Here is a 72,089-nt window from a genome sequence, read left to right on the forward strand (position 1 = left end):
CTGCTTCATACTAATATTGACAATACTTAATAAATAAAAATAATATATCGATTTATAAAGCGTCAATTGACCGGAATGAAAAGTCGACTAAATACAGCTAGGCACGGAACCTGTTAACTAACAAAAAATTTATTAAAAGTACTTAGCCCAACAGAAAGCGTTTAGCTCATTTCCCTTTATTTAAAAGATATCAGTCACGTTATGAAAATCGTACTGCGAAGGGAGCCTCCGTTGCAGAGAATTAATTTCTCTGTTATTAATTTCTCTGAATTAATTTTTTAAGAGAAAGAGTGGAACGTCATCCCGTGCTTATAATTATAGCCAGATCCGAGATTGCTCGTGGAACGGTCTGGTAGGATAATCCAGGATTCAACGGTCTGAATAAGGAGAACCGCCTAATGAAACGTAGCTGCTGCACGGGGCAATCACGTTACGTTACTCCAGTTAATTAGCAAGCGATTGAACTCGATTCAAATTGAACCGCGCCGGCGGCTAGCGTATCTGCAAACCTTCTTTCTTGTTTAACGTTCGAATTTACGACGCACAATAAAACGATTCCGTTTCGCAAATCCGTTGTCAAGAACGACTCCAGAAGGAATAATCTAATAAGAGACGACAGGTAAAAAGTAGATATTTTTGCTCCAATTAACAAGCACCGGGGAGCCGAGATCATTACTATCGTAGCATTACTCATAACTTATCGGTTTATTGATACCCGTATTCGTACGTATACAGGGTGTCCCAGTTTTTAAGCTTCAAACTTTGTCAGTGTATTCTATGGTACATAGTAAGAAGAAAATGTTATATGAACATAGGTCGTATAGAGCTTTGTTAAGAAGTTATAATAGAAATTCGTTGTTTTCCTAAGACCCTTAACCTCTTAGGCACGACGCGCCATTATGGTGGCTTTCGCGGATGTTTCGTGCGTTACTCAATTGTATTATTAGTTATCATAGTTAACGATTCAAGTGAGAGTTTATAAGTACAATACACTGAAGAAGAATATATTTATAGCTAATATTGTATATAGCTATACCAGAAAAATATATATTGAGAAAAATGGTAAATAGTTATGAAAAATCTCATTCGCGCAAAATATAAGGGTGTCTAAGAGGTTAACAGTTCGCACTTGGCTTGGTTTTACGGTACGTCAACGACTATTGGGACTTTTCGCTAATATATTAAATCTAACAAATCTCATTAAAACAGAAACTTTCGCTAAATTTGAAAAATAGGCTGAAGTCACACTTCTGCACTGTAATCATAAACTGCGCCCTCCTTCGAATCCTTTACACTAATAACTATTACTGGCGAAAATTCATTTAAATGTTTGGTGATCTCAGTTACTAAACATAGCTTACACAAACACGCTGAAAAACACAATATCGTTGATCCAAGTAACAGCAAGTTGATTAGTACTCATCTTCCGAATTTTTGTTGCAACTTCTTAACAAAGCTTTATACGACCTACGTTTACAAAACATTTTCTTCTTACTTTGTGCCATAGAATACACTGTCAAAATTTGAACCTTAAAAACTGGTACACCCTGTACATATCTTCGAGTAATTCGCGGATTTTTCTCGGCCCGGATTGAAACGTTTCCATCTGGTCCGGCAATGATTTCTGTAATTACATAAGCGGACAAGAGGCTGTTATATAATTCATCCGATTATTATCGCATCTGATAGGGTTTCGCGGATCATGGGAAAGCGCCAATGGCGGGAGATCGCACCGCGTTAGGCAAACCGCGCCGCCGCGGTTGCAAAATTCGCTGAACGGTCCCGCGCGGGGGACGACCGTAGGCCCATCCGAACGGAATCGTTTATTTTTCTCGAACCCGCGGCTCGCTGCCAAAACGCTCGAACTTTCCTGGTTTCGCAAGCGGCTCCCTCCAGCGTGGTTCGGATCCGTGCGGCGGGGTTGTCTTTCGCCGCGTCGAGGAAACAACGAGCGCAACTCGCCCGAGAGATTTCGCAAACCCCGGGGGCCCGAGGAGCGACTCGCCGCTGCACAGGCGGAGAGGCACAACGTTTCCCGCGTAATCGTCGATCGGTCGAAGAAGAGAATAAAAAAATAAGGAAAAACGGTTCTCGCCGACGAGAGGATGAAACGCGGCGGGGGATTCACACGAGAAAAATTGTGCGATTCCGTTCTGTTCGGGGAAACAAAGCGGCGTACTGGGAAACGGCCTGATTTGGCAGTAAAATCATAATAGGGTTGCTGAAACGCGCGGCTCTCGTTGTAAACCGGACTAATTAGGCCGGTCTTTCCTTGTCGATTTGTCTCATTTAATCTTTTTATAACGAGGAGGCACGCCGAGCCGCTTGCATTAGGCCGGCACGGACGCAATCGCAGATTTGAAACACCTACTTTAATTATGGATCCGTGAACGCGAGTCGCTCGCATTCGCGCAATATGCACCATTCGCCCCGAATGATTTTTGATTCGATATGTTTTTTTATTTACTTGCTCATTTCAAGCAAAATTAGAAAAAGAGTTTTAGCCATTGTCTAGTGCCTTAGTCTCTCTATCACCTAAAAATATTTAACCTTTTATTTATTCGGTCATTTCAAGCAAAATTAGGAAAAGAGTTTTAGCCATTGTCTAGTGCCTTACCCTCTCTATCACCTAGATAAAATAAAATAAAATTATTTAATCCAATTTTAATCCAATTTTGCCAGCCACATCTCGATTGAAATATCCTTTTCGAAAAATCCGTCCAACTGCTCCGGTTAATAACACAAACAAATTTTCTTCGTAAAGGAAAATCGACTAGTCAGCAAAAGAAACATGTTGAAACTCGAAGAGCAGAGCTCGCTGGATTTCCGCTTCTCGATGTGGCAACGAGCCCGTGTAAAATATAGCCGTCTACGAACACGGGCTCCTCATCGTTCGTGAAAATTGTGGACACGTTGCTAAACACGTACAATTACGAACGGTTTTCTGCATTTTCACTGCTAAGTTTGAAACGTTTTGAAAATTAGCCACGTCCCGGCGTTGTTGCCAAAGGAGAGATTTCGATCGCAGAAAACGGCCGCAGCCTGCCAATTTTGTATTCGCGGTGTTTCCGTTCCGACGCGGCGCGCGGCGCAGCTTTCGAAAACGATCGAAGCTGCGGCGAGCATGTCTGAACCCTTCACGGGCTGCTAACGGGTCAGATCGTTTTGCAGCGGCGCAAAAGATTAGCCAACTGGACGGCGCACTCCCATGTAAAGGGCGGCTGGTTTTCTCGGAAAGGAGATCGCGCAGGCCAAAGGTAGCGAGAAATGTCGCCTTAGAGAATTCGTGCCAAGGTGGAAACTTTGCGAACTACTGCAACCTTCGCGTCTCTTGAAGATCACGTCGGCGGAACGTTGCCAGGCGCTCGTCGAAGAGGAAACGAGAATCTTCTTTTATACAAGTCATTTTATTATTCGCAAATTATCGTTTGCAAACGACAAGTCGAATTCGCCGCGCGAAATGCACTTCGAGACGCTGTCGCTGTTACGTCGCTTTACGATGCTGTAAGAATCCGTGACGCGCGAGAACGATGAGAATATAATTCACATGAGAATAATTCACATTAAAATAATTCACATTAAAATAATTCAGGAAAATGGCTCAGAATAATTCACAGGCTAAACTTTTCAGTTTTAATCTGTTCGAATAAAATATTTTAATCTCACGAGATTTTTGGCAAACGCCACGAATCGATAAAACATTGACGTTAAAATATCGTTATCAGAATATTTGTTGTTCAACAAAATTAAAATATAAGACTAAGGTTTCTATACACTTATGGCTAAAATTATTCAGTGAAATTTCGTAAATTTAATTATTATTATCAAGCTCCTCTTATTAAAATTCTTTCAGAAGAAGAAAGAAAGACAATTATTTAATTATAAATATATTAGTTATAAATATTTAAGAAATAACCCGACATAACCTGGCTCCTATATCTCGCGTGAAGCTCAAACAATTTTTATTTCGCGTAACTGCGTAAGTTTAAAGCCAATGTTTATTGTTAGCTGTTCAAACGAAATTAAACCACGTTAAATTTCACAGAACAGTTTTACAAGGACTTTATTATCTATATTTAAATATCGAAAAGAAGAAGTCGGCTGTACGATTGTCCCATGAAATAATTTTTGCTGGTTTCCGCGGACCTGCTCTCGTCTCGCGGTCGCAACAACGGTATACAGCGGCGAATTGCATAACGCGCGCGCGGAAAGTTTGGAAATTTGTTCGGCGTAAGCAAAGCAGAATTTTCCGACGGGCGGAACGCGCCGCGCGCACAGTTTGTACACAATGCAAACGCCACGACCCAGAACTAGATACATTTACGACCACCGTGCCGCGCCGCGCTGGCTCGTTAGGTTACATCGTTCGTAGCGTTTACAGCAAGCTTACGAAATTGGCGAGTCGTAAAAGTCAGCCTATTAGCGACGCGAGGGATAATTGGGCTAAATAGGGTGGGAGAGACGAAAATTGATACTGAATTTTACCCGTGTCGCTCGATCACACGGAAACGCTGCCTTTTTTCTTCCCTCCTTCCCTCCCCTCCCCCTCCCCTCCCCGCTACCCCGAAGGCGTTGCATAATGGTTACACGCGAGAAAAATCGGGCTCAAAGAGCTGGTGCCGCGTGAACCATTTCTTTCTTCGACGCCATTAAATGGCCGGCTGTTTTTAGGCTGCCGGGCGACGGTGCACGTTCTTAGTCATCGGTATAACACGCGATTATAATCGACGACAACGTCGACCGATGATATTTCGTTAAAATGTGATAAGCTGCCACGATGACGGTCAAAATCATTGTACTAGATAAAAAAATGATTCAATGTTGTTTTACAAATGAACGTGCTCGGAGTGCGTGTAATTTTTTTATCCGAGGCAATGAGCGTATTATTTGTTATAAATTACCGCTGTGTAAATATGCCATGCATTACCACTGTGTAAATGTGTCATGCATTACAACTGTGTAAATGTATTATGCATTACGACTGTGTAAATGTTTTATACATTACAACTGTTTAGATATGTTATATAGATATGTAAATACGTCACACATAATTACCAAGTGTTAATAAAAATATACAGATCTAACAGTACACCTTTATTTATTCTCTGTACTAATTGGGAACGATTAGACGGAGTTTATAAATGATTGATTAATTACTAAAAGTTGAAGCTACGTGGACACATGTCATTTTCCTTGCCGACTCTAATATTTGAAATTTCAATTTAAATTCTGCGAACGCTCCTTTGCGTTCGATTAAAATCCGTAGACAATACGAAACAATACGAAGAACTGAATCTTGTTATCGAACAAATCCTAGCACGGAATCGACACGGACGATCTTCGCGCCGAAAAGGCTTCGCAGAATTTTTATTATCGTGTAGCAATCGAGCCGACTCTCGACGACGGATTCGGGAAAAACCTGGCTCGTTCTAATTCCACGCCCGGTACAATGGTCGCCGTAAATGGGAAACAATAAAATGGTTGCAGGCCGGCTTTTTTTTTTCTGCGATCCATCGCGATACGTCGTTTCGGTAGTCTGCTAGGCGATTTCATAGTTCGACGAGTCCCGGTGTTTCGTGCCGAAACTGCGCAACATTGACCAGATTTCGCCGGGCGAAATTAGCGCGATAGGTTTTATTCGAGGGGAAGGCCACCGGGGCTTCTTTGGTTTTCCAACGTGGCCGTTTTCCGACGTGGCCGATGAATTGATGACCGCTGTCGGAAGGTAGCGGAGCACGTCGGGAACCGGGGAAAATTAATAACGCGCGCGCGCGCGCTCGCGAGCGCCGCTGGGGAAAAGGCGAGATTTCAGCGGGAAATTTCATAAAATGCTCGACGAAACATCGGCGGCGCAGCACCGTGGTTACGTCGACCCAGACGGAAGTCGCGGCTCCTTTTCCGTTGTGCAATCCTACCCTGTTCCTACCCAACTATTTCGAGATGATCGGCGCGAGATTGCGAGGCAATCGGCAACGAGAGAGCCTGCGCGCGCGTCGAAAAGCTAATCGATTTTTCCCGTCTATTTCGCTGATGGAAATTAAAACGCCGTTTCGGAGGTTTAAATGCAATACATGCTAAAAAGTAACTGGCTTGTGATACTTCGGAATAATGACAAGACAGAATTGATTTGAACCTCTTATCATTTGTATTACGTATAACAATTACTATAGTATGTGTACAATTATAACTATAACAATTGTATATGTATGAGTATAACTATAACGATTGTATATGTTTAATTATAATTATAACAATTGTATATGTATAATTATAACTATAACAATTATATATGTATTACAATAACTATAACAATAGTATATGTATAACTGTAACTATAGTATATGTATAATTATAGTTATAACTATAAGAATTGTATATGTATAATGATAGCTATGACAGTTATATATGTATAATTATAACTGCAACAATTGTATATGTATAACTGTAACAATTATTATGAATAACTACAACTATATAACAATTGTATAACTATAATTATAAAAATTTCAAAATAAAAGCTGTGAAACTAGTAATTTTAAATGCCATAACAGGCTCAGTGTTGTTCTCAATTTATTTATTCTCTTTGCTTATGCGGGTGGCAAACAATTAGTATATAAAAAGAAAAATATATATACAGTCATAAAAAAGCATTGAGAATTTTATATGCGTGAACTATATAAGTTTTCCTTCTTTGTTCAAGAGAATTTGGACTTACAAAAGATGGTACAGTTATGGTTATAAATTGACATGGGTTGCAATGTATGTCACGAAAAATTGACGTCTACTTTCTCTAAATTTGCGAAGTAAATATCAAAATAGGGAACTTAAATTGTGCAACCGAATTATAAAATTGGTCCGACCAGCATAAAGCAAAGCGATCATAGTTTACTCTTTAAAATACTTGGAAACTCTACAGATAAGACCTGAATTCCTTCAGATTACGAGACATTACGTCTTTATAATACTCCACGAACGGTGGAGTAAAATACATAAAAATATACAAGAGTGAAAATAAAATAAGAACCAACAACGAGATTTTAGACACTGGTATGCGCCGTAAGTGCACGATGATATGCAGTTCAGGAGAAACATTTATCGAATTAAGAGAGAAAGACGACAACAAAATTACTCGCAGACACGGCTGCTAAAAATTAAGTACACTTTTATCCCTGCCTGTTGCATTGTTTTTTCAAATATAAATATATATATATATCGCGTTCGAATCGCGCGAATAATATATATCTTTAAATTCCCTTCACCGCGCTCCGCAAAAACGCAGTCAGACCGATCAATTTTTTTCCAGACTTATGCAACAGTGTTTTCTCGGATCACAATACATAACAGCAATATCCTCTAATTGACGGTTAAATCGAGGAACAATGAGCGAAGGATTGGGTAATTATTCGGTTAGTTATACGGCGCGGGATCCTTAATGAATTTTTTCGCGTGCCCAGGTTTCTCTCTCTCTCTCTCTCTCTCGCCTTCTGATCGCAACGAGTGCAACCAGTGTCGTTGCAACGCCGCAAATCAGGTCAACGATTGCGACCAAGCGCGGCTCCAATGCCCGAAAAGTTTTGCTGTTATCCGTGGCGAGCTTTTCCGAAATTTCGAGGGTTGGTGTTACCGGGTCGCGGATTATCCGGAAGTGGAACGAGCCTCTGCGGTCAGCGGAGCACCGAATAAGGGGGTCTGAAAGGGTCGATTCTCTATTGGTGAAAGGGGTCCGTATGCAATGCAATCGTCGGGTGCCCCCGCCTCATCGTGGGGGCTCCCTAGGCCTGGGCAGGGCCTCGCTATAAAAGCATACCGCGTCGCCCCTCAGATACGTAGTGTTTTCCCGTGTACAGCACAAGAAAAATCGCCTACGATGAAGATCGTCGTAAGTTTCGCACTGCTGGCAAGCATAGTCGCCGCGTTTTCTACGCTGTCGCGGACCTAGCTCTCGGCTACTCTTTTGCTTCACGAAAGGCAACGGGCAGACTCTTTTGCAAATCTTAATAGCGTTGATTTTAACATCGTTGATTTTAATATCGTTGATTTTAATATCGTTTAATATCGTTGCTAGCTGCTCCGGTTAATTCTTTTACATTTCGAAATAAATCTTTGGTTCGCCGGCTAGTTGTTGTGAGACTTATCCCCAGTTTGTGTTGTTTCCTCGTTGAGTTTGGAAAAGATAACTCGCGGTCTGTTTGAATCGAAATTGCAACAACGTTGCCGCGGTTTTTGTTATTTCGGAAAATTTAATACGTGGAAATTTAATGTACATTTAATTCAGCTTATTGCTGCGAGATGAATATTTTTTAACGCGTTTTGAATTTTTAAATATATAAATTGAATGTGAAAATATGTAGAATATTATTGGAAATGTGTTCATATTTTCATGTTATTAACAAAATTTATATCTTGTGCTCGATCTTATTTTCACTTCGGAAAACAAAATAATATATTTCTTACAATTACTTCTGCTGGAATCAATAATTTCGTTCTGATTAAAAATTGTTCAATTTCTTACTGATTTTAAGAATTTTCTTTTATTCGAAAATGCCCGACACGTTTGAAAATCGCGATATGTATATTATTGATTCGTAAAAGATTTCATTTTGTACTGTGTTCATTGACGAAAATGTTTTTTGAATGTGTTCCATCAGATAAATCACGAAAATATTGAACAGCAATATGAGAAAATTTAAATACGCGTACTTTTTTATTCTGCTATTTATTGTACTGTTGCATGTTTCATTTATTATAAATAAATCTTATAGTAACATAATGAAGGTTTAATAAATAAATCTCATAGTAATATAATGAAATTTTAATAAATAAATCTCATAGTAATATAATGAAGGTTTAATAAATAAATTTTACAGTAATATAATGAAGATTTAATAAACAAATCTTATAGTAATATAACGATGGTTTAGTATAAAATAGAAATAATTGTTTCTTTATTTTAAAATGAATAAATCGGTTTTATTTAGAATAAATGAATCTTGTAATTATATAAGAAAGGTTTAACACAAAATGGAAATAAATTTCTACTTAATCTAAAATAACCAAATAAAATTAACCGACTATATAGAAGTTATTGTTGACTCGTATTCCAATTGCAGATTGTTCTCTTTGCCTTCATGGCCGTCGCCAGTGCTTACCCCGGAATCCCATGGGCTGCTCCGGTAAGTCAAACTTTCAAACATTCGAAAATAACGATTTCACTTTCATACGAATCCGAGATTCGCATCGTTTTTACCAGTAGCTGGAATTTGATTTAACTATGTAGCATGTTTCATAACAATTTTCTAACGGTGATCTATATTCAGTCGAATGAAAGTTTCTGTTACATTCTTCTAAAAGAAAAAGAAAGAAAGGAAATGTAACATTTATACTTCACTGTTTACACCTGTTGGAATGTGATTAAAAAATGTAACTATAATACATCGGTATAATACTTAATTGGTAGATTAATTGTCACATTAGAACACTTAATTGTCACATTATCAAGATAACAAGAGTAACTGCTACTAATATCATCTAAAATTTACTATATCAACGCAATGAAAAAAAGCAATAACAAACAACAACACTATAAAAACCGTAAACCTTTTTTTTGGTTTCAAAGATTTCTAATTATAGTTAGATGATAATTACTAAACTGTGGTTTACTATGCACAGTGAATATTGTTTCTTCTTTGAATTTTTATTTAAATTTCCTCCGAATTTTTTAAAAATGTTTTTTCACTTTGTTTTACGTTTCGTTTGCTCATTGTTGCCACGTCTCTGCAGCGAACTGCTGTTGTACGAATTAATCCGAGAACATTAAGCAAGTCACAACAAGCATCACTTAACATCAGGGAAAACCCGAGCACAAAGTCGACGCGGCTAGACTCCGCGTCGACCGATTTAATTAATTAATCATCCATTAATATACAGCCGCTGAGTAAAGGACGGCCAAGTGATCCGACAAAACTTGGGCCGCGCAAGGAATCGCTCCAGAAACAGGAGATCCGCCAGCGTTCTATTTTCTAATCGTCTAACGTCATATCTCTTCTCCCAACATTCTTCTTCTCGTTTAATTCTCTGGACCGCTATATTCTGTCACTGTTTCCAAGTCATCGTTCTTCTTCGCCAAAAAAAAAAAACCGAGTAACTGGACCTACTCGGTGGACAAATAACAAACCGTAACAAAGACGTTCTAAAATTCTTGTACATTGAATCGTTTTTGGTGATTTTGAACCACTTAGGTCGCTCAGCCGTGGCCGTCTGATCCTTGGGCAGGAGCCGCGCCTTGGCAACCTTCCTACGTGAAGGTTGCCCAACCTGCGTACGTGAAGGTTGCATTGCCTCAGGTAACGACAATGACGATGATTCGAGATCGGTAAACTGTACGTACGGTCTGGTAATCAAAAGCATCGATCGATGACAGTTCGCCGATTCAGGCACGCTGTCGATCACCTTTGTTAATATTTAAGTCTCGCGCCATTATTATTTACGAGCAAGAATCATCTAGAAACCATGGTGTTCGCTCTCGCACAGAAATCTCAGATGTGAAATTTGTGATTGACCTCGTCGCGATAACGCGACGACATCTCGAGAGAGAAAGAGCTTTGCGAAATTCCGTTCGGTAAAATTCTTCTGAAGAACTGTCTTAGGAAGTTCGGAACGCGTGATCAACTTCCCTGGTAACTCAGGTTAGGTCGTTTAGACCATTTTCTCTCATCATCATTACATCTCTCATCCGATAGGTGATTCGTTCGAAACGGCTACCGCATTATCGATAATTCCTCATTACCCATGATTAACGATTCGCCTAACGCCGCGCTCCTGTTACGAGTCATGTAACGTAACTTTCCCGGTCGGCGTGGATACGGGATCATGCCCCGACGATACGTCATCTAATGAGATCTACGCGGTTGTTCGCTTGCAACAGCAGCTCCCAATTTCTGCTGCTTGACTCGAACCCGCTCGTAATCGTTTAGCAAATCTAGTAATTGAAATCGGTAAAAGTCTGCTCCGTTCGGATCCTCTTATTGGATCAACCAAAGAGACTTCTCTCACAGAGTTCTCGACTCTCTTTCATATACATTGGCTTGGTTGTCGGCAGAGTTAACAAAATCGCTGATTTCTGTAGGCACACCAGGAAGTGCACCAGGTGCTCCAGATCCCCCAGCAGCCGTCAATCCCGGCGCCACATCCTCAGCCGTTGAACATCAAGGTCCACGCCCAATCCTCCAGGATCCCGTATCACCCGCCGCACATCGTCAAGCCGCATTTGATCGGCTTCGAGACGTACGTCGAGCCCGTCAAGGTCGTCAAGGCCCCCGTCCACCATCCCTGGGATTAAGGTACCGTACGGCACCAACCGACCCCGCTGGTCCAGGGTGATCACCGTCCTGGGCGAGCCGTCCCGAGGTGCTTAAATGTAGCGACGCCTTGCGATATATAACGATAACCACGGCCAATCATCGAAATTCTCTCGGCGGAAACGAGGCCCAGGACCATATACAAGCGGAAGCATCGGTGTCGACCAGAGGAGGAGGAGTCGGGGCCCAAAGCTTGGACTCGGAGAGTCGTCCGATCGAGACCCGAAATTAAAGCCCTCCACCCCAACCCCCGGGGCCGAGACTCGGACGAGTTTGATCAGTATTATCCAGCACGGAAGGACACACGGGACGCGACGTTACAAGGGACGTCCTATCGATTCGCGAATACCTCGGACCAGGCGACCAATTCGACACGCAAGAAAATTCATTTCCTCCCTTTTTTGGTTCTCGCCGTCTTCCTTTTCGTAGAACAGCTTGGACCAAACTGGGTTTCGGACACAGCGGCAATCATCTCAACCCACCACCCTTGCTACAGCCCCATTCACCCACGTTGATCGTACTCTGAGACCCCGTGGTTCCAGGCCACGTCGAAATTTGTTGCGCGGCTTGTGATACTCTGAAGAGAAGACATCGGCGACGTCCGGGCTTTCACTGTATATTCTCCTATAATCTTTCCGTCCGCCTATTTCCAGCCCACCCCTCCCTCGATCATACTTCTGCAACACTTTTATTTATTTTCTAATAAAAGTTTATTTTTATGTCTTGTGATAAACAATGGAGTCGGCGTCGTTTTCATTTGCTCGTACCCTCGCCACCTTAAACTACATCGTTCGCGCTGCTCGATTACATTCGATGCTGTTTTATTCGATCGATCGATACTTGGATCTTCAGACTGTTTAATATAGTATAGTATAGTATATGCTATACTACAGAGAATAGTAGAGGCAGAACTGTGAAACAATAATTACAGTGGGAACGAAAACGTAGAAAATCAAATAAGTAATAATCGTAATCAATCAGAGGCATGCTCTACAGTGAACAATGATATTGATGAAAACGAAATGTTGTTCGATGATTTACTTGAAATATGTACAAAAGTACTATTACCTATTCCAATATTTACCTTCCAAATATTGGAAGACTCAACTCTTTCGCGGTTTCCTTTGGTCGTTGTCTCATTACATGAATCATCTCTATTTTCGAATTTTTAACTCGGCTTTCAATTCTTTGCTTTGGTAAAAATGTCATAGCTGTCAAATATTTTATCGTATAATTTCTCTTTAGAAATGTTTGGAATTACACGACGTTGGAAATAATTACTATACTTAAGATTGAACATTTCATAATTCATTCGTGTATTTTTTCATAAAGGATTATAACGCTATTGTGTTATCGCCGGATTGGTCATCGTTAACCCCCTTTCTATTTGTTTGTTTTATTCCGGCATAACCTCAAAATATTCTAAATATCTTGAAATTTGAGAATATGTTTTGTTTCTCTCAAAAATTGCAATTTAAATAGCTAATGGTCACTGATTTATACGCATGACGAGTATACTCGTCGATACACAAAATTTTGCCACTTCCCCATGACGAGTATACTCGTCAATCACAGTTAACTGGTTAAAATTCATATTTAATAAATCTTGCATAAAAATCATTGCCACGAGTCTGCCCCTTCATTACAGTTCAAGGGTTCAAGACGAGTATACTCGCCAATACACAAAATTTTGCCACTTCCCCATGACGAGTATACTCGTCAATCACAGTTAACTGGTTAAAATTCATATTTAATAAATCTTGCATAAAAATCATTGCCACGAGTCTGCCTCTTCATTACAGTTCAAGGGTTCAAGACGAGTATACTCGTCAATACACAAAATTTTGCCACTTCCCCACGACGAGTATACTCGTCAATCACAGTTAACTGGTTAAAAAAAGATTAATCCTATTCATATTTAATAAATCCTGCATAAAAATCATTGTCACGAATCTGCCCCTTCATTACAACCTTTCGTTCAAGGGTTCAAGAAACGAACATTGCTGGTGCATGTTCCAATTCGATCTCCTCCCATGCAAAACGGCGAGCATCCAAGGAGGTTGACAGCTGTCCGCATATCTCGGTAACAGCGAGCGTCGCGACGGGGAAGACCCATGATAGAAATCAATCCGATGTGTCGTCAGGGTAACGGATCGCGCAAACAGAACGTTCAACCTGCTGCTGCCATTGTTCTCGCAGTGCATTGTACTGGGAGAAAAACACGCCGGCTTGTTTCGTTTTGCGGATATTTTGGGGAGCGTCCTCGAGCTTTAACAATTCCACCATGCGGCCGTTGTTCGAAGTGTCCGAGACATTCTTCCAGTGGAAATAGGCATCCCGGATAACTGTGATCGCCCCGAACGGAACCGCGAACGATGGTAGACAGCCGGCTAAAATTCTTTTACTCGTTTCTTAACCCTTTGGCTACGGCAGACTTTGAGACGTGCCGGTCGTACCACGCGGGTAGAAATTCGTTTACAATGTCCATCTGGAACGGCAAAATTTTACGGCAGAGATGCGTTTTTGTGAAAATATATTACAATAATCAAAAAACTGTATATCGCTGTATTAAAACAATATTATTTATTTCTTTGTGTTACGGACCGAATTGCTCTTATATATATTATTTTACCGTTATGTGTACTATAGCTTTTTTGTGTTGAGAGCTTATATGCGCTCTCCGTCTCACGGAAGCATTTCTGGCCGCGTATACGCGCTCATTGTAGCTAAAGGGTTAGATCTCTCTCATGCGCCGAGTGACGACGACGTTGTGCCACCGGATCCGTTTCTTGACCGTTCCGAGGAGTGAACTCGATCGTCTAGGCGATTAATAAAAGGCGCGATCCGAACGTTCGCATCCTAATCGAATTACGCGTTCCACCGTCGCTGCCCCCCCCCCCCCCCCCCCACTGAAAATCCGTTTTCCTCGTAATTACCGCACTAAGTGTATCGATCATGCCCCGGCGACCATTAGTCTAATTGCAGTCGCACGAAAAAACAAACACACACACAGAGACGGGCAAAACAACGAGAGCACCCGGCTATAGTTCGTGCCGTAAGACTTGCACAACGTGAAAGCGCCAATGGTAAAATGGTTCCGACAGAGAGCGCGTGACGCACTCGTCGATAAAAAAAGGAAAAAGGAAAAAAGGAAAATGATCGAGCCCGAAAGAGCGGAATGAGTCATCGCGACGGGATCAATGAAATTCATTCAGGGGGATATTCGTGTGTTCCGCACCGGCGCGCGATCCGCCGCGCGTTCGACTTCACACTTCCTTTGGCTCGATAATCGTTTCGGCGATTCGGTCGCGGCTCTCCGGCGTTCGGAGAAAATTTCAGCATTGTAAAATCAATCGCTCCGCTCGAGACTTCGCTCGTCGTCTGCTCGGATCGCGATCCCAACGATCTATTCTCCCTCGCGATCGTACTCGAGGCGGAACAAAAAAATCGGAACAGAAAAAATCAACGACAATGGTCGACGCGCCGACCGGCGGGATATCGAAAAGATTGCTACAACGTTCGACAATTACGGTGCATCGTATTTCCGCACAAGCGAACCGGAAAATGGCCGAATCGCGTGGCGATCGGCTCGCGATAGAGGCCCACGGTTCTTCCGTGTACGTCGATCGCGAGAGCTCAGGCCGGCGATCGATCGTTCTGTTCCCGGTGTTTCTCCGACGGTTGCGTAATCGGTTTGACACTCGTAATCTCGCATAATAAATTACGGGGCCGCGCTGGCGCTCTCCGCGCGGGCCATTTTTCACGCTGGCTGGGCAACCGAGCCGAGGAAAATCGCTCGAGGATCGCGGAAGGGCCGCCCGCCCGCCCGAGTCGGCTAATTACATTATTACGCGTGAATTTCAATGACTCCCGCGGAATTTAACGGCCAGAAGCAATTAACGCGCCCAGCTCCCCGGGAAACTCTATTGTTTGCAATTTTCTGTAACGATGCCCATCTTTCTTCTATGGTATCGCGTGAACCAATCGGGATTTCCTCGCGTTCCGCGTGCGTGCGCTCTCGCGACCTGTCGCGAAATGAAAATCGGTATTAAAGTTTCATCCAACATTTTAGATAGATAAAACTGTCGCGCGCGAGATTTATCAAATTAGATCCGTACATTGTGCTCTGAATTATTAAAGGACAGCGCAAACCTTTTCGAATTTGATGAAATAATAATTAGCATCGTAATAATTGAAAAGTATTCGACGTATGCAGAGTTAACACTTTATCGATCGGTAGTCTGTGAATCGGTTGCCATAGTAACCCTTAATTTGTTATCTATTATTAACATGAATATGTTAAATTGTAGTACAAGCTTCAATATTATTATATAAATTTTTAATTATTAAATACCTTTCGCGATTAATAGTTAACCCCTTGCTGTATCATTTTTCTCATTACAATGGTGAGCACTTTTTCGACTGTAATAATTTCTCAGGAAAAATGAAAATTTATATTTATTGTATATATACATTTACTAGAATGATTAAATATTGATTGCAAAATGACTGAATTTGATTCAGTTTTAAAAGAACGAAATAATAGTTACAGTTAACAAGATATTATTAGAAATCTCCACCATAAATCTGGCTCCTTAAAATACGGCCATGGATTAATTGAGCCTTTTAATTGACAATTGACATAAGTCCAAAATCACGAAAAATAAATGTTGACAGAAATATTAAATATTAAGAAACCTTGTTTTATTTAACACATTAATTTGCGTATGCTTGAATAGTATTATAAATATAGTTTCATATTCCATATTTGGCTATCCTATATTTCTGTTGAAGATTAAAAATCCAGAGCATCATTTGCGACAGTTTCAAAGCAACATTGCAACATGTAATATTTTTCAAAAAAAGATTGGTTTTTAATATTTGCCATTTATAGCGCGAGAGCTTTAACTAATACCTTTAACTAATAATGTTACTTGTATATTGAAGTATTATATTATTATTTACTTACTTACTTACTTATTTATTTATGCCCCGAACCAATTACATTAATTATTTCCTATCTTGGGCAACAAGATAATTGAGGTAAAAGTCGGCAACGATTTTGTGCCGTCGCTCTACCGAACAGAGGCGCCGTGCCATGGTAGAGAATAACATAATTGTAATTACTGAAAGTTGCAATTAAATTTAATCCTGTTTAGATAATTCCGCCGGGTGAGCTATTAAGTGTTACGGAACGTTCCTGATCGGATTACAATAATGTATAACGTTGTTGCCACCGCCGCGTTGATTTACATTTTTCACGCTTTCTTCAGACCGCGATTCCTATTATCTACTTCTACAAACGCGTCGAACAATTTCCTTTTCGCGGAAAGAATAAAAAAAAAGTCACGGTTCTGGGATTTACGATACCACGAATTCTCGTACCGTCCACGATGACCATGAGACTCGCTACAGGTGGTCATTCTCTCGATGATCGCGAAATAGAAGCGTGTGGTCGTCAGGTCGTTCAACTTCTTCGATCCTTTCGAAACGGATATCGAAACGTGCATAATTATAGAAAAAAATCAAATTATTCCGCCTGGTCGTATATTTGATCGTATACGAGTATCGCGTCAACTTCCATTAGAATTCGTAATCGATTGATTTAATGTGGCAATAATCAGCCGGTTACGCAATCGGCATAATAAAATCCATATTTCTGTTCCCGATCGGCCGCGATTCGTTGGACTGTTTATTCTAATGGACGGGTGTGCCAGGTTCCGTTCCATCGAGCGAATGAAAACGAAAGGCATATAATGTCACAGGGAATTCTAGTTCTCGCGGAAAACGCTCGCGGCGGTTTCCCCCCGGGGCGACAATGTCGCTCTATGTCGGCGCATGGAATTTTTTTTCCGGGGTCCCGTGATTTCTTCGTCGACCACCTTCGCGCGTTCCCGAGAATACGGCCGACCGAATGGAAAATTGCGAATTCGTTACCCCGCGGGTAATTGCAAAGTGAACGCCGCTAATCTCCGATTCAGGAATGCAAATTTATACGATATTACTCGATATTATTTTTGCAACATTTGCGATTAACCGGCACCACGTTGTGGCAACTCGTAACGCGATTAAACCGCCTACGGTTGACGCGCGATGCCGACGTTGTCGACCACCTTTTTTGCGGAACACATCGATTCTGTTGTTCTGTTTTCTTTTTTTCTGCTGGTCATTGCAGAATAATAGCGTCGATCGATAGAAGACCCTTGCAGGCGGCAAATTTCGTTGATTAATAAACTGATTCAATCGACGCTACACTTCCCCTAAAAAAGATAGCACGCGTGTGCTATCGTTAATTTCTCGCTTTATAATTATGGTACAGGAAATGTGTTATCATTAATTTCTCGCTTTATAATTATGGTACAGGAAATGTGCCAATGATACAGGAAGACTACCTTCTAGTAATATATAAACATAACTTTTATTGATCTTTTTTAGAAAGCGTGTGCTATCTTTTTCTTTGGAAGTGTATATATATTTTAGAATATTATTAATTTATTTCAAATCGAAGTCTAGCCCTATTCAAGAAAGTATTAAATGCTAATTAACACAGCGTGGAAGGAATCGCAGTGAAACGGGTTAAACATGATCGTTTAATAATTAACAGAATGATACAAGACGTCGATATTATTGTTTAATATTATTGTTTTTTTATATTACTGTTTAGTCGATTGATTATTGTTTAGTTGTCTTAGCTAGACGATGATCATTCTGGATACGAAGGTGAAGCGAACTGTCGTCCATCTTTATTCAGACATTTTCAGCTGCATAGTTCGATTTCTAATACGTCTTTCATTACCATAAGTTATGAAGTGGAGCTATAATTTCTTACTGGATTTTTAAACTCTGTTCTATAATTTACCGAACGGTCAACATTGTCAGACATAGATTGCCTCTTACATAAACAATTACCGATTTCCATGCGCTCCGTTTCCGAGATGTTCCTCACCGATTACGCGACCTAATAACGGTGATACGCACATTTCACTCGATTCTCCGCTTTCACCGGGTTGCAGAACATTTTCTAAACAGATAAAGGTGATTGCATTAGTGCGTGTAACGTGGCAAAATCGTGCGAAGACGCGTTTAACCGTCGCGACGTGATTTTCAAGAAGGAAAACGGACGAATCTTCGCTGTCGAGCTGTCGATCGCCGCGGCGGAATTTTGCTTATGTAAATTGCAACTTCCGCGCGGTAATATGTTAACCCGAGGGCCGGCGAAAATCATTCGGTGCCGCGATGTCGATTATGTTACGCACCGCGGTCTAGACTGTGACAACGGTTACATCGATCACTGCCTTTCGTGACATGTTTTAATAATCAACCCTGCATGTCGATTGCGTTGAAGGTCGCCACGATGTGACGAAGGAAGTTCATTATTTAGAGAATACTGACAGTATTCCACAGAATTCCCGTCGAATGTTTAGATTGTAAATAATTCAATCGCCGGTGAAACGGGTTTAGTTCTTCTCGTTGATCCTGCGTTTTCTATTGTTGCTCGTAACGATCTGGTTACGGTCGATTATCGATTCGCAATTACCGACAGTGTCGGACAATTTTTAAATCAAACGAGTGCGAACTTCGAATTAAAACTAAAATAAAAAGTTTAAAATTAAAATAAAAATTGTAAGTTAAAATAAAAAATTGTAAGTTGAAATAAAAAATTGTAAGTTAAAATAAAAAATTTTAAATAAAAATTTAAAACTAGTATAGGAAATAGGAACGTTTAATAAATAATAGGATGAGGATTTTTATTCAAGATCACGGTTTTGAGAGATTTACTTATAATTATAACTCTTTGGTCACCACATTAAGTGACGAATATTAATAGCAAAAATTCCTACAATATCAAAGTTATTTAATCAATGAAACTAAAAGAAGATGATGAGTCGTAGTAATTCTTATTAGCCTAACTTGTTCGCATTGTTAAAATCCTAGTAATATTCAGTTACATGCAAATTTGGTATTCTTTTATCCGAGATTTCGTTTTCGAGAAAATCGACTTTAAAGTTTGTTAATCTTTGTGAAGGATTTTATCATATAGAGACACCTGCAGTAGATTAAACGACAAATGAATCCTTAAAAAAGGCATAATCTCGCAATAAAAATGAATTTCACAGTCTAATTAAAAATTATTGTCACCACGGCGTCAACGTGATCATTTCAATAAATCGGATGAAATGTATTTTCATATTTCACTATGACTCCTTTCATGTTGCATTGATGGAGCACTTGTTTGTCCTTAATAGAACCAGATCATTTTCTACACTTCGATAATAGAAGAATTCAATTTGATTTAGAAGAAATTACTAACATTCACATTTAACAGAACTTGCATGAGACCTTTTATCACGTGTCAGACACGTTATTGTAGCGCAAGGGGTTACCCGTGAAAACAGAAAGGGTTCCGGATTAATTACTCGCCCTCGTAGTGAATACCTCAATTTCCGTTCGGTTGTTCCGGTCGGCAAAGGGGATGGCGGCATTGTAGAAATTATAGAAATCTGCCGGTCTATCAGGAAACTTGCCAACAGGTCCGAGGCGGAACTTCATTAAAACTTCACGACGGTATAGTCAGCGGGACTTGCCGTTCTAATGGGGCGCGACGCGTCGCCGGGGTGAAGGTAACGACGGGTCCGGTGAAAATTGACGAGCTGTGGGACGTCGTAACGAGAACCACTGGCGAACCAGGAAAATGTGAACGTATGGATAGCTCGTTGTCCCTCGAGGTTGTTCAGTGTCGTCAGTTCGATCCGGTCAGTGGGCCATTCAGCATGAACGAGCGCAGTGAGTATATTTATACTTTTCATTCGACTCTTCCTGGTAGCGACGTTCTTCTGGATCTCCTATAACCCCGTGGCACTTCCTGCGATGAAAATTTATTCGTTTCTTCTGTCGTACGAGGTCTACCATCGGCTTCATTCAGAGACTTTAACTTCACGGCGCGGTTATATGTGTCCTCCTTTCGACTCTTCCTGTAATCAAGATGCCCTATCATTCATGTCTTTACTACCAGGGTCCGTTTTAGATCGCATGTTTTGACTGGCTCGTGCTGCAACAGATGAAAGAGCTTCGATATTGGTCAACAACTGTTTTTATTACCTTTTTTGTTTTAATTTTGGTATTCGTCATTTTGCAGTTTATTTTTGCAAATTTTCTATCCTCCGTTTTGATTTATCGTTGCGAATATTGGAAATAAATCTTGTACTTCAAAATGATATGAATATGAATTTTGATGGATTTATTTTCCTATATTCAAGATGCGCTACTTTTCATACCTTTACTACCAGGGCTGTTTTAGATCGCGTGCTTTGATTGGCTTCCAAGACATACTCGTGCTGCAATAGATAAAAAGCCTTAGATATTGGTCAACAGCTATTTCGATTGTCTTTTTGTTTCAATTTCAGTGTACATCACATTTTCCATTTCCATTTAATATCGAGCACATTTTCTGATCTCATTTAGTATTTGAGCACATTTTCTATTCTCATTTATTATTCACCACATTCTCTATCCTCATTTATTATTTAGCACATTTCCTATCCTCATTTATTATTCATCACATTTCCTATCCTCATTCATTATTAGCACATTTTCTATTCTCTGTTCGATCTCCCATTGCAAATATGGAAAATGAATTTTTCATTCCAAAACCACGCTTTTATATAAATATGAATTTTTTATATTTTTATAAATATAAATATCATTTTCGAAAATTGGAGACGAGTAAATTTTGGATTCTTTTCAAACAGTAAGCGTTGATGTTAAAATAAAAATAAAAGTAAAAAGCGAGTCACGAAGGCATTGGTTTCTTTTTTTCTTTTCTTCAGAGGATGAATCGCAGTCTATTTACACGATCGCCAGCAACGCGAATCTGGTGCCGATAAGATCCAGAGGTGCCTAGTAAGTGAACGCGCGAGATCGCTTGATCCCCGATTAAAACCAGACGATTAGCACGGTTTCTATTCCAGCTTCAAGAGACGAAGATATGTACCGAATTCATTGATATTCCTGTTCATTCTGTTGACGATCCTCTTTTTTATAGCTGCCTTGACGTTCTCGATATTGTGTAAGTATTTTTAATTACATAAGCGTACAATTAATAATGTCAACGGAATTGATCTAACGAGTAGAAAGTAAAATTGTAATTGCCGATTTTCCATTAAAACATACGTCATTAAATTTAAGTTATTGGGATCAATTTATTAGAATATGCCATATAGAATTAATTAAGTTTCATTACGAAGTGATAATTACGATTTTCCATTGAAACATATTCTATTAAATTTAAGTTATTGGGTTGAATTTATTAAAATATGCCGCATAGAATTAATTAAACTTCATTATGAATTGATAATTACGATATTGAATAGAAAAATGTCTGAATTAATATAGAGTTGGTTAATAAATCTTATAAGCGTATAATTAATAATGTCAACGGAATTGATCTAACGAGGAGAAAGTAAAATTGTAATTGCCGATTTTCCATTGAAACATATTCTATTAATTTTATGTTAGTGGGTTCAATTTATTAAAATATGCCATAGAATAAATCAAACTTCATTACGAATTGATAATTACGATATTGAATAGAAAAACGCCTAAATTAATATAGAGTTGGTTAATGAATTTTGTGGTAGTTATGTGACGTAATGTAATCTGCAACCTTATGCATTTATTCAAGAAAATTTTGCATAAATTTGTTTACATTGTTGCCTCCGCGTCTGCTTGGATTAATTGTACGGCTAATGCAACCGCGACTGATCGAGGCAAAAACAGCGTATAATTTGATAGACGGGCGTGATTACATTACCTTTTGCTGAGTCAGTTCATTAAACCCGCGGCGATTAGTATCTCCGTAATACTTCATCACAGCCTGTTTTGATAGATCTTAATAACACGTAATTCTGCGTGGTTGAAAACAGATTTACGATCTGTCTAGTTATTCGGGAAGACAAATTTCCGAGACTATTTGCCGCAAAATATTAACTTTAAGCTGTATTTCCATCTAGAACAATTTTCGTTCAATTTAATTTAATTACAAATATTTATATATACATAATTATTAACTTGCGTTGGTGCTAATAATTATACCGTTTATTAGCTTTAAGCTGTATCTCGATCTAGAATAATTTTCGTTCAATTTAATTTAATTACAAATATTTACATACACATAATTATTAGCGTAAGTTTGTGTTAATAATTTATACTGTTTTACAGTCTTCATTCGCAAGCAGCCGCCGAAGCTTTGCGAAAGTGAGATGTGCGTCCGTATAGGTGAGTGTGAAAGCAACATTTTATTAATACAACTTAACCTCTTCGGGGATGGATTTTTATAGTAGCGAACAATCTATTTAATTGTTTCTTTTTTATTCATCATCCATTTCGTTTTATTCGATGAGGTTTTATCAACTGGTAATAAATAGTTTTTCAACCGATTCTCATTTTATTTACACTTAGCCGAATCATAACTTTAAGAAAACGAAACGTACACATACTATACATAATATTTAACACTTTATCGATCGGTAGCCTATAAACCGGCTTTTCCCCCCGATCGGGAGCCTGTGAATCGGTTGCCATAGTAACCCTTAATTTATTATCTATTATTACATAATTTGTTATTTATTATCTATTATTTGTTATATAAATTTTCAAATATTAAATAGCTTTCGCGATTAATAAGATAAATAGAATCAAAATAGAAACGAACATTTTTACGACCGGTTGACCGGTCGATAAATTGTAGTAATATAATAATATGTAATAATATTTCGTTCCTCCTTAACTTATCGAAAAATACCATAAAGAATTCCTGTTAGAAAGATATGAAACAAGGGAAACATAGTTCCACGTAATCCATCAAATTTTTATTCTGCCAGCTGCTAGTTTGAAAGGATCTATGGACACATCTGTAGATCCTTGTGAAGATTTTTATAAGTGAGTACGCGATTTGTCAACAAGGGTGGCTTTGTTCAAAGCACTTCGCAAACTTACGATACGCATACATGTCGCAGGATGCACTTTATGTTATCACTCGTCTGAAAAACAGAGACGCTTATTTATTGTTAATGCATAAATGTTTTATCGTCAATATTAGTTCGTGTCGCGTTAATTTGTTATTCTAACGGAAATATATTTTTGCAGCTACGCTTGTGGGAATTGGCCCGAAGAACATCCTGTACCAGACAGCAGTTTAACCCATTCGTGGTTCGAAGAACGAAGAGATCGTGTTTTTAGGAAAATTAGGGAACTCCTGAAGGACAATGCTACGAAAAGCAATGAACCGTGGGCTGTCGGTCAGGCAAAAATATTGTACAACAGCTGCGTGGACGTTGGTATTTCGTTCAACAATTTATTCTCTACCGTGCATTATAAACTATCGCATGTTATACAAAAGAAAACATAGATTGCAACACACGGAATTTATATTAATTGCACGTCATTTTTTAATTTTATTATATTTGCGTAATATATCTACTATATTTATATAAGATATCTATTATATTTATATAAGATATCTATTATATTTATTTCTCCGAACAATGTTTCTTTCGTAAATTGTTTCAACACAATTGAATTTATTTATAAGCTATTAGTTTTAACAATTGAGCCTTGCTACATCATTACCTCTATTGTAAGCATTACGTTCTTAAATAATCTTTCAGTCAAAAAATATTAAATGACGTTATCATAATGTCATATAACGTTAAATAATATTAAATAATGTCAGAAAATGTTACATAACGTTAATTCACGTTATTATAGTGTCAAATAACGTTAAATAACGTCAAAAGATATTAATAAAATAATACTATTATTATTATTATTATAATCGTTCTCATTATACGTTGCTGCGCCGAAAATGCGAGAAAATCAAATTAACATAAATAGTTTACGTCCAAGAATTCGAATCCTAGAATTGTAGCAAACAGATTGAAAATCTGATTTCTTTTTCAGACTCCGTGGACGAGCTGGGACTCGCGCCATTGTTCGACCTTTTGAAGACGCTCAATTTGCCAGCGATTCCATCAGCGTTTACCAAGAAAACGGGTAGTTACATCGAACAGATGGCCAGAGTGAAGAAAGTTCTCGGAAGGGACGTCTTTTTCGGTTTCGACGTGATCCCCGATCCAAGGAACACCACCAATAACATCATGCTGCTGGACACACCCATCATGAGCAACCCTTTGCCGAAGTATAATCTCGTTCAGTTTTTTATTGGAACCACCTTTCGACACCGCTTCAAACCTTCTACAGAGTGTCCAAGAAATACACTAAATCGGGGAGAATTAATCGTAAATATTATGTCAAGCTTGTGTAAAGCTTATGTCAATTTTTTTGTCAAGTTTCTGTCAAGTTTACGTGAACCTTATGAGTAGAGATTGAACTCTTGATTTCTTCATATAGTTCGTCAGAAAATCGCTCGCGGAGTTTGTCGCAGCATAAAATTCTTAAAATTATAGTTACCATTTCTTTCACACCCTGTATCAAAGAACATCTTTCTGCTTACCGAAACGTTAAAAGGTAAATTAAGCCTGAAGGAAATTTGCATTTGAATAATTCCACCTTTTAACGTTTTAATCTACATTTGAATAGTTATTAGACTGCCGACATCTACACTAAACAAAAATCTAATAATCATAGAAATAGTCTACCGACGATACAAGAAGAAGCATTTGCATTATAAATTACTAAAGCCCGTAGTCGAATAATTGATCCAGCAGCAAAACTTCTAAGCTGAAAGTATATTTCCATTTCATAGACAGGAAACTCGCTAATCTCGATCAGCCGCACAATTGCGGCCTGTCTTTTCTATTTCCGTTTCGTTTGTCGAAGCATCGTGATCGATATCACGTGCCGCCTATCGCATCATCTACAGACAAAAGCCGTCCCTTCGAGATCGATTTAGTAAATATTGGAGAAAGATGCATATCTGGTCGCGCTAAACACCGAGTTAATCGAAATACATCCACATCGATCGCGGCACGTTTTAAACGATTCTCGGTGGTGAAGCGTCCTTGAAACCGGCATGAAAAAAGATAAGGTACGCGTCCTTGATAGCCGATATAGTATCACGTTAAATGATTTTAATAGCCGCGCCGGCGGCTATTTATAGAATCGTAATCGCGTGTTTCCGGAATGCGAATGCTCAGCGAACATCGTGTTTCCATGGTCGGACAGCGACAAGGAACTGGAGAAACGATTGCACACGATCAGATCGCGTCTACGGAAGCTGGCGAACGACGCGGAAGACCAAGACAACAACGACGACGATGACGACGACGATGACGACGACGAAGAGCCGAGTAAATACGAGAAAGCGGAGCTGGCTTACATGACCGAAGTTATTAAGCATGTTGTTAGTAACGGCACTATGGACGCCTGTTCCGACATAGGCGACTTGCCATTCATCAGCGAAGACGAACTCGAGGAAGTCGTGGAGGATCTTTACGAGCTGTCCAACAGCTTTTATTACGTGAGTACTCTCGTTCAACCCTTTCGATACGAGCAATTACCCTTTTACTCGTATAACCCTATCGGTGCGAAAAATGCCGCCGCACATGACCAGTCCTGTTCTTTATAAGAAGATATTTCCTAAATGTTAAATAAAAATGACAATTTTTAAACAAAAGTGTTGCTTGTAGCTTCAAAGATATTTAATATAAAATATTAAGAGATATTAGGTTCGGGAAAGAGAAATCCATTTTTGTTATTTATACCGATCGATGCACGGACGCCGGATATATTCGGCGCTCGTCCACACAGCCGATCAGATGTGCGCTCTGGATATATCCGGCGCTCGTACCGAAAGGGTTAACACGTTGAGCGCCACGTCAGCCATATATGGTTGACACTAGACTTTCCGTTTAGGCCATGTCAGGTTATTTATTTTATGGAATTACAGAAAATTTGTTACTAATTTATTACTTATTTATTTATTTATTTTTTTATTTTTTTATCTTCTACCGTGAGAAGAAACATTGGTCCTACAGTACCAGGGCTTCTACGCGGTGCGCGTGGCCTGACGGGGACCCCCTTAAAAATCAGCGTGGCGCTCGACGTGTTAAACAAATGAATTCTCTCTGTAAAGAGATTGTATCTCCGATTACGGCGAACACCGTTGTAAGCGCCCGCCAATTACAAGCGACCCGCCGATTAAGCGGGCCGAGCCGGCACGCCGTATGATCATGGGAATTACGTTGCCGCAGTTATCTCGTTTGGAAAGTAATCAGAGCATATGGGAGGACGACCCGACAGATGCCGACTACATGACCGTCGACGAGCTCCAGGAGCTGACCGACGCTTACGTAATTGAATATAATTCGACCATCACGCCGGCACCGTTATGGCGGCCGTTCATCGAGATGGTCTTCAAGGATGTCGGCACCATCGATCTGGACGGCAAGGACAGGCTGCTGATCGGCGATCTCGAGTACCTCAAGCAGGTCGCCCTTATGGTGGCCACTACGGATGAGGAGGAATTAGGTGAACTTATTTCTTCCTTAGAAATTATTTTTAGGTGAACTATTATTAGGTGAACTTATTAACTTCCTAAAAAATTGTTTGCCAGATGTCTAAGCATGGTTCATGACGTTTTGGTTATGTCTAAATCGACCAGCACTTATTGCTGGAGAACCATCTATAGGCGAACAGCGAGAACTTAGTTGTAGACCTAATAATAATTATCTACATGCATGTATTCGATGATCTTATGTTTTCGATGATTTCAGAGACGTACATCTGGTGGATCATAATCGATATCGTGGCGCCTCACTCGCCGCAGAACCTGAGAAACATCTGGTTGACATACGTGAACGAGGTGGCCAGCGTCGAGATCACCGAGTCGAAATCATTCTTGTGCGCTGTCGCCGTGAACGAGCTGATGGGTCGGTTTGAGTTTCTCTCAATTATCGTTTCTAGTTTCCAGAATATAAATCAATGCCGCGCGTACATGTCGCGAACGGTGGAAAGTTCTCTCGGGATTTAATTGCGAAACCCGATGGCTCGCTGATCGCGCGACCTATAACGATCGTAGGAATGGCCGTCTCCTGGCTGTACGTGGACCCGTCCTTCCAAGAAGACAAGGGGAAAAGGGTGTCCGAGATGCTGGGCGACATAAAGGACGCGTTCGCCTCGCTGGTTTCGAGGACCGACTGGATGGATCAGCAGACGAAAACCGCCACGCTGGAGAAGAATCGCAGGATGGAGTCGCAGATCGGCTACCCCGATTGGCTGTTCGATGTGGACGTCCTCAACGAATATTACGAAGGCGTAAGGGATAATTGGTTGAACTTTTTTAATTATTAAATGAAGCACGGTGAAGAAAGTTAACTCGCGTGTATTCAGATAGAGCTCACGGAGACAGAATATTTGAGCAACATGGTTCAGATCATACGGCTGATGACGATTTCCGAGTTGCAGTGCCTCCAACAGCTTAATTATAACAACGAATCATAGTAAGTTCTACAGTCTGACGCGTTACGAAGCTGCTATGTCTAGCTACTGTTTAATGTACAGAATTGTTTTTATAATTCATATGTTTGTTTTCGTATTTTAGTTGGGCGACCGATCCCACGGACGTGAACGCGTTTCACACGTACCAGTACAATCACATAAGTACGTATCAACGCTTTTCTGTGATTTTGATCGAAGCAGTCTGTATGTGAATATTCTCGTGACGATAAACAAGTTATTTGATTCTCCTCTTTGATATGCATGCAGCTATACCAGCTGGAATCCTCCAATTCCCGTTCTACGAACTGGGTTTAGAGTAAGATATATTCTTTAATAATATACCTAAATATATATATATATATATATATATATATATATATATATATATATATCTATTCTTTAATAATATACCTATATATATCTATTCTTTAATAAGTTAACCCTTTGCACTCTATTGGTAACTCTGAGGCACCACTAAAATTATTCTGTCACCTTCTGAAATCATTTTTATAGCAACAAAGCTCAATTTTTAAAAAATTGTTAAACGTGAAACTGTTGGTATGAATCGCAAGATTTAATTTGGTATATATAAAATGCATTTTGTCGCTTAAAATGGAAATACTGTATACCAGAAAAATTGTCTCATATTTACAGCTACAATGGCTTCGAGTGCAAAGGGTTAATAGCATAATATGTATTTTTAATAGTCTAATGATTTATATTGATTCGTCTACGTAATCCAACTATAAATGGCAAAATACTATAATACAATACAATACAATATAACATAATATAAAATATAAGCACTCGAAGAAATCGGTTTTTGCTATAGACATTTTTTATTGCTGTATATTTCGTACGACTCTCTAAGATGTTTCTTTGACCGTAGAGCTTTAAACTACGGCGCTATTGGTACAGTGCTTGGCCACGAACTGACACACGGTTTCGATAACAATGGCAGACACTACGATAGCGTTGGCAACGTGAGGCAGTGGTGGACCAACGAGACTATTTCGGAGTACACTGCGAAGACCGAGTGTTTCATTAATCACTACAATAGTTACTACGAAGAGGAGGCAAGTCTTCGATTCTTAACTCTATCGGACGAATTTAACAAATATACCTATTTAGTTTATATTATATTTAATATTATTATATATTAATATTCATCACGCAATATAGTATTAATATTTAGTATTTGATTTAACATTTAATACACGATATTGGTATTAATATTTAATACACAACAATTCTTAATTATCTTCGATTATGTGACAGTCACATTCGTACAGACGAATTAATTATTAAGATATCATTTTAACGTTCCCAATTAACTAATTAAAATTATTGATAATATGTTCACCATTGGATAGAATCCTCTTCAAGGTTTTCTTGACGTATATTCCTGAATTGAATGATCATGGAGCAAAATTCCCTATGCATTCTTACTTGTCCCGATGCTTAACCCCTTGCCGTACTTTGACGAGTCTGTCTCGCGATTATAATTTCTAACAATAATTCTGTTAAGTAAGAATGTTATTACTGTCTTATTACCTGTCTTTTTGCCACTAATATTTAAGCGCCGAAGTAATTGTAAGCACATTATAAATATTAATTTTATTTCTCCTTGACGAAATTATTCGAATCGAAAATTATTTAATAATTGTAACTTGCGAAGATAAAAGTACTGCAATGGGTTAATCGGTCAGAGTTTCACGTGCTCGGAAATTCTATTTTTAACGATGCTCCAGGCCTAGCTCTTCGATATCACTCGATAGATGATGAATCGCGACGAGTTCGAGTGGACGTCGAGATTTTGATCAGCGGTTTGTCATACGCAGGTAGGCGATTACATTGACGGGAAACTAACGCTGGGCGAGAACATAGCGGATAATGGCGGCCTTAGGGAGGCTGTCATCGCTTACGAAAGATGGAAGGCCAGACACGGCCAGGAGCCGTTACTTCCGGGATTCACTCATCTGACTCACGAGCAGCTTGTTTTCCTCGGTTTCGCGCACGTAAGATGCCAATGCGTCCCTCTCTCTCTCTTTCTCTCTTTCTCTCTCTCGTTCTGCCATTACTCAATATACATATAGGCGATCCCTCTTGATGGAGATTCGTTGTTCGAGGCTGAATGGCCGATGCTCCGAACGAAAGCTTTTACCGAGGAACGAACCGGGTAATCGGTCTTGTCGATACTCGTAATTAGACTGGGAATTTTTATGCGAACAAATCAATTATGCGCAGACTTTCGCGGGAATTAAGCGGTCGCTTTCGAATGTTCGCAAACATTTTAATGCAATAGATATTCGATTCTACGACATCAAAATTATCGCGGTGATACATATGCAATGCTATTCATGAAATTAATTAATAAATAAATTACACTAAAATATTAGTGTACTTGCACTATTGTTTATATTAGACTGTAATTTTACACTAAACCTATCGTACCAGCCAAAATAACCAGCTTTATATTCTTTACTCTAAATTATTAAAATTCTGCCAGCTTTTTCGTACGAATTAGAAATTAAATAAATTTCTTAAGAACGATAGCGAAGAAACTAAATAAATATTTGTATGAAGCAACACGTGTCAGTCAGTAGGTTTAGTGTCAAGTAACTGGTCCATTATTCGGACATTAATCCGTTAAGCTGTTTGGATCGATAATGTTCTGTATATATAAATATTTCTCGACTAACCTAGAATAATAATGAGAATAGAAAAATGAGAATAGATAATAATTGAGAGCGTGGAAAAGCGAAAGCTCCGTGTAATAAATCAACAATATCAAAAATAACATTACGTAAGGACTGTCGAGCCATTAAGATTTTTAACGATCTTCATTTGCAACGTGTTCTGAATTCTTAATTCATGAGGAACAGGTTTGCGATCGAGCAAAACGGTTTGCAGTATAATCGGACAGCTAACGAACGACGGCGAACGAGCTTTGCAAACATCAATCGTCTAATCGATGCTTTCTTATTTATAATAACACGAAATCTCGTTCTCCGTTCGTGAATATTCGATCAGTTGTTATTTATTCAACTTTCCTTCAATCACGGCGAACCTCGACCGGCAACGACAAGCAGCGATAAACAGAATTAGAATAGGCCATTCGAAACTAACACACTCCTTTTTAACCCTTTGCCCTCGAAGCCATTTTAACTGGAAATCTGAAGTAAATTTTCTGGCTTTATAGTATTTCCATTTTATATAACAATGTATATTTATGCATATGTGATTGATTCTCGTCATTCGTAGCGACAGAACATAACCTTAACAATTCCTAAAATGCTAACTTTATTAGTATAAAGATTATTTTGCAACGTGATAGAACAATTTTATGGTGCCTCACAGTCACCACTCGAGTGCAAAGGGTTAATCTCCAAAACTAGTCCTCCACTATACTAGTACTCCACTATACTATACTCGATATATGCAACTCACAAATAACGATAAAACAAATCCTTCTAAATTGTTCCGAGTACACGGAACTCCACGTTAAATAACAAATGAAACCAAACCTCCACGATAACCTTAACAACAGCAAGCAAATAGGACAAGTTATTAAGTTGGTGCATATGATATATCGGATTTTTAAGCGAGTATATAAAACTGCATATCTTTTTCGAAAGCTATTGATTTAATCAAAATGTGCCCCATTTGTTTCAATACACTTTTCCTGTTCGTCGCCGTGTCACCCATGTCTGGATGACATTAATTTCTGACCAGTTTTGAAAATTTATTTTTATTGCAATATATTCGAGCAAAATGTATTCGACTATGATTTTTCGAATGCGAAAGTGTTCTAATGTCATCCCCTATGATAAATGTGAACTTTTCAGTTTTATTTTAATTCAATAAATAGCTTTAATTATGTGGGGATTTTCGTGTCTAATTGACGGCGACGAACGTGTTAATAATCGCAAGTGTAGTTGATGCGACGTAACATATAAGTGAAATAAGAACTATCTGAAACGCTTCGATTGGCAATCGTTAATATCGGCGAGAGTAACAGAGTTCCGTTTGATTTCAGCTATGGTGCGAGACCTATACGTCCGAGGCTCTGGAGTGGATACTACAAGACACCCACTGTCCGGGACACGTGAGGCTCCACGGGGTGCTGAAGAACTCCGAGGAGTTCAGCAAGGCTTGGAAGTGTCCTGTGGGATCGAACATGAACCCGGCGAAGAAGTGCCATGTATGGTAAAAATGGCCGAGAGATCGAAGAACCGGAACAGGGTCCACTTTTTAGAGTGTTACATTCATGTTGCTCATAGAATCGAACGAAGCACGGACGAATTCTACGACCGATCTCACGGCTGCAGAGTTCTATGGCGAAGGAACACGTTGTAGAACAACGTTCGGTAAAAATGTATTTCCTTAACCCTTTGCACTCGAAGGCATTTCAACTGGAAATCTGAAATAATTTCTCTGGCATCTAGTATTTCCATTTTATATAACAGAATTCATTCTATGCATATGATATTGAGCCTCGTGACTCGTCTAACTGTTAAACTTTTTTAAACAACTTTGTTAAACAATTTCTTAAATCTAGCCTCTGGCAATATCTATGAAAATAATTTTGAAATGTATCACACAATTTTAATGGCGCCGTAGAGTCGCCACTCGAGCGCAAAGGGTGAATAATTGTACGAAGTCTGCAGTCTCTAATCACTATCGACGATTATGCCGAGTAACTTAATACTCAAAGTTTCAATTATTACCACGTAAGACCACTGAAGTCGTTCCGTAATATAATAATATCAGCTGTCAAGCGGCTGGAACCTCGTACCAATTTATTTTTGCGATTCGGCGAGATTGAGAAATCATCGAGTCTTCTTTATTTACTATAAACGTCTAATCCACGCCACCCGCAGCTGCTCCACAGACGACTGCTATCGTCTAGACAGGATTGTGATCGATTTTCTCGATAGGTGAAATAAAAAAAATTTTATTTACTTACAAAGTGTATACATTCATTGCTCGCATTCGCACTCCTGAATTGATTAACTCCTCCCGCGTGTTTAGGGGCCGGCGTTCTAGTCGCTACAGAGGCTCGAAGCTAAGGAGAAAATGTCATTTGTTCGGGCAGCCGCCGGCGTCGCACAGAAACTAAACAGGTTGATCCCCGAAGCGTTCGCGTCCGTTGATTTTAATAGATGTATCCGCCGTTTTCGTCAGTGGGCTGAACGTAATCCTTCGACGACGTGACGTGCTGAGTGACCACGTGGCTTGGCACACTGTCTACACGGAAGAGCGGGTTGTCGACCGTGATGGAGTCCTTGCTGTGGTCCTCGGACACGTAGGAGTTCACCTTGGTGGAGACCTCGATCGGACTGGGAGTGGTGCTGGTGGTTGGTCCGAACGGGAACTGGAAGGACGGCAGCGACGGCAACGACGGCAGCTGAGGCAAGGACGGCAGCGACGGGAAGCTGGATGGCAGAGACGGGAAGCTGGATTCCAGATTCGAGATGAAGTCACCGATCGGTCCTCTCTGCACCTGGACGTTCACGTTCTTCTGGAGCACGGGGCCGGTCGTGTATGTGTGCGTTCTTTGGACAGCTGGAAGCACGTCCACAGAGTCGACCGGATGTTGGAGAGTCTCTACGGTGTCGATCGAGTGGGACTCGCTGTTCACAGCGTCCACGTGGTGATGGACTGGCGTCAGCGTCTTCACGGATTTGACCGACGTGAGAGGCTGGACAGAGTGTACAGTGTTGACAGACTCTACGTGGTGCACTGGGCTCAAGGTCTCGAAGGATTTGACCGATGTGACTGGGTGGACGGTTGGCAGAGGCTCGTAAGAGTGCAGAGCAGCTGCATGATGCACCGGTGTTAAGGTCTTCAAGGTGTTGACCGATGCGAGCGGCTGTACAGCAGAGTGTACAGTGTTGACAGACTCTACATGGTGCACTGGGTTCAAGGTCCCATATGATTTGACCGATGTGATTGGCTGAACAGTGGGGAGAGGCTGGTAAGAATGCAGTGTAGTTGCGTGCTGCACCGGTGTCAAGGTCTTGTAGGTGTTGACCGATGTAAGCGGCTGGCCGGTGTGCACAGTGTGCACGGTGTTCACGGGCTCTACGTGGTGCACTGGGCTCAAGGTCTCCACAGATTTCACCGATGTAAATGGTTGGACAGTGGGCAGGGAATGATAAGAGTGCACGGCAGGCGCGTGCTGCACCGGAGTCAGGCTTTCGAAGGTTTTTACGGTGTTCACAGAGCCAACTGGCTCGACGTGAGTCAAGGTGTCCACAGTCTTCACGGATGGGAAGGTGTGCACGGTTTGAAGGGGTTGGTGATGCAGGGTTCCCAAAGACGTGAGCGAGGCCTGGTAAGACGGCTGATAGGAGTGGACGGTTTGCACGAGGGGCGTGGGTGTCACCGTTTGGAAAGTCTCGACAGCAGGCTGGACGTGTTCGACGTGAGTGTGGGATTCCGGAAGATGCAAATTCGTCTGGGACAGTCCGTAGGTTTGGTGTTGAAGAGTCGGAAGGTTCTTGGTGACGTGCAGTTGAGCAACGGGGGCTGCAACGTTGACGGACGTCAAACCGTGAAGAGAGGACAAGCTGGCGTCAGCATTGAGGGTGTTCAATCCGTGAACCGTTGTCACGGGTGTTCCGTATCTCGTGAAGTCTGCGTGGACTCCGGTCAGCGTGGCGTGATCGTTTGCGTATATCGACGGGACGTGGTTCAAGGTCGGGACCAGGCCAACCGTGGTGTGCAAGGTTGGCAGATTTTTGTTGACCAGGCTACCGCTGACGTAGTTCTTCGTCACGCTGGTCGTTACCGATGGAACGCTCTGTACTCCGGCGGCGATCTGAGTTAATCCTGCAATAATCGTGATACCTTGATTTATGCTCTTTTTAGGAGGAGAATGATTTAATCGCTACCGTGTCTTTTAGAATATGTAAAACAAAAGTCGGAATGGAAAAGTCACCTGGCGAGAGACGTTCTTCTCCGGCATGAATATTAAAAAACTTCGCGATGTATATGCGGAGGAGCACCGCCTAATATATTTCGTACATAAATTACAGCTTCGCCGCTGTTTGTCGTGGATCGACGCGCTCCGAAATGTATTGACAGTATTTTGAAATCGTGGCGTTACGTAACTACGTGTATGATCGTTCGGATCTTGTCGGTTTTCACATGGAAATTACGTTTTGCCAGGGAAAGGAACAGGATTATTCTTTACCGTGGAGGAGAGGTGAGTGTCCTTTAACCAGCGACACGTGCTTCGTCTGGTCCAGCGTAGAGTGACCATGAATTTCGGTTTTGACCGTCTTCAGAGGGGCTTCGACGGTCTCCACAGTGGTCTAGAAAGAATGGTCCGTGTTTTATTCGCGTCATAATACAGCTGGAATGTTTTTACTATAAATATTCATTTACCTTCGCGTGATCTACTATTGGAGTTCCATAAGACGTGGACAGCGGTGATAGAGTCACTGACTGGAAATATAATATAATAAGTTATATTATTAACAATTATAACAATGTGAATCGTATGACTTCTATTCTGACTGTTGTTTTTTTAAATAATAGTATCAATGTGTTCAGACTCGATAAGGTTAAACAGAAATATTTTTGACAATGTAATTTGTATGGTTTTGCTTTATAGTGAAGAGCATCTCATATATTGAAGAGCACCTCTACTTTCTCAAGTGGAAGTGGCAGCGACGTGCTCGATATTGTCTTCACGTCCACGACAGCTGGCTCTAAGGTCGGTGTAACCAAAGGAACCTATAATGACATACCATTTTTTAATTTCATGATCAAGCTACTTTGTTAACAATAAGATGAGGTACAAAATATATTCGCACGCTTAATCCTCTTAGGACGAATATCGCTATAATAATCATCGGAACTGTACATTTTAACGCAAAAAAATATATATATATAAATATATAAATATATTTCTCTATATAGAAATATACCCAGAAAGGATTAATAATTCCAAATTTGTTTAACTTTCTGTCAGTAAAACATACCGCTTTAGAAACACGTTGAATTAATTTTCACCAATATCAAAAATAAAACTAAATAAACCAGATATATAAAATTAAATAAACCTGACGATAAGTTCCGAATAGAAAGGTAAATATTTTTTGTTTCGTTTAAAATGATATTGCTTTCTTTTTCTACGGAGATAAAAAGGAAATAATTACGTGAACTCCGACGGGTGCTCCGTATTTCTGGATCGGCGCGGTGTACTTCAAGTCGAGGACCGGCGGCAAGTAGTCGTTGCTCACGGGAATACTCGGTTGATAGTTAGGGGGTCCATAAACTTCCTGCGGCAATTGGAACGGAGCCTCCGGGATAGTGTAAACATAACCACCGACGGATTTTGTGGTCTCTACGAGAGTCTCCGGGTGATGGTGATGATTGTGATGGTAATCGGTTCCATAGCGTGGGTCGCCCGGCAGGATGTCCCTCTTCTGTTTCGGCTGGGGCGCAGCTGATGTAGCTGCCAGGCAGGTCTGAAATAGTTTCCGAATTACATAAGGTTTATTTTGCGCGATCCCGTAGGCTCCTGTTCTCGGAGGATGCGTTCTGCGAATCGTCGAGACAAAGAAAACGGGAGAAGTATTCCGGTTTCGCTGAGAAACAATAAAAGGCGCATGCTTCGGATAATTCCACAAATAATTCAAATATTAATGTTAATAGAAAGGTTATTGGAATATGACTTTCCACAATTATGCTGTATACATAATCTTATCTTCTTTTATATTATACTTTCAATAGAAATTATCATGTTGCTATTCAACGTATTGTTAAGAAATCCTGAGAGATAGGAATGATTTACTTTTATAATTCTTTAAATTTAAATGAGCTAGACACTGGAGACGTCTTGCATTTGTGATAAAAAAGAGCGAAGAAAATAGAATGGTCGCGATAGGGGAATTTTTAAATTAGGTTACATACTTTTAATCTCAAAGTTTAAATTGGAGTTTGAATCACAAATTTTAAATTGGATTTTAAATCTCAAATTTCAAATTTAGATTTTAAATTCCAAAGTTTCAATTGGATTTTAAATTTCGACGCTTCAATCGGATTTTAAAGTTTACGACTCAAATTTGTAAATTACATTTGAAATTTTACATTTATAATTCTACTTTAGAGTTGAAATTTTACATTTGTAATTCTACTTTAGATTTGAAATTTTACTTTAGATTTGAAATTTGACATTTCTAATTTTACTTCAGATTTTAAATTCTAAATTTCTAATTCTACTTTAGATTTTTAATTTTACATTTGTAATTCTACTTTAGATTTTAAATTCTACATTTCTAGTTCTACCTTAGATTTTAAATTTTACATTTGTAATTCTACTTTAGATTTGAAATTTTACATTTGTAATTCTACTTTAGATTTAAATTATACATTTCTAATTCTGCCTTAGATTTGAAATTTTACATTTCTAATTCTACTTTAGATTTATAATTTCGACCTTTCTCTAGCTTTTGAATAAAATCTCGCGTCAGATTTTATTGTAGTTATCATAAAGTTTTGTAATCGAAAGAATTGTAAAAGAATCTATCGAATCTGTGAAAAGAGGGAACGTTCTATTTTATTCTACGTTTGTTGCAATCGAGACAACAATTTTGTTTTGCAAAGGTCGTACTGATAACGGTGGTAGCAAAGAGAGGAAATTGAGAGGTGTCGCGTATGAAAATGGCGAGGGGCCGACAGAGCACAGGATCCTTACCAGAGCGATCAGCAGGAGCCTCATGTTGAGCGGGTGATGATTGGATGAGGATTTGAGTATCATCCCAAAGATATTTCGACCTTTTATACACGATGCTCCCTCCAGTTTATTTCACAATCCGTTGGCATTGGGAGAACTAGATTTTTAATTGACTCCTTCCGAAGGCCTACGCCGCAAAGATGTCCCGAGCGTTTCCTAAATCGATGGGGACCCGCGCAGCCCGTGTGCGTGTGTGTTGGTGTCGCGGGCGTGCTTGCACACAGAAGACAGAATTCTTTCCGTTCGTTTTTGTATTGGTGCCCCGCCGCCGCTCTTCCCGCCCATCTTCCGAACGTTTTACTCCCGATGCTTTATTCCGTCACAGAGGGTCGACGATGATTTATGCAAATCTTCGGACAACTCTTTCCCTCGGACTCACTCGTCCTCTTTTTTTCTCCTTTTTGCTGGCTCTCTTCCTGGCCAGACGTCCCTTGGAACACGCGGCCATTATCAGTCTTCGTTACGCGACGAGGATGCTTTTAAAAGATCCCGATAACAAGAAGTTTCGGTGGCTCGTGCATTAATGGGGGCACGCGCGGTATACTGATCTGATTTTTTTGTCGCTGCCACGTGCAACAGTTTTATTGGTTGTTACGAAATTGTCTTCTTCCCCTGCGATAAGTTCCGGGCGATTCTCTTTAGAGGAAAAGGATTCTATTTGCGGTGTAAAAGTAAGGAAATCTCGTTGTTTTAATGCAGCCTGGAACGAACATTTTTACAGATTTCGTAGATCTAGGTGACCTGTACGTATAATGTTATTGAAATCGATCGACGCATTCTGAGACCGTAATAGTTATTACTGAAAAGAGAAAAGATGGAAAAATTGATCCGTTTTTTAGTCGAACTTCGTAAAAATTCGATTTTTTCCCTTGGTTTTAGCGAATGAAAAATAAAACGAGATACTAATGTTTTATCGAAATTTGTGTGTGAATTAAAAATAAAACCAAATGCTTATATATTATCAAAATTTGTATATGTATTAAAAATAAACTGAAATGCTAATATTTTATCAAAATTTGTATGTAAATTAAAAACAGACCAAAATGCTAATATATTATCAAAATTCGTATGTGAATTAAAAATAAAACCGAAATGCTAATATTTTATCGAAATTTGTATGTGAATTAAACAACAAAACGAAATGCTAATATTTTATCAAAACGTGTATATGAAAATTTCGACATATTACATTTTGATTTTTGTAGAAGTGGAAAAGTGAGAACACGTTTCAACTGTCCCAGCAGAAATGGTGCAAGAATTGAAAGGGTACGGTGCTTAAAAGATTAAAAGAATGGAGAAGATATATAAATTCTTGATACAAATTTTGGTGAAATGTTTACACGATCGACACGAACGACCTTTCCACGCGGTGATCAATTCCAGGTGATTTTATAGGGAGCCTCCTAAGACGTTTAGTAATCGTAACACGACAGCGAAGGCTAGAAAACGTGTAGCGTCCTAGAAAGTGTCCGAAAAATCTCATTCGAATTGGATTTCCCACAGTCCAGGTTTCCGTGGAAACGCTAGAGACGTGCTTGTACTGCATTAATGTACAACCTCATGAAACTTTCACTGTCGCATACCTAAAAAAATTCACGCCTCAACAAATCACCTGTATGATCCTCGCGTTATTTATTCCGTCGCCTTCTGTTGTTGAACGAGTAAATATTGGAAGACACATACACCTTTCCTGCGCGAGAGTGTTTGCAAGCATTAAAGAGATGACCACGTGACAGATTTAAATTTTAAATGACCGAGAATCCTCGGGCAAAAAAATTCATCGAATAATCGAGCATATAATAGTTCGAATTCTTGAACTGATTTTAATATTGCCGTAATACATCTGCGACAAGACATTTGCATATTTAGTTATTTTAAACATTTTACGAAGTTTTTGACTATTATCATATGGAATATAATTAGAAATAATTATGTTTAATTAACGTGGCCCGGAATTATGCTAAGATCAATATGCAAGAATGCATACTTCACGTGTCTTTTGTATTACGGATTGCTATGAATAAATTAATAAAAAAAAAGTGTTCTGTCTCAAAGGAATAATTGATTATTTACTGATGCCGTTCGTTCGATCGGTTCTCTTGTCGATAAAAAAAAAAGAATACAAGATACAAACGAGAATGCATTTATGGCTACAGGTGTTTGGAGAAGTATCTCGCTTAGGATCCGACGATAACCTCTCGTTCTTTCGGTAGGCAGGATCTCCGACCTTGGCGAAGATCCTCTCGAAACTGCCAGCATTTTTATCGCATCTGGCTAGACGAGTTTCTACGCCCGTGATGGATATACTTGACCGGCGGATGTTTTTTAAAAAAAAAAAAATACCACCTTTTGTCGATATTCTGAATTAATTGCATAAGACGCCGTTGATTTAGAAATCCCGCGACTGGGCGAATTTTGCATTTGAGGTTGAGGTTGCAGTAATTTCTACACGGTGTTAATTAACGATACGCGACAACGAATATCTCAGCCGAACCAGTTTTTTTTCGAACAATTTACAATGAAACAGATACTGGCAAAAAAATCGGCATCGTTGAGATGCCAGAAATCACGCGTGACATTTATGAGGCCCGAAAAAAAGGCGATAAGAGTTTTTAGTGATTTTGTAATTCTCGTAGAGATGATATTTCGCAGAAAATTATATTTTTCTCCCACACACGTATAATATATGTATGTTATATTATATTACATATGTTATATTATATTATATGTTTTATACTATATTATATGTTTTATATTATATTATATGTTTGACTAAACATTTTTCGTAGAAATGTTTTTACGTAGTTGCAATGTTAAACTCGTAATACTTGAGATAGTTAAAGTTATTAATAATTATCAAAATGCGTTTCATAAAACACTTAAAGTAGATAATTACAAATCATGGTAATTTATATCGATGAATTTATGAATGCAACAGAATATTATATTTCGACGATGTATATCTACTTTTTCGAATATCAATCTCTTAACTCTTTACGATATAGTGGCTCTATCTGTGCAGAAACAGGTGAGACTGAAGACAGTGTAAGGCTTAAGCCTGCGAGCAGGCTACAGGTAGAGCAGGTAAGTAAAAGTTTGCCTACGTAAGGGGCCGAATCTTAAGATTCAAAAATTAATTGTTTTTCAGCAACACCGCAATAATTTCGAGTGGATGTTATCCATCACATTTTGACGTTACTTTAAATATATATTAAGTGGGAATTCTGAAGAGTATTCAATATCTCTTTTTATACGAAAGTTATTATTTTCTGCTAAGGAAAAAAATTACTTCAAATAACCTCAGGAACACGTCATGTCTAAATAAAATTTTAAGTTTTTCTACTTAACATTTTAATCGTGAATGTTATTTTAACCCCTTGCATTATAATAAGATATCACGCATGATTTACTAAATATGAATATTGTACTCTTATATTGTAATTTTTAATTTATATTATTTAAATGTATTCCGGACTATGTATATATACATCACCTCTATGTAACACGAAAGAGTCTTACTAGCCCGTTAATAAAGAATAATAATAATAATTTTAATTTATTTAGAATCGAAATCAAATTTAATTCTTCTGCTATCAAAGAACAGAAATGAAAATAAATAAAGACAATAGAAGAAATAGGAATTGTCTAGTCCTATTAAAGAAAATATTAATAACGAATAAATACTAATTAACACAACGTGAAAGGAATCATAGTGCAAAGGGTTAAAAAGCGTAGATCTAAAAAAAGCATGCTCGAAATTCTAAGGTAACTTTGTTAATTTCTTTTAAACCCGAGTGATTGACTAATAATTGCCGGTGAGAGTTAATGCAACAAACATTAGTTCTACTAACAGTCAATTGTAACAGAAGTAATTAGTTTGTACGAAATAATTGTTATTAATTGTCCGCAATAACGTAACGACACGCGAGAGTTACATTCTATTTATGACGCGCGAAAGAACTGCATCGTCCAAGTGCACCGCATCATCTTTGCATGCGGAACGTCAATTTTGCGGCGAGAGTGAACGTACCATGAACTGCCAAGTATCACGGACACGTCTGCTGATACCCATAGGATCATTAAACTAGAGCGTATTATACTAGTCTATTTCTGAGCCGATGTTATAAGAAATGCCTCATTGGCGAGTTTCCGGAAGGAAAGGACCCACGCTTCCGCTCTAATTATCTCGGCTGCCTTACTCGCAAATTCATATGCATTTCACTATAAATTGACTCACGTCCCGCGCAATTTCTAATCGAAATGATATTCTACAAATGCAAATTACTTAAAAAGACCACGAACGGCAAACTTCATCTTTCTGCTCTCGCGTAAATCTTCTGATCGTTTCCTGATTTTCAGCAAAAATTTAGACGTGAAAAAACAATGCAGTTTTTAACATTTCGTGTACCTAATTCTAGAAAAACGAGTTGCTTTATAAACAATTCAGATATTCGAGCACCTATATATTACACTTCCGTGAAATTTATTCACGATACAGTTTTTATTTTACACGATTATTTAAGTCGTATGTTATATCATAGTTTTTATCTTATATTTACATTATAATTTCTTTTATCTTTCATTTACATTATATTTTTATTCTTAAAAGTCTGTATATTTTTATCTTTCATTTACATTATATTTTTATTTTTAAAGGCTGTATATTTTTATTTTTAAAAATCTATATATTTTTATTCTTAAAAATCTGTATATTTTTATTCTCAAAAATCAAATATTTTTATTCTCAAAAATTTTAAAAACATATAAGACAGAATTTACGAATAATTTGCTTCGTGTAATAAATCAATTTTATTGGTATAACTCCACCAACTAACTGGTGTACTCGTTTTATAGTCGTCATTAAAAGGTGATTAAAAAAGGTCCCCCTTTACGATCGGCCGACACCGGCCACCGGTTCGTCCATTTTCGCTTGATTTCGCTTTCGACATGAAATTCGCGTCCCGAGGCCGGCGTTTTTATCGACACAAACTGTCCTTTCTGGAAGTAAGAGTCCCGTTCCCGCGCTATCTGATACGAGCACGCGCGGTTTCCATGTTTGAACGTCACGGGTGTAATTGGCGAACGTAGAAAAATCATTGACGAATGAAAGGGACGAAAGCCACATTGTGTTCCTAGACGAGATCGTGCGTGAATGGATCGAGATCAACCTTCTCAGGTTTGTTAAACTCGCGCGGGCCTTTCCTCTCACGGCGGTCTCCTTCTATTTGCACCTTTTGCCTCGTTCTCTGCCTTTCTCCCGCTGAAATCAACGAAATAGGAACTAGCTACTTTTACCGTAGATGCTTATCAGTCCTTTGTTAGGAAGAAACGCCGGTCGACTGTTAAAACGTGGAAAGAGCTTGTAACACAAAATGTTTCGCTCTAAAAATATTACAATATCAACCCTTTGTGCTCGAAGCCATTTTAACTATGACTCTGAAATAACTTTTCTGACATTTCCATTGTAAAAGGTATTTTACACATGAAATATTGAAAAATTAAAATTTTACATTTTAAAAATAAAACGTATTTTATGCATATTAAATTTAATTCTTGTAATATGTGCAACAACAGTTGTAGTTTTAATAATTTTTGAAATCTAATCTTTCGTAATATAAAAATGATTTTGGAACTTGGCTGTAACAATTTGAGCGTCGCGTCAGTCAAAATATAGGTGATATTGGAATAGGCGATTTTTCAATTATGGGACTCTAATTTCTGATCAATTTTGGAAATTCATTTTTATTGCAATATATTCGAACAAAAAATTTCAATAGGATATTTCAGATGTGAAAGAGCACTTACGACAGTCCCTATAATAAATATTAACTTTCTAGCTTTGCTTTAATTAATTAAATTGCTTTAACTACGTGTCTAACTGCGGCGTGCCTTTAACTATGATTGTCGGGGCTGAACGTGTTAATCTTGATACAAGCATTAACACTTGCGCACTGTTTCGATCAATTTAACCCCAAGATAGACCTCAGTTATTAACTGCAATTTTTCGTGTCGAAATATATCAATTAATTCACCGTCAACAGATCACCAAATTATGATTGTTATAAAATTATAATTTTAGAATATTTCGACTACAGGTTTCACGTCAGAACAAAATCATGAAAACGTGTTCGATTGGTTGACAAAGATGATCGAATTTAAAATGCATCGAAAGTGACATGGAACGATCTTCCCCGCGATCGCATATAAATGTTCCAATTTCCAAAATAATGCGATCGATGGATCAATGAAAATTTCATTCAAGGTAATTGAAAACAATATATTTAAATTGAGAAATACAAGAATTTGTTTTATCAATAAATGTTTCCCGGGGCTTACATAGAATACCCGGGGATAATTGCAAATCCACCGCTTCACGCAGACGCTAAATATAAAGAATATATAATAAATAAATACTATCGTAAACGCAGAATAAAAATAACAATATTGGCAAAAAAAAAATATAAGAGAATATAACAAAATAATACATTTAAATTGAAAGATAATACTATTTATGTGTTATAGTATAATATAATCTATATTATGTTAGATGGAAATGATATCGTAGGCGGTTCCGCGGAAGTATTGCCGCGGCAATCTCGTTACCGTTCTACCAGCGGGCTCGATTGGCGTACGTTTCGGCGCGGCATTGGTAACTTTCATCAAAAGTGAGAGGAGAAAGAGGGCCGAGGAAGTAACGATTTTACTTTTGCTTTTGTGCCGAACCGGTTTTTACCGCCCTTACAAGGGGACCTCTCCGACGTCGCGGATTAAACTCGACGCTTTGCTTTAAAACGGTGCACCCACGCCGTCCAGTGTCAGTCGTACCCCATGGAAATCGATCTTCCGCGAACGCGAGAAAATAACAATTTATTTCCATCGAACAGACAACAGTTTCATTGCCAGCTGAAAAGTATCTGCGAAAATCGATCGGTTGATTTCGGGCGTAAAAATTGATAAGATGCATTTCGTTTCGCTGGGAATACAATGCGTACGTTTAACCCTTTGTGGTTGAAAACTTTTTCGTCCGAGTGAGGTGGCAGGAGGAGGCGATTTCTCAAATGTATCGAATTGTATACAAATTATTTTAATACATTATATTAAAATTTTATATTAAATATTATATATCATATACTTATAATATATAATATTACATTATATATTATAATTAATATATTATATATAACATATTAATATTATATACTTATAATATATAATATTACATTACATATATTATAATTAATATATTATATATAACATATTAATATTATGTATTTATATAATATAATATAATATTTATATAATATAAATGAAATTTATATACGATCATTTTAAATTGTATATAATATGCAAATATAATTTACATACAAATTATCTTAACCTAACATCGACTGTCGCCTCTCACTCGCTGCTCGTCCGGCTAAGCGAAACGCCATGGCAACCGAGAGTCGCCTCTCGTACGTGAAGGGTTAGTTTAGAAGCGAAACAGACTTTCCGATAATTTCTCTGTATTCTTCTATGTATCCTCCTACAGATCTTCTGTGTATTCCTATCCACTCTATTTCAAAACTAAACTCATACTCTCTTGCTCAAGTGCAAGAAGATTAATCGAGAATGTTTGAAGAAAACCAAGGATCTTAGGACAATGTACTTTTATTAACCCTTTTGTTACGATTGTCAGACATATCTGGCATCCATATAACAATGTGTGTGTACGATATAACTGACATATATTAATTTATATATTTATATTTATTTGTAGTTATGTATTTTTATTTATAATAGTAACGAAATCTGTAAATATATAAATAATTAAATATGCATGAAATAAGAGAATCCCAAGGTGTACGATTCACGGCGCGGTGCCCCGTTCAGTAAAGTTACTCCAGTGGACCGGACCAAAAGGGTTAACAAAAGGGTTAAAATACTATTCGTAATCTGTGTTTTTATTCGTGAAATGTTAGGATTGTTATTACTGCAGGATAGTCAAAATGGTGTCGGATAAATTGATTTACCCAAGGCGTCGTGTATTCATCGAAGAGACGAGCTTCAAAGAAATGAATAAAGGGTAGAGTTTGTCCAAACAGGTAACAAAGGAGGATGCATTTCTTGAGAACGCGAACGTGAACGCGAAGGCACTAGAGCAGATAGAGCCAGATGATCCAGATTAGTCCCTTTACTTTGGACGTTCTTCCAGTCGATCCACGGTGATCCTTTCACCGTTCTCTCTCTCTCTCTCTCTCTCTCTCTCGAACTTGAATCGTCTCTTTCGGCTCGCATTTCAAGGTGTCCGACTGCTCTCACTACCTTAACGCTTGCTATCAAGGAAGCGTTACTTCCTGCAGGAGTTCCCCGGCATGCGAACAATCCGAAAAATCGTGAAAGACTTTCGTGCGTCACACATGAGAACACAGAACTTTGGAAATCGTTCGCTTTAACATTTTTCGTGAAATGAAAACGAAAGCGGTTGCCATTAGTACATTGAACATATTTGATGGAGCTGGGTTGTTAAATTTTTCTTCCGAGATTGTTTCGTGTATCCCAAGTCTACTTGGTAAATTATTTATTTTAAGATAATTATAATATAGCGATGGTACTCTATATTCATTTCCAACGATGCAGATTTGTATATTGTCAAATATATATTGACGCGTTCTTTGATACAGTAGGAAGGTGAAATGTTGATTTATAAAATTTATTAAAGAGAGGAAGGAATGCCTTTTTGATTCCGGGTTATGTCAATTATGGTTCTCTATATTCATTTCCAACGATGCGGATTTCTATATTGTTAAATATATATTGATACGTTCATGAGAAAAGTCAAATGAGATTTAAAACAATAGATAGGTCAAGAAATGTTCAAAATAAATGTTATCAAAATTGAAGAGAGGAAGAATTGCTTTTTTGATTCCAGGTTATGTTAATCATGGTTCTCTATTGTTTTTCAACAAAGCGGATTTGTATATTGTCGAATATACATTGACGCGTTCACGACAAAAGTTAAACGAGATATAAAGCAATAGAAAGGCCAAGAAATGTTCATTTATAAAATTTATTAAAAAGAGGAAGAAATACCTTTTTAATTCCAGGTTTTGACAATCGATGTAAACGGTTTTCGTTTGTCTAAACATTTGCCATCTAGTCGTTACGAATCTTGCAAAATGTCCGCTTTCGTGACTTTCAGCGGATTAACAACCGGCTCGTAACAACCGAGGTAGGGCAGATACGATTACCGGAGAAAGTGCAGCCGTCGTGATCTTGTGGGTGCAAGATGAGCGAGTATTCAGAACAAATTACAACGACACGCACGCACTTATGCAGGCTGTAATGGATACACATTCAATGTTCGACTCTCGACTCGTTCGTCTGGCCTACTTCGATCGCAAGAAATCTTCCACAATAGGGTATCACCGCGACGTATAAAACAAACATCGTGTTAATTAATTGCAATTAATTCATGTGCAATGCAACTACGATCTGCACGTTTGCAATTAACTAGCTATATATATATATAATAATAATAATGACTCATCGGCTTGTAATTATTGCAATTATACAAGCCAGAGGTTACAAAGATGTTACATATTTTCGATTGTACTAATTATTCTTGTAAAATTTACAATTCACTACACGGTCACATATACGTTGTTTTATTACAGCTGATTAATTTATTCGCGTTGCTCTCGTATTAACGTGCTTTTCCCTCGAATATATCATTTTCTAAGCAAATTAAGGCAAGATTTTGTATTAAATTCAAAGGAAGAAAAAATATAAAAATAATATTAAAGTGAATAAAAGTAACGTTGTAGAGAAGTATGAATAATCTTTGTTCTGTTACAGCTGATCAATTTATTCTATTTCTTATTTGTTTAATCTTTATTTTTTATTTATTCTAATATTTATTGGTCTCATTTAACTTGCTTTTGCCTCGAACATTTCATTTTCTGAGCAAATTAAGGCAAGATTTTGTATTCAATTCAAAGGAAGAAAAAAGATATAAAAATAATGTCGAAATAAATAAAAGTGACGTTGTAGAAAATTATAAAAAATATCTCTTCTGCAAATCAATGTACAAAGATATTATTTATACCTTAAATGTAAAATAAAGTTTAAACGAAAGCATATAATCAAGGAGGAAAACATACTATAACAATTTGTGTCTCTTGTAGCTAAAATGGCTTGTAAAACAGTTAATTATTTTTAGAACTGTGCTTACACATTCGTTTATAAAACCTAGATCTTGCATTATTTAAAAAAAGATATTTACATTGGTTCCGTAACAATTACATTGGTTACATAAAGCCGCGATCTGGGACACCGAGAAATTCAATGAAGACGCGTTCGTTGATGTCGCGCGGTCAGTTACGAAACGGTGACGATCATCCTGCGCCCGGTGGACCATCATGCCGCAGCGGATAGGAGTTTTAGGGTACCGCGCGCGAAACGGAAGGTGGAGAGACGACGGGGTCCCGGGGCCCGCGGTCGTCGAACCCCGTGCACGCCGCGACAGGAGCGAAAGAGGAAAAAAGGGGAGCAGCGGAGACAAGATAGGAGAACGCAAAAGCCAATCGGAAAGAGAGTGCTTTCTTCGTGAATCGGTGACGGTGAAGGTCCTCGTATATAAGCAACTGCCGGTACTGCAATTGTCAGTGTGACTCGTCCCATCGGAAGCGCCCTATCCTATATTCTGCATTTACGCCCTGCGAGAAAACCGGATCAGGATGTTGCGAGTTGTAAGTTGACCGTTCGGCGGCGTTAAGAAGGGAAACCCTTCGACTCGGGGACCCGGATACGAGAGGTGAACAATCCGGAAGAGAGTGTGACGACCAGGGAAACACGGATCCAAGAATCAATCCCTTCCCTTTCACTTCACCGTTTCTGTTCTGTGGAGGTGCAATGATAGTGAACGTAGCCCGTAAATATCGGTTTCGAAATATCGGTGATCAGACTGTCGGACGAAAGGGTAAAGCAAACGCTTGCATTTTTTGTTTGGGGGGGGAGGGGGGAAATGGAAAGTATATAAAAAATTTGTCACACGGTAGCAAAAAAAGGGGACGAGGGTGAAAGTCGATCTCTCCTCGACCTGTTCACGAATTTTACGTTAATCGATCCCGTATGGTCAAGATTTAAGATGGCAGCACCGGGTTTCTCTGTTCCCAAGAAGCGACCTCGAAAGTTGTTTTTTTGCCAGCGTTCGCGTGACCGAGTCGGAAGGTTCCCCCCCGCCCTATAATTTCGTCCGGATTCAGTAGCCTTCAACAGTGATTGCGACTTTACAGTTTTTGTTCGCCGTGTTGGCCGTGGCCGCGGCGAGAGCCTCTTATTTCTCCTCCCTGGAAGGCCATGGCCACCAGATCGAGCCGAAGCTCATCTCTCAATCGGTACACCTGAAGGAGATACCGACCAAAATCATCAAGGTGACGAAGACCGCGGTCGTCAAAGTGCCGGTGCCGTATCCCGTCAAGGTACGCGAGAAGGATACTCTCTTTGCATTAATCTATTTTCTAGTTGTGATATTGGCACAGTTTTTACTCGACTAAGTACATCTACTAATTAATAGACCAACGATCTTTTAGCATTTTAGAGAAATAACTCTGGTATAACATTATTCAATTCTTCTGATATAAGGGTTAAAATTAAGTACATCTAGTAATTAATAGACCAACGATTTTTTAGCATTTTAGAGAAATTACTTCAGTATAACATTATTCAATTCTTCAGATATAAGGGTTAATTAACTACATCTAGGAATTACTAGACTAACGATTTTTTAACATTTTAGAGAAATAACTCTGGTATAACATTATTCAATTTTTCTGATATAAGGGATAATTAAGTACATCTAGGAATTAATAGACCAACGATTTTTTAGCATTTCAGAGAAATAACTTTAGTATAACATTATTCAATTTTTCCGACATAAAGGTTATATTCTGATCTAACGATTTTCATCTTTGTTCTCAGTGCTTGAAATTTGCAGTATACTAATCACAATACAGTTCGCAACATACTTGGTCGCTTGAACGTTACTCGCGTTCAATGTTGTCGATTTTATCCAGCGTTTCTTGCTAAAATTAACCCCTTGTACTATAACAATAAGTCGAACTCGTGACAAAGATTCTACGCATGCTCTACTAAATATGAATATTATTCATTTCTTCTAAGTCGAAATTAAATTGAATTCATCTCTTATTAAAGTCTAAAAATGGCAGTAAGTAAAAATAATACAAAAAAAATGATCTGCTCCTATTGTTAAAAATATTAAGAACAAGTTAATGCTAACCAACGCAACGTGAGAAGGAGTCGTAGTGCAAAGGGTTAATCTCACTGCCAGTCCAAAATCACGAGATCGCAAATTATGTACATCTAAAATTCATTCTTTTTGCCATTGTCAACCCCTTGCACCATAATAACGAATCAGTTAACTAAAAATAAATTCTTCTCTTATCAAAGTATAGAAACGAAGGTAGATAAAGACGATACAGGAAACAAAAATTGTCTGATAATATTAGGAAAATTATTAACCCCTTGCACTATTGCTTCTTTTATGCTGTGACGATTAGCACTTGTTTAACCTTAATACTTTTAATAATAGGACTAGACAATTTTTGTTTCCTTTAATGTCTGTATTTACTTTTCTTTCTATACTTTGACAAGAGAAGAATTTATCTTCATTTCGGTGTAGAAGAAATTAATAATATTTAGAAGAGCTTGCATAAAATCTTCGCCACGAGTCTGACTCGTTTATCACAGTGCGACTTATTATAGTGCAAAGGTTTCAGTACGAACAAGTGCAAATCGTCGCAGCATGAAAGGAGCGGCAGTGCAAAGGGTTAACCTCGAAGCTTGAGAATTTTCAAATATGTTGCGAATCCCGCATCGCGAATCCACCGAAGCGACCTTCCTTCCGCAACACTCCTATCCCCGAGAAAGAAGCTTCGCTTCGAACCATCGAGCCTCTAACTACATCCTCGTCAAGCCGGAGGGTATCGATTTGACAGCGGTTCCCTAAACGTTGGTCGGTTGCCTAAACCCTGAAAGCGGACTCTCCGCAGAATCGAACCGACGTCGTGTCAGACTACACGCGATAACATAATTACCAGCTCCACCCGTTATGCGGTTTCGCCGACGCGCAGCAAGCAACACGGGATCCGAAGCGTAGCCGATCCTCTCTCGGTACCCGCTGATCTAGAATTCCTTTCTCTCTTTGGCAGGTGCCCCATCACATACCCGTCCCGGTGCCGGTGAACCACCCGATCGCCGTTCCGTACACGAAGCTAGTGAAAGTCCAGGAAACGGTGCCGGTCGAGGTGTCGAAGCCGGTCCCGATAGAGATCCACCAGCAAGTGCCGGTGGTGGTGCCCAAGGCGGTCCCCATACCGCATCCAGTTCCCGTTCCGCAGCCGGTGGCTATTAGCAAGCCGATCTTCTACCCGGTGCCGCACCCCATACCTTATCAGGCGCACAGCGAGTCCGAGGGCGGCGGCGGCGGCGGCGGCTACGATTCGGGATCGGACCACGTCGGACACGAGTCGCACGGCTACAGCACGTACACGTTGAACGAGCAAGGCCACAGCGGCGGATACGATCAGGATCACTCCGGTGGACACTTCCAACCCTCTCAGCCGGACTACAACTATCATTGATCGCACAATAATCGGCGAAACACACGGACGCGATGTGACTCGGGTGCTCTCGTAGGAACGAGCCTTCGTCGGTAGAAAAAAAGGACGTCTTAGATTCCGCCATATTCTTCTCGATGTCACTTCCGGCGAGAACGTACTCGGAGGTTGCCATCCTAGAGGTATGGTGTTCCATGGCTTGCTTTTCGTGTCCTCGAGTTGGTACCATTGGAAAGTATTATTTGTTCGTATTTGATGGTGGGAGGAATCGGCTGGACTTCGCTAAACCAGGGTAAGACGTTCGGTAACGCTACGAACGATTTGTTATTTTATACGTTTTATCGACTGGCTGTATCGATATTTTTACTGTTTGGCTGTATCGATATTTTTACTGTTTGGCTTTATCGATATTTTTACCGTTTGGCTTTATCGAGTTAATGAGATTATAAGAGATGTTTTTATGTTTATAAGTTTATAAATTTATGTTCGATGTTAGGAGAATGCTGCCAAACCGGAGTAATGCGTTCGCTTATCTGTAGAACGTTTTCTTTTTACTTCTGTTAATGTTTTGATTTTATTAAGTTTAAAGGAGCAGGAAGGAGAGTCGCTCGACTAAGACGATTGATTAATTTGTTATGTAAAGTAATCGACCGGATGTGATTAACTGTATCCTCTACGACACTTCCACCGTTTGTGTACCGTACCGTTAAGTCGTTAAGTTTTTGTTTGCAATTTGTTTTCTGTTGGTTAATGACGTTTGTTTTACCTATCCAATTTGTAATAAAAAGCGAATACTATAGTAGCACTGAACCTTTTTGCGAACTCTTTTGCGTTGATCCGTTTCCCATGGAACACGTTTTTCCGACGTGATTAATATCGTTCAGCGGCCAAGAAAAAGACACCGCCGTCGCATGGACCGATCATTCACGGTTCGATGAAATGGAAAGCGGATTGTCCTGCCACGATTTGATGAGTCACGGGACTGGTTCGATGGCTACGTGATCTATATTCGATCCTCGAGCTATTTCTGATCAGGAAAATCGCGGTTGACGTTCCCGCTATGGGAGAAAAGGAAACGGGGTGGCAACCGTGGCAAGTATCCGCAACTGGTTTTAGAAAATAACATTGGAAAAGGAAACGCGGTTCCTGTTCCTTGCTCGAAGAAACGAAACTTTTACCCGGTCGAATAAATTGTTAGGTGCGCGAGAAAGAAATCCATTATTTTTACGCGAACTTCAAAGACTTTGTTTAACCCTTTGCAGTCGGAGCCATTTTATCTGGAAATCCAAAATATTTTTCCAGATATACAGCGTTTCCATTTTATATAATCTGGCGCATTTTGTACAATATGGAATCGAATTTTGTGGCTCGTGTAACAATTGACAGTTTTTAACAATTTTTTGAATATAAATAAATTAGAGTCGCCATTTGACTGCAAAGGGTTAAATAAAGTCTTGAAGTTCACGTAAAAATAATGGATTTCTTGTTTCCGATTGTCCGATTTAGGTGCTTTCATTAAAAATATACTAATTTTCGTTTAACTAAAATCCCGACAAAATTTCTGTGCAACATGGGTCCATTTATTTCTTGAAATTCCGTGCCTCGAAGAATTAACAAATATCGATCACTACAGTCGTCTGCCAGAAAAATAATGGATTACTTTTTCCCCAACCTAATATTTACGATTTATACGGAAAATGTATTTTCACCTGATGATTTAAACGCGTTTAGATTCGAACGCTCGAATCAACTTAACTCTTTGCACTCGAAACCATTTTAAGCTTAGATCCAAAATTGCTATTTTGACCAGCTGTAACATAGTACTTAGTATAATTTACGCATGTGAGATTGAGTTTTGTGACTCGTAAAACTGTTACGCTTTTAACAGAAGGGTCTTTAATAATGTCAACATTATTTTGTTAATTATATAACAATTTTCATTGGCGCTTCAGAAGCGCCACTTGTGTGCAAAGGGTTAACCTTTCGCTCTCAAATCATTGTGAACGTAATTAACCCTTTGCACTCTGCTGTCCCCTCTCAGGGAACATTGTAATTCTAGCATATCACTCGGATGTCCCTTCTCATGGAACATTAAAGTTATTATATATATTTATAATATAATATAAATGCTGATTTTTTGCAAATATACATTCCTCGATGTCAGTTAATTCATATAAGTCCAATATCATTATAACACGTTGTTACTTGGTTCCAAAATTATACTAAATAATACCAATGTATTATTTACAGTAGCCAACGTGCAGAATGTTTCGGAGTGCAAAGGGTTAAAATAAATCAGACTGCAACAGAGTACTTTAGATGGTACGAATAAATGATTAAAACAATTGCGTGAAATGTAAACGTCATAGTAACAAAAATTTCAAAGACAGTATTATAAATTAAGCTTAAGAGCTGTTGATTCAAGATCTCGATTTTGCAATCCATGCTGATTATGTACCCCGAAGATCTACACTTTAATGTGGGTCCAGCACGATGAAATTTATTGCCCGGTGGACAGTTGAAGTAAAAAGAGATTTTGAAAGGATTTGCTCACATTGACCCGATTCCGTTTCAATGTCTCTTTATGTTTCTCTGCGGCTTCCAGCACGCCGGATTCGAACGCAATTCGTCTCGCGGTAGCACACGGATCACGAATTGAAGAATGACGGCGAAGGTTGCCGGTGTCGCAACGTTGCTCCAATTTTCGGAGCGAGTACGAGGAAAGGGGGGACATGAAGAGAGAGAGAGCAAAAAAGAGAGATAGAGAGAGCAAAAGAGAGAGATAGCGAGAGCAAAAGAGAGAGAGAGAGAGAGAGTGTGAGGTGGGGATATAAAACAACCGGTTCCTTTCGTACGAAAAAGGGTATCTTTATTTTAGTGAAGCAAGACGCGCGTCGAGTTACGTACAAAAGAAAGATATTAAACAATTACGCCGGTAGAAAATTACGACTAATGTCACAGTAGCGAAACGCTCGATCCAATTGGTTCGGCTCTCGAGGAGGTCCCGGTCGAGGCCACCGAGAACCGGGTTGCGGGGCTGGTCCTTTCTCGCCCCGTCGCTCGGGGGGAGCCAATCTTCGGTGGCGTTGGGTCGTGTCGTGGCGACCGACCCAAAAATAAAAATAAACGAGGTAAAAAAGAGCAAACAGGATGGGCGAAGGTGAGCGCGAGTGAAGGGTGACGATGTTGCAGCGGTGTTCGTTGCCTTCGGGAACGGTCCGTGTCGGATCGTCCTCGGAGGCCGCTCTCGCCCTTCGAGCGTAGACGAACGCCGTTCTCGCGAAGGAAGGAACTTTCTCTGTCGGTGGTCTTGACGATATATCTGTCCGTCTTCACCGTTTGATACGCTGCTGACGCTGCTCGGAGATTGGCTCTCCCCGGTAGTTATCCGCGATGAAGTCGTTGTTTACCAGGAGGAGTAGCTGGAGTAGCTGGACGGCCAGCCGTATTGTTTCTCAACGACGACCGGCTGCGCGACTGGGACTGGAACGTGCTTCACGTATGGGACGGCGACGGGCTGGGGCACCTTCACGGCGTACGGGGCTGGCACTGGAACCTTGACTGGCACGCTGACTGGGTAGGGGACTGGCCTGTCTACGGGGACTGGTACGTGCTTGGTCACTTCCACTGGGTAGGGCTTGGGGACGTGCACGGGGTACGGACGGTCGACTGGGACTGCGACTGGTACCTGGAAAACACCATGGACTTCTCGTTAGACCTCTGTGATACTTTCAGCAATTTTTTAACGTCGTTTTCAGGGTTGCAATGCTACCTTTGCAACGGTTTCCTAAGAAGTTTAAACTCCAATTCGATTTTAAGTTCGGTATAGTTTTATCACTGAATCTACCATAATAGACTATTCAATTAATCTTTTCAACAATTTTAATATAATGTATCTCTGAATTATTAAATGAATTCTATTTACTATGAAAGAGTTTTTATGATTTTAATGATTCTAGATTCAAAGTACGAAGTCGGACATTTTGACCAGATTTAGTGTAAAGCAATGTCTAGCTCAACAATTTCTGTGATACCAGAAATTCGATATTTTCTTTTTAAATAACGATTTCATACGAATTTAACCGAAACGATTTAATAGATTATGCTTTGCTTCCTATTAAAGTTCAACAACGTGGGTAAAGAATAATTCTTAACAAATGGCACCGTTCAATAAAGTACTTAGAAAATAACATTAGATCTTCTAGACTTTCGATGGTCCTCTAGTTAATTCAATTTCTGTAATTGTCTTTTAATTTTATGTCCGATTGGCTCGAGAGCTAGTTTCGTTTCATCCAACGCGTACGGTATTTCAAATAAATTGTAGAGTTAAAAATAGTATTCAAAAACATCGCGGGTAAAAGTTTATATGATTCCCTGAAAGAATTGAGTACGAGTTCATTAATCGCGCCTCTGTATAAAACAGTTATCTCGGAAGAGAAGACTGCAGAGTCGACGAGAACTCTCGCGTTTCCCGCCGCTAATTTCCCACGATAGTGACCGCGGTTCACACCGAGAGAGCATCGGAGCCGCGAGTAATAACGCATGACGTGATCACGAAACTCGCGTGGCAGCGCGGCGCACGGTTACCATTGGAAAAGCACAGGCGGCCGCACTGTAACGATATCCCATCTTACGAAATCCCACACCCGTTCACGCATCGGTATGCTAATTAGCAATCGATGACGACGGCCTAACAGCGCGGCCGCGCGAGTATCGAGCCCGAGAGCAGATACTTCGGAATAAACAGAGCGTGATTCCCCGACGTCGACACCGTTCCCATATCCCCGCACATCAGGTTTCGTTTCGCTCCTTCGTTGAAGCCGCCGCCGCTTCGTCTCGATGGAGAGCCCGTGGAAAGATTAGGTCATTAACGATTTCACGCGACGCGATACGCCAACGAGATCGAAAGTGGTCCGCTCGCTCCACGCCTTAACCGTGTCCCGGATCCTCTGCGGAGTTTTTAGTTAGGAATGCGCGCGTTTACCTTAACCGCGACCGGGACATGTTTCTCGACGGCGACGGGAACGGGATGAGGCACGGCGACGGGCACTTCCTTGGTTAAGACGGTCGAGACACCGTGGCTGATGCCGACGGATGGGTACGCGGAGTAGCCGGAGTAGCCGGAGTATCCGTTGTATCCGTTGTATCCGGAGTATCCCAGACCGGAGTCGAGTCCGTAGCCGTAGCCGAGTCCGTAGAGTCCTCGCTTGTCCTTCTTCGTTTCTGCGGATGGTTTCGTTGCCTCCTCCGTGGCGAGTACCACCGCCGCTAAGGCGAGGACGATAAAAAGCTGCAACCAAATTTTAAACATTTTGAAATCTCTTCTTCTCAATGTTTCCATCTCAGATAGAAAGATCCTGGGATTGCATTTAGTCGACTTACTTCCCGGTGATCAAGATTAGTTATTATTTAGTCAATCGATATTATTTAGAGCCTAATATATTACTATATTACTATTTAGAGCCTAATAATTATTAAGAGCTTAAAATAGCACTTTGTACATTCAATCTGGAGTGTTCAGAAACGATTGTGCACGTGATCATAGTGCGTCACTTATTTTTGCTTTACACGTTGGTCAATGAATTGTGTCACAATCTTAAAATATACGGTCTTAGAATGCTTTAGAATTAGAATTATATTATACAATTCTTAGAGCAGAATGAAAGCGAACGTTCTATAGTGTACTGAAAGTCAATATTCTCTTTGAGGAAGTGTAACACTAGGTACTGAATGAAGTACCATTTCTACAGTTTAGTTATCGATATTGTATGCAGGCAGAATTTTTAGAAATTTTAATTCTTGAGAGATTAATTCGTAAGAATGAGTGTAGTAATTTTGAAATGTAACGGTTAGCTATTGATAAAATTGATTAATAAAGTTAAGCAACTTAGTAAATGAACAGTTCAATCCAGTGTGCTGACTTTATTCTTAATGAATTAATAGAAGACTGACTTATTCTATACCATTCTACCACGACAAGCAATAAATAAATATTACTATTAGCTAAAGAAATATTCTGTGATATAACAATGACAGTAGAACAACAAATTTGTTTATATCACGATCTAATTTTACAAAAGTTATTCCCGTAAACTACAGTGGCTGCAACTTGCCCTAGTATTTCTTCAAATAAAAATAATCTATAGATCGACGGACTGTCCATTCAAATCAATTCACAAAAATTGCGTTTACTATAAAACTGTATTACTCTAAAACAGTAATCCGATATATTAATGCTATCCCGACAAAATGTTTAAATATTTAGACTACCGTCGAGCACTCGCGAAATGTCACAAACGAAATGGTAATAAATGTTCGTCGATTTTCTATGAAACAAAGACGATGTAAAATTCGGAACACTAATTTCTCGAGACGTTAACACCGGTCCCAAAGGGTTGGAACCCTTCAGGCTGGAGACCCTTCGGTATAGAAAATGGTCTCAGCGGCCGGTCCTGATCCTCAGCATAGACTGATCCCCAGGACCGTTCCGTCAGTCGACGGCGGTGCTCACCTTGGCGTTCATGGTGCTGCTAGTGGAGTGTTGGTTCGTCGTTGTTTAGCGACTGATGAGACACCAAGAAGATCCTCTGGCTTTTATACAGCCGGACGAACCCTTGAGCAGGTCGGAGGTGGGTAGACAGACCAAGTGGCCGGCCACAGAGAAACGGTGAAAAGAAATTGGGCGTGTGGGGAGCGCGCAGGGGTCCCCGAAAACAGAACCAAGGCAAAGCTCGGCACGCTCTTTTTTCTTGCGAAAGATAAATTATATTCCCCCACTGTTGATTAATACTTCGGGATACGCGCGCCTCAGTCGGCCGCTAGTCATCCACTCGTCTGCGTCAGGGTGCCTTTTCCCACTTGCTAATTGACCGTTCGACGTGCATCTAGTGACGTCAGGACCGTTTCAAGACCACGGGCGAACTTTTCGGCTGCATAATTCGTGAGTAGACCACGCGTAGAAGCCTGCTGCAAATTTATTCGGGTAACCATATTGCCGTGAAAAATGACCGGTTTTTTTGCCAAGCTTAGATTAGATTATTTTTATTTTATTTTGTTTTCCAGATTATTTTCGCGATAATGGGGAATACGATAATCTGCAATTAATAAATATTCGATGGTTGAATTATGTAAAACTAACGCTGGGTGCCGGGCTGAATATTTAATACACAATGTTATATTTATAATACATTTAATATTATATTATATTACATTTAATACACAATATTATAATATTACAATATTATACTTTCCTTATTGAGAAATAATTTTCAAGTATTCTAAACGTTACGGTCAATTTTAACACATGGTGTTATGGTTGTTTTAATAATTGTTAAATTGCTTTTGGTATAATTTCTCTAATTCATCATTCATTTTCTACGAAGATAAAAATAAATATTCGATGGTTGAACCACGTAGAACTAACGCTGGATGCCGGGTTGAAGTTTCATTATTTCAATAAGAAAATTATTATATATTAATTAAATTATTTCTCAATGAGAAAAGTATTAAATATTGTATTTATTCTTTTCTTATTGAGAAATAATTTCAATTATTCTAAAACGTTACCATCAATTTTAACACGTAATGTTATGGTTTAATAATTTTTTTCAATTAGTTTCAATAATTATTAAACTGTTTATGATATAATATTTCTAACTCAACGTTAATTTTCACAAACGACGAACATGAAATTGTTGAAAATATTAGGTCTACTTTAAAATTCTACCTGTTCTTAAAAAGGAAGAAAAGTAATTATTATTATTATATTAATTATGTATTATAATGATAATTTAATATAATCGTAACTTATACCCTGTTGCCAGCGTGACGGCGATTTATAAATATAATTTTTGAGAAATATATATCGCTAATAAAATTACATAATTTTCCGATACATCTAATATTTCTTCGGTTCAGGGAAAATAGTTACAAGCTGATTGTTCCATCGGTCGCATTTCTGATTCCGACAATTTAAACGTATCTCGGCACGTCAGGAATGTTCGAAAGAAACAGGTCATTTTTAGGCGTGGACCCCGTTATTGCATAAACGTGCCAGTGTTCGCGCAGTTTCACGTAACTTCGCTCGTTAACCGGCCATCTGTCCAAAATGGTAACCTAAAGCTTCGTCGGTTCCGTCCGTTTCCCAAAGTCCGCGTTTAATAATTTACTCGAAACGAGGTCGCAAATCCACGCGCCATAACTGGACGAGCGAATCAAAGCAAACGAAAACGCGACGGGACGAGTCGACGCGAATCGAAACGAATCGAAATAAAAACCCAAAACGTATGCGGATTCAATCTGAATTAATCTGAATCGAGACGAACCCGATCGACTCCAAAGTTCTTTCTCCATAACGCGTTATATTTTTATCTAGACGAGAGATTTTTTTCAAAGTTTCATCCCGACGTCGAAAGCATTCCCGACGTCACTGTACAAGCTTCTTTTTTCTCCCGTTATCACAACTAAAACGTTATGCTAATAGAGTGACGTGATCCGTCCGCTTTTTCGTTGTCTGTGCAGTAGAAAACACAGCGGAGCCGGCAGTCGAAACTGGAAAGGGAATCATAAAATATTGAAAAGGATGTCCGGGGACGGCGACGCTCCCGAGAACGATATCTGTTCTTTATTTGTCGTGAGAGGGTGCCGAATATTTCACGCGGGTTCTTCCCCTTTCACGGATCTCTCGTTGCTACGCTAATAAATACCGTGTTATGGTTCTCGCTAATAAATGCTGTATCCAGCATTTTTGCAGAATGTCACCCGCCTTAACAGAGAGCCGATAGCCGATCTGCGGCTCGGCCGGGCCGCGCATGTCATGCCTATAATTAATAGTCCTCGGACGGGCGCGGTGAATTTCGAATTTTGCATCCTGACACTTTGAATAACGTCAGCGGGGACGTTCGTTCCGAGAAACGGCCGCTTATTACGGGCGAACGAACAGACGGGCGAACCCGCTCTCGACGGAACACGATGCGTGTGGAAGCGGGCTATCAAATAAGAGAACAATGACTCTGCGCGCTCGCGAGAGGGCAAAGGGTTTCGGTCGGCGAACATATTTTTTTTTAATGCGCCGCCGACCAATCCTAGAGCGGAATTAACCCCCTAACGTCGGAGGGAGTCGCGGTCGTCGTCGTCAGCGTCCAGACTCGAAGGCCCTGATCGGATCCGAGACTCCCTCTCCCGGTTCACCTTGTCCTTATTAAGACCGATTGTTATTTCCCCGTTCGATCGATGACTCATTATCTCGGATCGGGATCGAATTGATTTTTCTAACCCCCTCTGCAGGAAGCGCCGCCGCGGCGTCGACGTTTTAGTGTTACAAGGCCGTCGCGGCGCACAATCAGCGTTTGTTCTAACCGCGTGGTCGCACGTTTCTTCTAAGTGCCCTGCCGCAACCCAACACGCCCGTACCTTCACTCGCGGATAAAAAAGAAAAGGAACAACGAGAAAACGAAACGCGACCTGCACGCACAGAAAATCGAGTATAACCTTCGCGGTAACGCCGCGCCGCGACAGAGAAAGAGAGAGGGAGGAGGCTGACACGGTGGCGCTCAAGTTCATCTTGTTTGTAAAATCGGACCCGTTGCCGATCGCCTGCCGAGCCGTTTCGGCCGAGACAGTGAATTATTGGTGGCCAAGGTTCCGGGGGACAGGTTCACGTATTTTTGTCTCTTGTTCGCGATCGGGCAATTCGCCGGATGGAAGTTGAGGGAAATTGGAGCGGACGACGATTCTCCACCGACAGGTGTGTGTGTGTTTTACCTATTCGATTCTTTTTGCACAATTTGACTACCGTTTGCTCGTATATTAAAGACACAAATCTGTTGTAAAAACCTATTTTTGTTATTTTAATTTTGGGATAAGAGACTAGGTCCAAGGAAACGTTAGGGGTAGTTACCAACTTCCCTATTTCTATTTTTCTAATTCTCTGCGATTTCCTTTTCATGCGAGCTGTAGATGTATATTGGAATATACAACGTGCACGATATCAAAAAGTTTTCGCGATCATTATTTACATAAAAGTACAAGATTCTGGTTGGAAAAGAGTAAGAACTAATCACGAATATAAATATAATATGTACATATAAATTCATAATTAGTTTTCGTTCTCAATATGAAAGATATCCTAGCTCTTTAAATTGTTCAATTTAATTTTCACTGAATCCTTAATTTTACTTTTCCCAATTTCTACTTAATTACTCTAAATTTTTACTTAATTTTTAATTTTACTTTTATCAATTTCTACTTGATCACTTAAAATTTTCATTTAATTCGTTATAATTTTTATTTTCAATCAGAAAAATATCCTAGCTCTTTAAATTTTTTAATTTAATCTTTACTTAATTCTTAACTTTAGTTTTTCAAATTTCCACTTAATTACTCCAACTTTTTATTTAATTTTTAATTTAATTTTCCTGACATAACCCCTGTGAAACGTGGGATTTGTTAGACATTGGTCTCTCACGATTGAATAGCAAAGATTGCGCATTCGTACTTGGTCGACATACGTGGCATACAGTATAGTAAACCACCTTCAAATCGTATATTTGTTAAACGTAAGCTCTCGGTACGTTCCGCAATCTATGTGTAACAACCTAACGAGGCAATAAATTCTCCGAGTTGCGATTCCCATGTCAGCGTTTAATCGGATCCTCGATCAGCGATCGCCGCGTTAGACGGTTTTCATTCGTATCGAAATTGTGACGTTCGATCGCTTTCGCCTAATCACGTGCTGTTGATCGGGTCAGAAAGTTAATTCGGAACTGAGGGAACCGGCGCGAAAAACCGCAGCCGCGTGGATATACGCGCGTCGCGCGCGTTGCATAAATCGTCTCTCGCTCGGGTCGGTTTCGACACCGGAAACCGTCTTTGTCCTTTTCCCTACCTTTTCAACGCAGGAACCTCCACGCTTCGTTTGCTACAATCCCCCCCGAGATGGGCCCCCGTTTCTCGCGATTTCGCAACACGCGGCGCGCCGCCGCGGCAAAATCGACGAAAATACCACGTTCGTGTTTCTGGGGGACGATCGATCGTTGTTATTGTAGATCGTGGCATGTGTCGGGTTATACAATGAACATTATCTTTCATCGAACTGGAAACGAAATATTTATTACTAGGGAGAACTCCTGTGCAATACCTACCAACGTAAACGATCTTTAGGATTCTTTTAGGTAATAAACAATTTTTGGGGATTTTTAGATAGATTTTTATACTGCAAGATAATATGTTGTTTTATTGTGTTGGTATATTTGTTTATTTATTGGAGAGCGTACAATCATGTTATCCTGATAGATTAATTATTAATAAATAATTGATGATATTGTATTTGAGACATAATTAAGTGTTGGTCACTCCGCTGTGCCTTTATATTTATCGAATAATTAAATTTATTTTAATATTTATCAAGTAAGACATTTTATTGACTCGAAAATAAACGAAATAAAGGTATAAATAAATATAAAGTTAATCATGCTCGGAAACAGACGAATAGAACAGTGATAGGTCGCTTCACACTAACCGGCCCCATTACACTATGTCAATGCTAGAAACGAATAATTTTCTTCAAGTTAAATAGTTTATAAGTTACACTAATTTCCTCGAAAATCGGCTAAAATTGCGCGAATTTTACCATTTAGAAAAGTTGTTTAGCTTCCCCGTTTTAAACATATTTCATCGACCCGATCTATAGAGAAGGTTTCGACGACTCGTACACAACCATTCCCTTACACAATACATACTAATCGTGAGAAGTGTTATTTAATTTCTGTAAATGCTACCACGAACAGAGTCGGCGATGAAAATTGAAACAAGAGAGTTCGCGAGCGTAAGTTCAAGCGGCACGCGCGCCGCGAATGAAATCGGGCGCCAAATCAGATCCAAAATAAACGGCGCCGTTGTCGTAACACTGTCATTACATTGTATCTCGCCGCTTGTACACCTTTATTAACCATTCTACACCCGGGTGAAGGAGGAAGCGGGGAGGAGGAGGAGGAGGAGGAGGAGGAAATATACTCGAAGCCAAGCGGCCGAGACCGTTTATCGCGCGTAACCGGCGATCTCGCGTGTGGAAACGGACGAAAAAGTTTCACGTACGAATTACGTCGGGTCCCCCGGGTATCGCCGCGATCTACGACACCGTGCATGTCGTTTATTGTCATGAAAATGAGCATGATCGGCGCCTTTTATTACACGTTAGCGTAGCAAACCGGCGGGGTTTCGCCACGGTCGGGCCGCGGGATCTATAAAGAAAGAAAGTTCGGCTTTGTTTCGGGCATCGTCGAGTCGCCGGACATTCGGGAACCGTTCGCCCGGGTATCGACCAATTGGGCAATCGTCGCGATATTCTGTAATACTTGGACGTCGATAAATTATTCCTACGACGGTGTAAACTGTTCCCGCGCCGGTGTAAACTGTTCCTCCTCGCGTCAAAGTCGCGGCCCATTGCCGAAACCGGACATTCGAATCGTTTAAACTGTGAACGCCTGCGATTCGATTGCCAATAATTCTGGGCGAATAACTTGTTTAATTGCGCCTTTGCTAATTGACTACATCGCATTTGTGAATTTCATTATCGAATCATTTCGATGACTCGCGGTTCACAGTGCCAATTGTTAGAATTTATTGAAAATGGTGGAATCTCGCGATAACGCGTGTACAATGTTAAAAGGTACGTATAGCGCTTTTTCTTCTTTTCACTGGAAAGGGTGCAAACCGCCCCTTAACCCTTTGCACTCGAGGCCACTTTAGCTCTTAATCTAAAATAATTTTTCTGTCTTATAGTATTTTCATTTTGAGCAACGAAGTGTATTTTATATATATACCAAATTAATTCTCGTGATTCATACCAACAGTGGCATATTTAACAATGTTTCTAAAATTAAACATTGTTGCTATAAAAATTATTTTGAAGGGTGAGAGAACAATATTAGTGGTGCCCGAGAGTCACCATTCGAGTGCAAAGTGTTAAATCTACAGTAATGACGGAAACGATCGTTGCACATCAACATCGATCGTAGAACACTCGAACAAATGAACAAACGTTGCATTTCACGGTTGAATTAGATAGGTCGCATGTGCCGGCCATTCGTTTCACAGCCAACCCGAGCAATTTCGTAGCGATGGGTTATCGATGACTACCGAAGTCAGCGAAAGCGTCGGAACGAATCCCGGCCCCAGATTTGATGGATCCCCGCGGGCACGTGTTCAATTTGCTCCGTTCTCGTTGTCGGTAGTCCTAAGACGTTTTGTAATTTGCCTGTCGTGTTCGTTAACCAGTTAACTGTGGCGATCTCTTTGCAAAGCGCCCACCAGTGTGTATCATGATAATCAAGCGGCGACGAAGAAAGTTACGAATCCAACTCAAATGATTTATTTTTAATTCTTATTATTTAAAATTTACGAATATAATTTAGTTTTCGTCAGGATTACAATTTAACCCTTTGCACTCAGAAACATTTTGCACGTTGGCTACTAGCGACTCGATTTACAGATCCTCGTGTTATTTAGTATAATTTTGGAACCAAGTAACAACGTGTTACAATGATATTGGACTTATATGAATTGGGCGACATCGAGGAATGTATATTTGTACAAAGCAGTATTTATATTATATATATATATATATATATATATATATATAACTTTATTTAGCCATATATATATATATATATATATAACTTTAATGTTCCATGAGAAGAGACATCCGAGTGATATGCTAGAATTACAATGTCCCCCGAGAGGGGACAGCGGAGTGCAAAGGGTTAAATACCAAATTGTAACAAAAGTTTACGCATGACGAATATTACGCACGTCTCCATGACGGATATAGTCGTCAAGCACACTTGACTGGTTAATACGTCGTGCACCGTGGCCCGGCGAAAGGCGAAATCATTTTTCACCGGGGTCCACCTGTTTGTTTTGAAGATCGCGGCGACGGACATCGCGTGGAATCTCGTCGACCAACCGGAGCCCTGTTACACGGTAGCCTCGTGTGGTAATCAGTCGTACTCGAACATGCGTTAATCTTTCATCACGGCTGCGGCCCGTTTTCACATTCCCGATCCGTAGACGATCGTGAAGTAACAGCCCAAAATCGGTCCGCAAAATTTCCAATTAATAGGCAGAGTTCGACGAGAAAAGAGATTATACTACTCCTCGCGTTTCACCACGTAACCGCGCGCGTCGCGCGTCTTCCTCTATGATCGAAGAAGATGTTCCGCCGAATTTATGGCGCGAGATAAATTAACACCTCAACCAAATCACCGGATCTATTGCTACATTTATTTCCCTATATTACAGTCTCTATCGCCGCGATGAAGACAGAACCGAGGGATTCGCTGACGAAATCGTCGGCTAGATTTGCGGAAGTTTCGGTCTCGAATTTAGAAATTTCGACGCGCTCCGCGTTGGTTTCTACTTCCTAATTTCGTGTATTTTCGTAACGCTGACGCAACGCACTTTGGCCCTTGTAATATAATCGAGTGATAAATTAAAGCGCCGGCTGCCGTATGTGGGTCACGCGATCCTTTATCCGGGTTTAAAAATTCTGAATAATTTACGTTTTACCTGCTATGACGACCATACGCGCGTGGTAACTAGATTGTGGATCGAAGGTACGCGCGATGGATAGAACAGGTGGAATACGAAATATTTTCGCATTAAATGTCTAGATTATGAAACGGTATCACTTTTTTCGAAGTGACAGGATGGTTTGTATTTTTTAATACAGTAGATAGACTGATTTACTAGGCGCTGTTTACGAGCTTATTTTTCAAAACTGTATTCGGTTGGAATGAAAGACAAAGTAACGAACAGTTTTTAACATTTTTATCCGAGTATATAATGAAAATTTAAAAAATGTGTTTCATAGATCTTGGCATTTTATATGCTATACGCGAAAAATATATGTATTCAGAGAAATGGTAAATTAGTTGGGAAAAATTTTATAAGCGCAAAATCTGGCCGTGCCTGAGAGTTTAATGCCAATTAAGAACGGAGAACAGAAAATATTGACTAGAGCTGGGCGCGGTTCCACTGAGACTGCCAACGAGTTTTAGATAAAAGAAGAAGTCGACGAGAGAAGGTGAAGCCGACGAAGGCAGCGGTCTGGTTCAAACAAATAGAAAAACGAAAATAAAAAAGAAGAAACAGATAACCAAATACAGGGACAACTATAAAACCAAAGAGAATGGAGAACAGATATTAATTATTGATTCTCCAGTTTTATTTATATTATTTTTCTCTTATTTCTAGACTACTTTGTTGTATTATATTATCATATATAAAGTCTTAGTGTACTGCTACATAAAAAGAAACGAAATAAGCGAGTCCCTGAAAAACAGGAAATTTATTATAGTGCGAGGGGTTAATATTTATTATATTTGAGAATAATATTCAAATATAATTATTAAAAATATAATATTTATTATATTTATTCTAGATGAATATAAATATATACAATATTTATACTAGATGAATATAAATATATACAATATTTATACTAGATGAATATAAATATATACAATATTTATATTATATAAATCACAGTGATTCATAGTGAATGCTACCGAAAACCTGGTGTACCGTATTCGACCAAGCAACAAATGAATTATATTCTACAATTTAAGCCAAAGTTGACGGACATCGGACGTCTCTCCTTCTTTTATTAATAGAAAACAAGGACAGTTTATTCTTGCTTACAACTTAAAAAAAAAAAGAAGAAAATTTGATGAACGTCCATTTTTTTCGACGCTCGCGCGACTCTGGCCTTAGGCTGTAAATCATAACCGAGGCAGACCCAGGTGCGTATACCTAGCAAGATAAATGGGAAAAAGATTTGTCAGGCTCAATTGCCACTGCGGGGAGGATTAGCATACGACCCGCGGCGAGTCACAATCAATTCGTCGATCGACATTGTATTTGCCGAGGGGCTATGTGGAATAAAACACTCGCGGAATAAAAATTGTATAAATAACTGAATGATTCTAATATGTTTAAACATTTGCATCGAGTAAATTTGCTAGAATTGCGCTTCTCACTATTGCTATTGTGGTACTCAACGCGTTAATATCTCTTCCGAAAAGAACGCGTATTCTTTACGACAAGGTAAACACGGTGATCCAGTCACCCAGTTGAACGCGTGTAAAATTAACCGAACGGAAAGAAATCGGCCTGAAATTCGCACTCGTCGCGATACCAGTTACGCGTCGTCAAGAAGTTCGCGGCTTTTAAATCGCGTTCAACGCACCGGCAACTTTCATGAGCTACTTAACTGTGTTTCCAAATTGCAAAATAGAATGACGCTTGAAAACGGAATAAGAACGAAAATGAGTAAACTTTGTAATGCGCAGAGACTTTTGAAAAATTAACCGAACAGAAAGAATTCTTTTGGAAATCTCTTCGATGTACGGTAATGCATGGTGGGACATTTTTAGACCAACCTTCGAACATTGCAGCAGCATGTGATTCTTTTGTTAATGAAATTATACCAATCGTGTTTCATTTGAAACACAGCAAAATTCCTCTGATCTCGAAGTTCTCTGAAAATCCTACGTCTGAAAGAGTTGAATCGCGTTTAACGCGCCGGCAACTTTCATGAGAGGTTCAAGTAGCCTTTACATAATTGTCGCGTTATTCGCGCGGTGCGCTATCGCTCCTTGCTCATTGTATAATATCACGATTTTTGGTGACAGCCTGCCGCCCGTTTCGTCGGTTAGGCACACGTTGAATAACCTCTCGCCTATCGAAGAAAGTTGAGTGCTGCTCCATGGCCGTTACACGAGCCATAGATAATGCGGCGCATAGCCGCGTCGACGGTCCCCCCGGTTATTTCGCTATCGATCGAATAATAAATTTTCTCGATGGACTTAATGGTTTCGAAGAATTTCGACGATGCATGATAATGATCGCACCGCGGCGAGCTGGCCAAATTTTTTTACGTTCGACTGCCCGGCAATTGATCTTACTGACACGTCGGCCACCGTTTTTGGTACACGCGTGCGTTCGGGATTGCTTGTGCAATACTATATAGATATTTTCGAGTGGACGTTAATATATATATTATACTAATAATATAATATATATATATATATATATATATATATATACATATATAATATATAGATTGTACGAATTATTTTATGATAAATAAATATCACGTCTGACAGAGATTTACAGAAAATACTGTCGCTTTATGACGCGTTGTCGTACGTGAAAGAAATTAAGGATTTTTGAAAACTATTTTATATTTCTACCGAATAAATTTGTCTAAATTCCCAGTAAAATAGGAATACGAATTTAGAGTGAAATAACAGTCCTTGAAAATGCAAGAATTAATTTTTCATCGAAAACAATGCGAAAGGAATATACGAATGAGCTGACTTTGAATGCGAATTGATGCAGTCATTTTCACCAATAAATTTTTCTAAATTCCCAGGGAAATTTGAATATGAATTTACAGTGAAATTTGAATATGAATTTACAGTGAAATATTAATATAAATTTACAGTGAAATAAGGATATGAATTTACAGTGAAATAAGTATATGAATTTACAGTGAAATAAGCATATGAATTTACAGTGAAATAACAGTTCTCGAAAATGAAAGTGTTAATTTTTCAAAAAAAACAAAAATGGTACAAAAAGAACATACGAACGAGCCGACAAATTTTAATGCGAATCGATGCAGTAATTTTCGGGACCAGCATAGATTATTCTCAGCTTCCAGAAACTAGTTTCGAACCTTGTCCTTCATTAAAGGCTCAGAATCCGAGACCATAAAATTTTATAGTTTCTAGGTAAGTTTTTCGGGACCCGGCGACGACAAAGATAGCCCGAAAAATCAATTCGGGTCTCCGGATTTCGTGTCGCGCCGCTTCGTCCGGTTCTCTCGTGTTTAGACGGGACGAGGAGCGTGTTGCCAGTGTGGCAAGGTCGGCAATTAAGGATCGTATTAATTAGCTGATCCCGCGAGATGATTGGAATGCGGCGGCGCATAATGACGGCCCGTTGCATTGCACTTTCGAGAAATTAATAATCGGTTGTGCACGCCAGTCGGGAGTGGATGGAGATGAATAGCGAGGCACGAGGTTGCGTAGTAGCTGACCCCGAGGACGGGGTTGATTGTTTATTGTAATTATCTCGCGCGTTGTGGAAGAGAGGATGCGACAGGAATGGTTAAATTATATTCGCTGCCTCACTATCATTGTTATTATATTTTTGGTAAAGCTACTTAACCTCCTTGACGTACCATTTTATTCACAGTCACTGCGATCAAGAATTTTTCAATTGGCGCAATTTCTTCGAAAGCTTATTTATGTTTATAGTCTAAGACAAAGGGAAAGTCGAAAACTAAAGAGCGCTCTAATTGAAGAAACTCGCCTCTCAACGAGTCGACGCGCGGAACTCTGTTTCCGGAAGTGAAATCTCCAAGTTGACCAATCAAACGATTAAAGCGACTAACGGATACGGGGTTCGGGACAAGTTCCATTCATCGGGTTCAAATTTTCGTGCGGCACGCGGCGCGCGGTTGTTGCCGCAACGTTTCCGTCACCGAAACCTGAATCCGGGCTGGAAACAATCGACTGGGAAGCACGCCATAACCCGGCAGGAATTCGTTTCGCCGGCTTTCCAGGAAAATCGAGCCGCGGAGCCCTTTGTCTGAACCGCTGATAAAAAGCCATCGCCTCTATATATAGGATCGAGGGGAAGTGGGGAAACGCGCGACGGAAAGTTCACGACTTGACCCGCATTCCCGCCGCTCCGTGAGATCCCTCGAAGAGTTCAGCGCGGGTCGGGCCCAGCGCGAGCGCGCTCGGATCGCGCGAAATCGCAGTCAAGGTTCCGAGAAGACGCGAATCCACCGTGGCTCCGTGGGTAGTTTCTAGACAATGAGGGATCAGATAGCGCCCCGTAAAAATATTGTAATAGCTTGTCGCCGCGGCGAGGATGTGTCGAAACGTTTCGTTCGCACATAATTAATACCGCGCGGCCGCTCGAATCCGCCTGATCGGCGCAATATTTTGCACGGCAGGCTTGCCGAGCGCCCGCTTGATACTGACAGGACAGGTACGTAGCCTGAAAAATAGTCCTTGTAAATATATAGACAATCACAATTACAAATACTATTAGTTTATCAATGATTTTAGTTATAAGAAAAAAATGTTGATAGTTAAATGTTTTATTGTGATCTAAATTGGATAAATTGCATTTTTGTGCACAGATGTCTTTAAAAGACTGGAATACTTTATTTAAAAATTACATGTTCGGATGACACATTCTGTATTTTCTTATTATGGATAATTAATGGATAGATCAGTGTACTTAGCTTGTAAAACAGTTTAATTGAATTAAAGCCAGTTTATCTTCATGAAAAGATTTTCTGCATCATTTACGAGCAATAGGACACAATACGATGCAGACGTAATAATTGTACCATGTCTAAAGATTTCATAACTTAGCTCTGAACTTATGAAATCGATCACCGAATCAGACCCCAAGATTTACAAAATACATACTCATATATTACATTTCACTTTCATTTTCCATATTTGGAATTCATCTCCATGGTGCTTTAGAATCTTAACACTTTACCGACCGGTAGCATATAAATCGGCTTTTTACCGAGACAACCAATAATTTGCTATCCATTATTGGCGTATTATTATATAATTCTTTAAACATTAGATATCTCTCGTGATGAATAAAATAAATAAAATAGATCAAATAAATATCGTTTAATACTAATGTTACGGAATTATAATAATTTTAGTAAGAAATATAAACATATAATATAGAAATAATATAGAAATATAATATAGAAATATAAAATGTTTATTGCCGAATGACTGATCGGTAAAGTGTTAGAAAACAACTGCAAGTTGTGCAACATAAATTTCTAATTTGCATCGCCTAAAGCTCAACCAATAATTATAGTTAACCATACTTGGTCTCGTCCTAAGTAATCCGATCCGAGCTCAATAAACAGTAGAATATTATTAGCGCGATTATTTTACTGTTCGCGAATTTTTAAACGGTTAGAACTGAAGTTTCAGAATTTTAATCCACTACAGTGTCATCTGGCACGGTTTCGGACGTATCTGCACGGTTACGTTAGCCTTTCGTCACGCGTGAATTTACGACGCTAGACCAATGCCGGTTTTTTCAAGGAATCGAGCTCGATTCTGAAGGCCCTCCCCCCGCGCGCCAAGACCATTCGAATAATGTAACCGGACACTTTGTAATCAAGCGCGATTACGAACTGGACGACGGCGGCGCTTTGAGAGATCGGCCACCGGTGTTACGCAATTGGTAGCAGGTCGAATCGCGTTTTGAAACGGTCGATCCTTCGTGGTGGAAGGATTAGATACTTGCGTGAGACAAAGATAATGACTCATGTGAGATAAATAGCAGAAATCTGGCAAGAATCCTTGAAGAACATGATCGAACGTAAATAGTTGGAAACAGGAACTGTAACAGGCTGGCTGTGAATGTCCTTGGTCTGTTGTAGGATATTATAATTTCCTAGAGAAGTTAGTATAATTTCTTGATATATCAAAAATAAAATGAACTTTCGGTAAGGAAGCAATTAGAGAAGATTCTTGATAAACAATGTCTGAATCTGAGTTTTCACTTAATTCGTTTAATTATCGGTATTCAAAAGCCCTTGGTCTGTTGTAGGTTATTCTAGTTTCCTAGAGAAGTTAGTATAATTTTGTGATATATAAAAATTAAAATGAATTTTAGGTGAAAAAGCAATTAGAGAAGATTCTTGATAAACAATGTCTGAATCTGAATTTTCACTGAATTTGTTTAATTATCGTCATCCAAAAAGTCTTACTAATTTTATTGGTCGTTTATTTATGTTAGTTAATGTATTCGCTGTCAATATTAATTTAGAGATCACAATGA

General features: G+C 39.5%; 5 protein-coding genes across 6 annotated transcripts; 3 read left to right on the forward strand and 2 right to left on the reverse strand.

Moving 5' to 3' along the window:
* The first annotated feature begins 7,867 nt into the window (after positions 1-7,867).
* Positions 7,868-11,392, forward strand: LOC144478368 (uncharacterized). Its single transcript, XM_078196187.1, has 4 exons — positions 7,868-7,879; positions 9,111-9,173; positions 10,239-10,343; positions 11,126-11,392. The coding sequence occupies exons 1-4, from the start codon at positions 7,868-7,870 to the stop codon at positions 11,336-11,338; spliced, it is 393 nt and encodes a 130-aa protein (XP_078052313.1). The 3' UTR covers positions 11,339-11,392.
* Positions 11,393-13,594: 2,202 nt separating this feature from the next.
* Positions 13,595-33,126, forward strand: Nep5 (M13 family metallopeptidase neprilysin 5). Of its 2 annotated transcripts, XR_013495011.1 has the most exons (19): positions 13,595-13,735; positions 19,889-20,141; positions 21,185-21,257; positions 21,326-21,423; positions 22,575-22,631; positions 23,237-23,294; positions 23,502-23,692; positions 24,315-24,552; positions 25,539-25,833; positions 26,567-26,843; positions 27,089-27,244; positions 27,394-27,629; positions 27,705-27,814; positions 27,916-27,974; positions 28,080-28,128; positions 28,702-28,892; positions 29,658-29,830; positions 31,852-32,752; positions 32,847-33,126. XR_013495011.1 is itself a non-coding variant. In XM_078193133.1 (18 exons), exons 1-18 carry the CDS (start codon positions 13,733-13,735, stop codon positions 32,023-32,025), a joined length of 2,691 nt encoding a protein of 896 aa, XP_078049259.1. In that variant the 5' UTR covers positions 13,595-13,732; the 3' UTR covers positions 32,026-32,788. The 2 variants fall into 2 exon arrangements, 1 of the variants encoding a protein (XP_078049259.1); XM_078193133.1 differs by lacking the exon at positions 32,847-33,126 and having other exon boundaries at positions 31,852-32,788.
* On the reverse strand, positions 32,854-37,587 carry LOC144476351 (uncharacterized). Its single transcript, XM_078193148.1, has 6 exons — positions 37,525-37,587; positions 35,984-36,295; positions 35,466-35,558; positions 35,208-35,267; positions 35,014-35,134; positions 32,854-34,649 (listed from the first exon to the last, which is right to left on the reverse strand). The coding sequence occupies exons 1-6, from the start codon at positions 37,585-37,587 to the stop codon at positions 32,971-32,973; spliced, it is 2,328 nt and encodes a 775-aa protein (XP_078049274.1). The 3' UTR covers positions 32,854-32,970.
* Positions 37,588-45,917: 8,330 nt separating this feature from the next.
* Positions 45,918-51,206, forward strand: LOC144478291 (uncharacterized). Its single transcript, XM_078196058.1, has 3 exons — positions 45,918-45,938; positions 48,840-49,025; positions 50,775-51,206. The coding sequence occupies exons 1-3, from the start codon at positions 45,918-45,920 to the stop codon at positions 51,204-51,206; spliced, it is 639 nt and encodes a 212-aa protein (XP_078052184.1).
* A 3,382-nt stretch (positions 51,207-54,588) lies between these two features.
* On the reverse strand, positions 54,589-57,705 carry LOC144476321 (uncharacterized). Its single transcript, XM_078193081.1, has 3 exons — positions 57,694-57,705; positions 56,167-56,472; positions 54,589-54,870 (listed from the first exon to the last, which is right to left on the reverse strand). The coding sequence occupies exons 1-3, from the start codon at positions 57,703-57,705 to the stop codon at positions 54,589-54,591; spliced, it is 600 nt and encodes a 199-aa protein (XP_078049207.1).
* Between the last annotated feature and the right edge of the window lie 14,384 nt (positions 57,706-72,089).

Source organism: Augochlora pura, chromosome 2, assembly GCF_028453695.1.
Source record: "Augochlora pura isolate Apur16 chromosome 2, APUR_v2.2.1, whole genome shotgun sequence".
Taxonomy (NCBI): Eukaryota; Metazoa; Arthropoda; class Insecta; order Hymenoptera; family Halictidae; genus Augochlora; species Augochlora pura.

Bases quoted from the DNA above. Each gene is read 5' to 3' on its own strand.
- LOC144476321 (XM_078193081.1), bottom strand. The intron at 54,871-56,166 runs GTAAACGCGCGC...GGTGTTTTCCAG, and splicing joins ATGTCCCGGTCGCGGTTAAG to GTACCAGTCGCAGTCCCAGT.
- Nep5 (XM_078193133.1), top strand. The intron at 21,258-21,325 runs GTAAGTGAACGC...TTTCTATTCCAG, and splicing joins ATAAGATCCAGAGGTGCCTA to CTTCAAGAGACGAAGATATG. The intron at 26,844-27,088 runs GTGAACTTATTT...CGATGATTTCAG, and splicing joins TACGGATGAGGAGGAATTAG to AGACGTACATCTGGTGGATC.
- LOC144478291 (XM_078196058.1), top strand. From the start codon at position 45,918: ATGCGAACAATCCGAAAAATC. The intron at 45,939-48,839 runs GTGAAAGACTTT...GCGACTTTACAG, and splicing joins TGCGAACAATCCGAAAAATC to TTTTTGTTCGCCGTGTTGGC. The intron at 49,026-50,774 runs GTACGCGAGAAG...TCTCTTTGGCAG, and splicing joins CGGTGCCGTATCCCGTCAAG to GTGCCCCATCACATACCCGT.
- LOC144478368 (XM_078196187.1), top strand. The intron at 9,174-10,238 runs GTAAGTCAAACT...TGAACCACTTAG, and splicing joins GAATCCCATGGGCTGCTCCG to GTCGCTCAGCCGTGGCCGTC. The intron at 10,344-11,125 runs GTAACGACAATG...TGATTTCTGTAG, and splicing joins TGAAGGTTGCATTGCCTCAG to GCACACCAGGAAGTGCACCA.
- LOC144476351 (XM_078193148.1), bottom strand. From the start codon at position 37,587: ATGATACTCAAATCCTCATCCAATCATCACCCGCTCAACATGAGGCTC. The intron at 35,559-35,983 runs GTAATTATTTCC...ATGTCATTATAG, and splicing joins GAGCACCCGTCGGAGTTCAC to GTTCCTTTGGTTACACCGAC. The intron at 35,268-35,465 runs GTGCTCTTCAAT...TTATATTTCCAG, and splicing joins TTCCACTTGAGAAAGTAGAG to TCAGTGACTCTATCACCGCT.